Source organism: Emys orbicularis, chromosome 10 (assembly GCF_028017835.1).
Source record: "Emys orbicularis isolate rEmyOrb1 chromosome 10, rEmyOrb1.hap1, whole genome shotgun sequence".
In the NCBI taxonomy this organism is placed as follows: Eukaryota; Metazoa; Chordata; order Testudines; family Emydidae; genus Emys; species Emys orbicularis.
In genome coordinates, this window is record NC_088692.1 from 1,942,429 (window position 1) to 2,010,000 (window position 67,572).

Here is a 67,572-nt window from a genome sequence, read left to right on the forward strand (position 1 = left end):
ATAACCAGCAGTTACACAGTGCTCGTGAGGCTTGGCGTGATAGTGAAATCTCTTTTGTGGCTGACCCCAGCTATCCTGGAAGCACAGGCTGGGAGAAGGCAGCTTCCTAAAGCTCTGATTGTGTTACGTTTCTGAGCACTGTTTATATTTCAAACAAAGCATGCGAGCATGGTGTAATGCTGCCAGCAGCCCGGTCCCGTCAAGGGCAGGGCATTCATGGCTCACAAAGCAGGATGGTGGCAGAATGCAGGGTTGGTTTATTGTTTAAGCAAGTGAGAATGTTTTTAAAAGGTTCCTGATCAGAGGAATCCAGTAGCGGAGTCTCCATTGCCCCCAAAGCCAACTAGCTCCACTGTGGCCGTTTGCTCCAGATCTGTGCAGCAAAGCCTCCTCTTGGAAGTTGTGGTTCATTCTACTGTATCAGGCTAATTGTAGACATCAGGAAACGACAACTCCCAGGAGGCAGTGGTGGCAGGCACCAACCTAGGGACACTTCATCATTCCAGCCAGTGCAGCTAGCCAGCAGGCAGAGGTTCAGAGACGAGCCCGGACAGAGCGATGCTCCAGAGGACGGAGGTTAAAAGGGCCAGATCTAGGGGATTTTAACAGGGCTGCGTTTGTGAGGTCTTCGCTGGTAACTTGGTCTTTAGGCCCTGGCAGAGGCCACCTTAACAAAGACAACAAAACAGATGGTCATTGAGGCAGCAGTGTGGCAGCTCAGTATGGTAAAAGGGGATTCTACGTGGACACGTGCCTGGAACTGCAGGCCCCAAGCTGAACAGCTGAGCTCACACACCACAGCACCAGGCAGCTCCATCCAGGTGTGTGGGGAAGCATGGCAGGTCCATAGCTCATCCAAATGGCTTTTGACTACACCCCCTTAATTCCACCCCCCAAAAGTAGCTCCCATCTTCCAAAGGGGTTTTCCCCTTTATTTAGTCTTCCTTCCCTAACTTCACGATGCCCAGGTGTGGTCACCAATCAAGAAATCCTTGTGAAATGCCCTGTGTGGTGTTGAAACTCTGAAGTGAACATCATGGTAACATGCATAGAGCTGGACCCTTCTTGCCAAGCACAGAGCTGCCTTGGTCAGTCAGCAAAGAGACGGTTGGTAGCATGGGTGCCACTCTGCAATGTGACTTCACATGTTACTGCAGCTACTCAATGTCTAACCTCCAGGTGAGCATGCAAGAAGCTCAGTAGTTTAAGTGTCTGGGCATGTGATCTTCCAGGCGTCAATCTACGTGCCTCTATCATGGCAGCTGCAGAGTACATAGCTCTTGCTTCTCTATGGAGAGGCCATGAGGGGAATAGACTGGAGGATCAAATCCTTTCAGCGGTTAAGCTCACTTAGCAACAGGACACAATGTCCTCCCATGCAAAGAACATCTGACTTAATACTTGCTCTGCTCAGGTGAAAAGGCAGCAGGCCCTGGCCCATTGTCACCTTTTCATCATACTAAACCCAGGCAAGGTGACTCAAAGGAGAAATGTACAGTAAAGCTCTTTAAGCCTCCAGCGACATCTGGCTCCAGGCCCAGTTTCACAGGGTTTCTAAAACCAGTGGGTCTCAAACTTTTTTACTGGTCACCCCTTTCACATTGCAAGCCTCTGAGTGCAACCCCCCTAATAAATTAAACACCCTTTTAAATAGATTTAACACCATTATAAATGCTGGAGGCAAGCGGGGTTTGAAGTGGAGGTTGACAGCTCGCGACCCCCCATGTAATAACCTCGCGACTCCCTGATGGGTCCCGACCCCCAGTTTGAGAACCCCTGTCTTAAACTCTACTTAAATACAGTTGCACCCACTGAATGGATCTGGTTCGCCAATACAGAACCAAGTATTAAGATACCCCTGGAATGGGTTTAAACCAAAAGGATTCTCTTTTTGAAGCCCAGTGTAGACAGGGCTTAATAGGACCACAGCACTGGAGGATCAGCGGAGGGCAACAAAAATGATTAGGGGGCTGGAGCACATGACTTACGAGGAGAGGCTGAGGGAACTGGGATTGTTTAGTCTGCAGAAGAGAAGAGTGAGGGGGGATTTGATAGCTGCTTTCAACTACCTGAGGGGGGGTTCCAAAGAGGATGGATCTAGACTGTTCTCAGTGGTACCAGATGACAGAACAAGGAGTAATGGTCTCAAGTTGCAGTGGGGGAGGTTTAGGTTGGCTATTAGGAAACACTATTTCACTAGGAGGGTGGTGAAGCACTGGAATGGGTTACCTAGGGAGGTGGTGGAATCTCCTTCCTTAGAGGTTTTTAAGGTCAGGCTTGACAAAGCTCTGGCTGGGATGATTTCGTTGGGAATTGGTCCTGCTTTGAGCAGGGGGTTGGACTAGATGACCTCCTGAGGTCCCTTCCAACCCTGATATTCTATGATTCTATGATCCAACAGCCACTACACCAACCCTGTGTCATTTTAGCTCTCATGTAAAATCAGATCTCAGGGGGCCTGCCAGCATTGGTTGGGCTGAGGAGCAGGTGGAAAAGGAATCCCACCCTCCTAGAAAATTAGTGTCAGAAGAAAACGGGCATTTCTAAGTGCTTGAGGCAGCAACAATAGAACTATTGCAGAGGGTTGGGGATGCTCACACTTCAGGGCTGGAGAGAGGAACTGGCTGGATTTTAATGGTCTGGGTACCCTCAGGACTCTCCTTTCTAGTAATGATAATCAGGGTAAGAAAGTCTCGTGCTGCAGGGCCATTGCAGATAGCTGTAGATATCGTTTCACCTGTCGCTGAATACCATCAGCTCAGGGTGGGGGCAGGTGGAACATGGCCGTTTAACAGTGCACCTCAGTATGACAGGAACCAAAGGATGCTGTATCCAACTAACATTACAAGGATAATTGATGTAGGCAGAATGCAATTACCAAATTGGAATTAGGATAACACATGAGGATAGACACCCCAGCTCTTAAGAGACGGGACTACCACAGTTCCAGCTGGAATACGGCAAGCTGGGCGATGGAGTCTCCATAACCTACACCTCCCTATTAAGGATAACTGTGGGCTACATTTGTGGCTGGCTGGCTGCCTGTTTCAGAAACAATCTCTTCACTCCCCTTCTATTAGCAGGGCTCTTCTTTATTTCCCTACTCTTTAAGGGTGGGTGGGGTGGGAGGAATTAAAGCTAAAATGGGCAATTTGCATCACCTCTTCAAACTTGAAACTCACTGCATGTCAGTGGGGCTCATTTTGTGGCAAAGCTTCCCACTGCACTTGGTTTTCTTAAGAGTGTGACTTTTCAATTAACACCAAGGGATTAAGAATATAAAAACAGCCATATTGCATCAGACCAATGGGTCCATCTAGCTCAGTATCCTGTCTGCTGACAGTGGCCAGTGCCAGGGGCTTCAGAGGGCATGAACAGAACAGGGCAATTTATCAACTGATCCATACCCTGTTGTCCAGTCCCAGTTTGGAGGTTTATGGACACCTAGAGCACAGGGTTGCATCCCTGACCATCTTGGCTATAGCCATTGATGGACCTAACCTCCATGGACTTCTCCAATTCTTTTTTGAACCCAGTTATACTTTTGGCCTTCACAACATCCCCTGGCAATGAGTTCCACAGGTTGACTGTGTTCTGTGAAGTAGTACTTCCTTATGTTTGTTTTAAACCTGCTGCTATTAATTTTAGTGGGTGACCCCTCGTTCTTGTGTTGTGTTAAGGGGTAAATAACACTTCCCTATTCACTTTCTCCACACCATTTAGGATTTATAGACCTCTATGATATCCCTCCCTCAGTCATCTTATTTTCTTTAAGATGAAGTCTTGTCTTCTTTAATCTCTCCCCCGATGGAAGTTGGTCCATACCCCTAATCATTTTTGTTGACCTTTTCTGTACATTTTTCTAATTTTAATACATCATTTTTGAAATGGGTTGACTAGAACTGCATACAGTACTCAAGGTGTGGACATACTATGGATTTATGTAGTGGGATTATATAATTTCTGTTTTATCTCTTTCCTAATGGTTCCTAGCATTCTGTTAGTTTTTTTGACTGCTGCTGCAAATGTTTACAGAGAACTAACCATGAGGACTCCAACATTTTTCTTGAGTGGTAACAGATAATTTAGTCCCCATCATTTTGTATGTCTAGCTGGGATTATTTTTTTCCAATGTGCATTACTTTGCACTGAAAACTGAATTTCACCTGCCATTTTGTTGCCCAATAACCCAATTTTCAGAGATCCCTTTGTAACTCTTCATAGCTTTGGATTTAATTATCTTGAGTAATTTTGTATCATCTGCAAACTTTGCCACCTCGCTGTGTACCCCTTCTGCTGATACAGACTAACACAACTACCACTCTGAAACCCTTCTGCCAGATTATTTATGAATATGTTGAACAGCACTGGTCCCAGTACAGATCCTTGGGGGACCCTGCTATTTACCTCTCTTCATTCTGAAAACTCCATTTATTCTACCCTTTGTTTCCTATTTTGTAACCAGTTACTGATCCATGAGACTACTTTCCCCTCTTATCCCATGACTGCTCATTTTGCTTAAGAGCTTTTGGTGAGGGACCTTGTCAAAGGCTTTCTGACAATCCATGTACACTGTAGCACTCTTATTCACATGCGTGTTGACAACCTCAAAGAATTCTAGTAGATTGGTGAGGCGTGATTTCCCTTTACAAAAGCTGTGTTGACTTTCCCCTCAACACATCATGTCCATCCATGTGTTTGATAATGCTGTTCTTTACCAGAGTTTCAACCAATTTGCCTGGTACTGAAGTCAGGTTTCCCAGCCTGCAATTGCCAGGATTATCTCGGAAGCCTTTTTTAAAAATCAGAGTCACATTAGTTCTCCTCTAGTCACCTGGTACAGAGGCTGATTGAAGCAATAGGTTACATGCCAGTGTTAGTAGTTTTGCAATTTCACATATGAGTTCCTTCAGAACTCGTGGGTGAAAACCATCTGATACTGGTGACCTATTACTGTTTAATTAATCAATTTGTTCCAAAAACCCAGCTACTGACACCTCAATCAGGGAAAATTTCTCAGATTTGTCACCTAAAAAGGAATGGCTCAAGTGTGGGAATCTCCCTCACATCCTCTGCAGTGAAGACCGATTCAAAGAATTCATTTAGCTTCTCCGCACTGGCCTTGTCTTCCCTGAGTGCTCCTTTAGCACTTCAATCTTCCAGTGGCCCCACTGATTGTTTGACAGGCCTCCTGCTTCTGATATAGTTTAAAAAATTTGCTGTTAGTCTTTTGCTAGTTGCTTTTCAAATTCTTTTTTGACCTGCCTAATTATACTTGATTTGCCAGAGTTTATGTTCCTTTCTATTTTCCTCACTAGGGTTGGAATTCCAGTTTTTAGAGGATGCCTTTGCCTCTAACTGCCTCTTAATTGTACTTGGCAAAATTGGAGGGTTCTTACCTTCATGCAACCGTTTATACCCACCTTCCGTTCTCTACCTGGCTGGAGCTAGTAGTATTTTTTGGCTGGGGCCTGTTATCACATTAAAGCTGAGCGGACAGTTTTGTGCAAGGTCGGTACGTGTTTATTAGAGTTTTTCAGGACAGTTTCCCGTCAACGGCCCTAGAATTTTATTTTTCTGTTTCTAGGTATACAGGTGAAACAGACAGCAACAGCACAAGTTATTCTGTTTCTGGTGATGCAAGAGGCTCTTTAATGCACTCAAACTAAATGCCTGGTAATAGCTCAGGTGCCTCTCTCTGAACAATAGAATGTGGAATGAGTCCATCAACACAGCAGGAACTCAGTGCCCTTGGCAGAAAGCTTACTCTGCTTTCAGAGCAATTTGATTTGGAAAGTTACAACTTTCAAGTCACTTGACCCATATAAGAGGCTTTTAATTTATGTACAGTAAAAAATACAAACAACCCAGACAGTGGTGTTACATTTGATTAACCGTAGTTACAACACAGGTAGTATTTATATAGCTGCTAGTTAGTTAATGTGTATCAGAGCCCTACGTGATACAAAACAGCTAAAGGCCCTTTGCTGCTATTCTCACCACCACATGCCTACAACACTATTGCCATGCACCCTGGCTCCCCAGTCAGTGCAGGAGACCGCACAGAGGCCCCCACGGTCAGCAGGGAAGGGGTAATGTTAAGTTTGAATACAATCTAAAAGGAGACTCTGTTCATCCTTGGCAGGGCCCACCCTACAGGAGTCAGGTGTGTGGAGTTTGTAGCCTCATGTGAGTTAGGCACACAGGCTACCTCCATAAGAATTATGCCCAGCGTCTGAACAGTGCCCAAAATGCCACTCCCTACTTTTTCTAGGGATTTTTGATTTTTTCATGTTACAGTTTTACACCGCAAGTAAGAGCTGCCAACAGGCTGTGCCCCATGCAGCACTGCAACCCTGGACAAATGCCCCACTTCCCCACTTTTGGTTCCAGATAATTCAGTGCAGCAGAGGGCATCCTCTTTCCATAATCCCAGCTGACTCTGAGCTGCATGATGCTCAGAAGAAAAATGGGCATCAGCCATGAAAACTAACCCTGCAAGGCATTTGGGATTAGTGGAGGTAAATGTCTCTACTGCTAGAAGTAACCAGATGGTGACACGTTTCCCTTCAGACAGGACAGAGAAAGCCCAGACTCTGCCCATAGGCCTGTGGGGTAGGCGTCAGGGAAGCTAGGCTACTGAAAGCTTTGAAGCGAGCTAAGGGAGGCAGAAGATGTTCTATTCTTAGTGTGGGAGAGAAGCTTGGTCCATGGGCTAGAGGGGAGATGAAGAAAAATCCTGGCTCTTAGTAAGTATTTACGGTAGTCACTCTTAATGAGGATGTTGGCCACACAGCCTCTCTGTTCAAGAGCGAAGGTTATTTCTAATAGTCAGACGCACTGTCAGGCTGAACAGAACAGATGTGTGCAATTCACTTTGGCTAGGAAGTATTTACAGTGGGGTCCTGCCTCATTTCTCAACAGCAGCACGATGCATTAGTCTAGCGGGAATTGTAACTGCACTCCAACCCCAAAACATTTACTGGCGCACCTCACAGACAGTATGGAACGAAATACATCTGAGTAAATATACAAAGTTTAAACATGACACAGCAACTTTTCACAAGGTTCTGCTTGCTGGAGCTGTAGTGTTAATAGCACAGAGCGAGGACATGCCACTCCAAACAGCAGAGCTCACTAAACATCCCTCCCCTCCCCCAAGCTCCCTGTAGTGCCTTTACTTCTCTGAAACACAGTAAATAGGCTACTAGACCTGAGTAAGTGGCAAGAACTTCTGGTAATAGCTCTTTGTAACATCCAGCATCAGCTCTTGGGTGCACTCGGGGAGTTCTCCAGAGAAGAGCCCTGAAAAACCAAGAAGAGCATGAGTGCACGTGTTCTCTTGGGAAGCAGTGAGCCTGGGAGAGTTTTATTCAGCTTCTCCACTAGTATTTATGCTCTATATACTGCAGGTTAAACAGCAACCGATGGGCTTGTGTAGGGACACTGCTCTCATGTAGATCAACACAATAGTGTGGCTTCCCCATGAGATGTAGTAAGGCAGTCTCCAGCTAGATCCCTTCATGGCTTACACCCACCCTAGATAAACAAGGGTCATGAAAGCTCTTTCCTAAAGAAAGGCTAGTAACCAAGGGAACAAAGGTTACATTGACCTTTCCACCACAGCTGTTTCCAAAGGACTGGAACATTTACACCTCCGGTATGGTCAGCAGTGCTGTTGGGGTGGGCTCCGTAACAGCATTCACATGCTTTAGTTTGGAGCATCTGCCCATGTATGTAGCACATGCACAGTGGTCTAACAGAATTCTCTCCAGCTGTGTTTATGGATACACCTACAAATCCAGAGCATATGGGAGAGAAGGAGACTCTTTCTTGATGCCAAAGCAGACCTGCCTGTGGAATGCTGGATGCTTGATAGGCCACCTTGCTGATTCTGAGCTCTGATGGATAGTGATTCTGTAATTAAGAATGGTCCGAGCTGCCAATCAGACTGACAGGCCCTAGCTGTCTTAGCCTTGCTACTGAATGTGCAGATGCTATGCTTACTCATACTAAGCTCCTGTCCCAATAATATCCTGAGACAGTAAGTTCCACTGGTTAGAATTGTTACTTTTCATTTAGCTGAGCTCTTCCCTCCCCCCTCTTACTATAAGACAGTGCAACCAAGGAGCCTACCTGGCCTTCTCCACATCAATGTGTTGTATTTCTTTTAAATATCAGGATATAAGTTAGCTGAATTTATACTGGAAGTAAAATTAAATGGACTTTACCTGGACAGCCTGAAAAGACTGTAAAAGGCGGGACCACGGTTTCAGGGGGTAGAACTGTGTTGGCTAGAATTTTGCAGCAGTCTTTCAAAACACACCTACGACCCTAAAACAAAGACCGGATTCCGTTTGATTGTATAACAACAACAAAAACACACTTTGTCTTACTCCTACTCATGTCTCTAATATTCAAAAGTGAGTCTGACTGCTCTTGATTAGTCAAAGCCGTTGCGAGGGCTGTTTGTAAGAAGCAAGATGTCTGCCTGCAGCCCAGGGTTCTTCTCCTCTCAGCTCGGATTGCTGATTTCACTATTAGGCCTGGTCTATACTAGAAGTTACACCAGCATAACTATGTTGGTTAGGGGTGTGATTTTTTACCAGTAGTTGTCCTGGGATAGCCCTAGTATGGATGCAGTTATACTGGATAAAGCTACCTTATACTGGTATAGCTTATTTCTGCTTTGGGAAGCAAAATCAGCTATACTGATATGTTGCCCTTATACTCCATCCACACAAAACAGCAAATGCCCTTTACATTATATCAGCATAATTAAAGCAGCAAAAATGTTCTAGTATAGATAAGCCCTTAGTGCCATGCTAGCTGTCTAGAAATCATTAGTGCACTCAGTACAGTTACTAGTCTCTCTCTTTGCTTCCATACACTCCGAGCAGGTATAAAAATGTTTGATGTAACTTTGGCCAACAATAACTTTTTGTGCATTAACATACATCGCAAACTTTAATGTTTTACAGATCAACACATACTAGCAGAGATTGTCTTCTGTGTGGAAAAATCTGTGTGTTCCTCATAAATGCATAGTAGGGATTTGCATATTAAAACAAGTCACTTCTGGTAAGTAGATATTCAAGTCGGAATTGGTAGTCCTAACCATGTAGTAACCGGGCAAAATATTCCCCATTGCAGTAGTCAATAACCTTGACTGTATGGCATTATCTATACCTGTGCTGAGCTCCACTTGTACCTCTGTGAAAAGCACTCTCTCCTCTGGATACCCTGACATCAGCAATTCCTAACGCACGCTGATAACCCAACTGCTTTTATTTGGCTTAAAGAGGCAGACAAAGCCCAGAAACAAATAGCAATTAATAGGACCGTCCACTTGTCTAGCTTTGTGTAAACACAATGTTTGAAAAGAACAAGCATGTCTTTGAAACAGGCAACAGCGATTAGACTGAAATTGCTGCAATATTTAATGCAACTCAGGACATTAACCTTTTTGAAAGAGTCACCCTGTTCAAAGACGCTTGGCAGCCTGTCTGAAACGATTAGCAATTAATGCTCCATACGTTCATTTATCTGAATGATGATACAGCAAACTACACATTAATCTTGATGATAAACTGCCAACTGATACAGAAAGCCATTTCTAATGGGAGTCATTTGTTGGCCATTCATTACAGGCAGATAGGAGCTATAGAGGCCTCACAATGCCATTGTATGCAAGTTCCTTCATGAGGCTTTTCTAATGTCTTCCAGCTTGGTTTGCCTTGTGGGAGGGAAGAGAGATACCCCTGGGACACGGGCTCTGAAAAAGGAGCCCTTGGGGCCTCTCCTGCCTCCACCAGCTACTCTTGGAGAGAAGAAACTGAAGGTGTCTCAGGTAATAAGGTTACAGGCCTCAGAAAGGGCCTTTTACCTCATTTAATTACACCCACCCCCATTTTTGCTGGCTGTCAACATCAAGCCATTATAAAAACAACAAGGAGTCTGGTGGCACCTTAAAGACTAACAGATCTGTTAGTCTTTAAGGTGCCACCAGACTCCTTGTTGTTTTTGTAGATACAGACTAACACGGCTACCCCCTGATACTTATCAAGCCATTATTGCATTCTTCCCTCTTTGTACCACTGGCTCATTCCTGCCTTCCCAGCTAGCTTTGATCATTTCCAGGCAGTACATGCTGGCACCTCCCCCAACCCCACACTTCGTATGGAGCAGAAGGCAATGTGGCTTTGCAGTGTTTGATGTCTGTGATGAGAAAGACCTAGTGTTAATCGGAACTCCTACCAGCTAGCTGCCTTTCTTCCTCTGAAGCGGATGAGTAGGCTGCAGGACCTAGCATTATCAGTGGGTATAAATGTAGAATTCAGAGGTTGTTCTCAACTAAAACAAGGCAGTGTCACTAACCGCATAATCCATTACACAAGTGACCCCCTTGGGCGTGGTCAGGCAAACCCCACACTTGCCTTAGGCCTGTTATTCAAGGCCTCCCAGACCTAAGTTTCTGTGCCAGTTTCAGAACACTGCTAGCACCTGCTGTTTCCCAGTCAGCTGTGTGTGTTCTGCCCTTCACCAAAGCCCAATCTCAAGCTCCATCACAGAGCAGAGCGCATACACAGCAGAGCTGCACTGGGATCCAGCACAGACTCCTCATGCTAAGCTCCACCTTTATATTTACCCAGAAGCCTGAGGGACCAGTTACGGTTTTGGCAGCACCTTCACTTTAGAAGCATTCTCAATACAAAAGAGCACAGTCTCTGCCCCCAAAGAGTTTTCACGCTACAAGCTGAGGGAGGGGATGTGACATGAGGAGAGCGATCAAAGTGGGAACCATCCAAGGCAATACAGACCACCCCTGGCTAGCATCTGTTCCAGTGTATGGGAACCTCTGGTCTAATCCAAAGTTAGTCCATCTCTCTTAACCGAAGGATGGGAATTTCCCTGATGCTCTGAGCCAGCAAAAGGAAGTACAAGTTCTTAACTGTATTTGAGGGATTTAAAGAAAGAAGACTGACCACGCATACTTACAATGACACAGTTCTTGCCTATGTGAACGTAGGAGCCGATCTGGGCTGCATTGACAACGCAGTCTTCTTCTATAAAGACATGATCACCAATGTGGAGAGGGAAGAAAGCAACTCTGGAGAAGGAGAAGGGGTTATTTGTTCAGGCTCTGCAGCACTGATGAATCCACAATAGCATTAAACCCAAAATCATGTAAGTGTCCCCACCCTCACCAGCTTGCCAAAGGCAGGGCCTGGAGTCAAGACAGGTGTGGCCAGTAATGGTGCATTTCATATTAATTCCTCAGGATGATCAAGCAACTTTTCAAACCAGGCCAGCTGATAGCCATTAACTTTTTGCAATAGGAGTTAGTGCAGGGAGAGAGGGGGAAGGGGACACAAGGAGAAGCCAAACCAGCCTGCAGGGATATAAGTAGGTCCTGCCAGCCAAGACTTCATGGACATTCTGCCTGAGGTGCTTATCTGGCCCTCATCTCCACAGTATCTAAGCACCTCACAATCTTTTAATGTATTTATCCTCTCAACATCCCCCCAAGCAGGGCAGTGCAATTCTCCCCATTGCACAGATGGGGAACTGAGGCACAGAGAGCCTGTGTGGCTTGCCGGAGGTCACACAGGAAGCCTATGGTGTATCAGGGAATTGAACCTGGGTGTCAAGTCCTAGGCTAGTGCCCTAACCACTGAACCATCTTTCCAGCTCGCTTGTTACAAACTTGGAGAAGTTCAAGTATTGCTGCCTTCTAACTCTAGCAGCTCTTTAATGGGTCTGTGTTACTAGTGCACCAGACACTTTACTGCTCAGGAAGTGCCCTAGAATTGGAGTATTAGAGGACATTCGAGCAGGACATCCCTAGAGTGCACAGCCATGGACTGTGTTCATTCATTTGCTCATGAATTAAATTGTCTCCTGCAACTGTTCGCAAACCAGGCACCTTGTAACAGTCACAGTAGAAGATTCTGTGGTCATATGAAAATATCACCAAGATGGTGTTTTTAAAAACAATTTAAGGTCTGAATCCCTCGGTTTGTCCAAGCTCCACTTAGAGGAAGGAAGGTGGAAAAAAGTGGCTATAAACCCCCTTTTTGCTCCTGGGACTGGATGGGGCCTAAAACAGCAGCCCAAGAGCTGCTCTAAATTATTCCATCTGAGCTGCTGGCCAGAGATTGTCACCACATGATGCACTCCAGCTTTGTTTCCTGCGTGTCTCTTGTGCCTGAGGGACAGGGAGAGGTTGAGAGCTGGCTATGGCTGAATAAAGCATTAACACTAACTGGTTTGTGATGCTGCCCCAACAGAGCATAAGTACCTCTCCAGCTGTCACAAATGGGCTCAAATAATGAAGCAACTATCTGTATTTAAAACTCCACCGGAGAGAAAAACATTAAATCTCTTCTCTTTTGAATACTGAATTTTAACTATTCAATTCCAAGCAGTCTGCTAGGACACGGAACACATGAAGTCTGACATTTTCTGGGCTGAACATGCTGTTTAGGAGCTTTAGGTCAGCTGCCTGTTAAAGCATTTTGAATTAGGATCCCCAATGGGAAGCAGGAATGAGAAGAATAAAGCAGTGAAGTCTGAAAGCTCAGAATGATTAAGTGATTTTAATCCTTTTAGGGCCATCTACTGATAAACATTGATAAGGCCATAATAGCTCATGACTGAGTATGAAGGTTAATGCAAAATACCTATGGCCGATACATGGTCCCAAAGGACAGCTCTAGGTTCAGATTAGATTTAAATAAAGGCCAGTGGGTTGAGTGTGCATTTAGACATGGGAATCTATAAGGGATTTATTTTGCCAATGCTTCAGCCAAGATATTAGATACTAGTGGGTCATAAGAGGTAAACTGCAAAGGGGAAAAAAAGGGTTGTGCCCTTTTTGCTTCTTTTGATGCAGAAAGTAAGTCTGACAGGGTATTTTAAAGTTAAATTAATTTCAAGCATGTAGTTTATATTAGAAATTCCTCAACCCTCGGAGACTATGGCTGGAATATAGTATCTAAAGCCCTGGACTGAGCAATACTGCAGTCAGATGGGCCCAGCTGACTCCAGTGGGGCTTCAGGTGAGTGCAGGGATCCCTGGTCCACCTCTCAGTGCAGGATTGGGCCACACATGACAAGTAACATACGAACATACACGTCTTCTTCTGTTACAAATAGGCAACCACTTGGTATCCTCAACTGCTCTACAACCTAGCTATCATTAACTGGCTGATTTCCTATAGGCATCTTACAGGTATTTCTTACAGACTGCATCCAGGGCAGAGGCTGGTCTTGAAAGAAGGAAGTATAGTAGCCTGATGGATTAGTTTGGGGATGTTTTTCCATGCATGTTAAATAACCACAGACACCAAGGGACAAATAAACAGACCCTACAAATAATAATATTCCAGCCTAGTTATCTCCAGTACCAGAGATCTGAGAGATATATCGTACAATGCAAGACTCTCCCTTTATAGACATTATTAAAATATGGTAGTAATATAGTTAGATCTGGCTGAGGTGCATTGGAAGGGTATGTGCTAGTCCCAGGCTGCATTCAGGACTTAGAAAAGGAGTAAGTATTTCCCATTGCGCAAGTATTTTTAAAAGGTGAACTGAAGAGTTTAAACAGAATTGTTTAAGAATCCTAACCACTAGCAAAATATATTTAGACTTAAAGATTGCAAATATGTACATTTAAAATAAATAGGTCAGCCTCTCCTTCACCTACGTCTCTGAGTTCAGTCCAGTGACTTCCATGCTGCAATTTGATAGGATACTGACCCACAAAGCAGAGCAGGGAATAGGAGAAAATGCTGATTTAGGAGGATTTATGCAAAACTGTAGCAACAGAAACAGTCCCCCGAGTTCAACTCTTAGCAAATCCAAAGCTTCTAAGTTCACCTCTCAGTTTAACAAGCCTCACAGCATAGCACAGAAGAAATAGAAACTCCTACCCCTTGCTGAATTTCTTGAAAGGCGGCCTGATGACACTGCGGCTTTTCACAACGCAGTGGCGTCCAACTCTTACGTTTGCCAGATCACCACGAATAATACAATCATTCATAACTATCGTCTAGGTAACAAGAGAAAGAGAGCCAAACGAGTTCAAGTTCTGCCAATGTTTTCAGTAAGCTTTATTATACTATGTAGGGCCACACAGATCACTAGTGTAACTTCAATGAAATTATATTTACAGCAGGGCTCAGTTGGGCCCAAGGATCACCAACTTTTGTCACTAGCACATATTAGTATATGAATTGTGGCCCTACAGAGCAAACCACATGAATGAGAACAGAAAATGCAGATTCACTGCTAAAGCCCCTTTCATGAGAGCATCCCAAGCCAAATTAGTGAAGCCTCAAGACACCATACAAAGGGGTCAGTTCTTATCTCCACTCCACCAGTAGTCAGGTTGAGGCACAGAAAGGTTAAGCAGCTTGCCCAAAGGCTACACAGCAGGTGCAGAGATTTTGGATCCCAATACGGCAATTAATCCAACAGCTAGAAGTTGAAGCTAGATAAATTCAGACTGTAAATAAGGTGTACATTTTTAACGGTGAGAACCATTGGAACAATTTATCCAGGGTCGTGGTGGATTCTCCATCACCCACATTTTTCAAATCATGATTGAATATTATTCTAAAATCTCTGCTCTAGGGATTATTTTGGGGAAGTTCTCTGGCCTGTGCCATGCAGGAGGTCAGACTAGATGATCACAGTGGTCCCTTCTGGTCTTGGAATCTATGAATCCTGTTCTAAGCATTAGTTAACACTTCCTCCCAGCTGACAGAAAAAATATTAGAGAGGATGACAATGGTGATCAAGAAAATAAGTGTGTGAGATGAATCAGGAGAACTGCACTAGACAAACACAGTACTAGGAACTAAATCTGGGAGCGAAAAATAACGTGAAAGGCAAAGGGTTAGAAATATAAAGCTCATTTGCAAGGAAGCTATATGTGCCATGTGCTGACTAATATATGCTGGCTAACAAATATATTTCATATTAATAATATATATTATCCACACACATCTATAGATACATTTGTTGTATGTCTTAGTACTAGTTAGGGAAGTACCTTCACGGACCAGTACCTTGAATGCTAGTATCCAAAGCAAAGATAAGGAAGGAACAGGACAACAAACTAGGGAACTGGGACAAAAAAAGAACTAGATAAGTTCATGGAGTATAGGTCCATCAACAGCTATTATCCAGGATGGGCAGGGATGGAAAACCAGGAGATGGATCTGATGGGTTAGACTTTAGTGACATGTAAAGATATATACAACTTGTAAAATCATCATATAAATAATACCAGCTACAGTGTATCATTTGGGGAACACACCACTTGCATAAGATGAATGTAACATCACTGCATGGCATGGCTTCTCAGAGACTGTATTGTATAGAACCTTATTCCTGTACCATATTAATCCGACTAACATTGGGTATTTGGTCTTCAGTATATTTCATAACAAACCGAAGTGTGGTCAAGCAGTTGATTATACAATTTATCACATGAGAGTTTGACTGTAAACCACAGAAATGCTCAATTTTACAAGAAGTACACCCGTGACTTGGTTTTACCCACCTTTCCATTCAGAACTATGTTCTGGCTTCCGCAGAGCACAGACTGTCTGCTGACTTTATTGCCAGATGCCTGAGGGAAACCAAGAGACAGAGAGACTATCAGTGACAGAAATACATCCTTGTGATACAAGAGTCTTCTTACATCTGTGGATTGTGTGGGGTCCTTTATTATAATGAACCTTCATTATAGAATTTTATAACACAGAGTCTGCAAACAGAATGCTTTAACGCTGCCTCCAGGACTCCTGGATGTTCGTCCTTAGGCAAGATCCAACGTCGTATCAGCTGAATAGTCCACTGTCCTCCATTGAATCTCTTCTAGCAGTAAATCTTCCATTGGGACTCTGCTCGAAGACTGTAATATTGTAATGTAACGAATACAAGGAAGAAGTGACAGATGTGCTAGGCCATCACCCTCGTCATTCTCCTCTCTCCTAAGGCCCCCTGATTTGGAGGCCTGTAAGTAGGAAAAACAACAACTTGACTAAGACGAAAAAGAGACTTTTAAAATCTCAGATAACTCCTTCCTTTGGGCCTCCCAGTGCAGCCTGCTCTTCTGGAGTGGAAGCTCTCACAGGCAAGGGTTGCCTGGATGCCTTGTACACCAAAACCTGTGTGCACCTAGTTCAGACACAGAGACCAGGACCCACATCCTCCTGTCCGCTCTGCAATCATCCCTTACCTATCTGTCAAGACCAGCCCTTGGACTGAATGCTCCTTAAGACAGGGCCATGTCTCCTGTGGGAGTTGTGGGAAATGAAGCAAACTAAGCATTCATGGAATACGAGGGACAGTTCTCTCATGGATCAGTAACTGGTTAAACGATAGGAAAAAGGGATAGGAATAAATGATCAGTTTTCACAATGGAAATAGGCAAATAGCAGGATCCCCCAAGGAACTATACTGAGACCTGTGCTGTCAACATATTCATAAGTGATGAGGAAAGGGGGGGTGAACAGTGAGGTGGCAAAATTTGGAAATGATATTAAGTTACTCAAGATAGGTAAATCCAAAGTTGACTGCAAAGAGTTACAAAGGAATCTTAAAAAAAAAAAAAAAAAAGAGTGACTTGGCAACCAAATGGCAGATGAAATTCATGTTGATAAGTGCCAAGTAATGCACATTGGAAAAAAGAATGGGTTCTAAATTAGCTGTTACCACTCAAGAAAGAGATTTTGGGAGTCATCATGGATAGTTCTCTGTAAACATTCGTTCTACGTGCAGCGGCAGTCAAAAAAGTGAACAGAATGTTAGGAATCATTAGAAAAGGGACAACTAATAAAACAGAAAATATCATAATGCCCCTATATTAATCCATGGTATGCTCACACCTTGAGTACTGCATGCAGTCCTGGTCGCCCCATCTCAGATAGAGAAAGAAAGAAAGAGTGTGCGTATATAAAAATTGGAAAAGGTACAGAAAAGGACAACAGAAATTACGAGGGGATACAGGTTCCATACAAGGAGAGATTAAAATGAGCAGGACTGTTCAGCTTCAAGAGAGAGAACTAAGGGAGGATATGCTAGAGCTGTTGAGAAAGTGACTAGGCGAGTGTTATTTACCCCTTCCCATAATACAAGAACTTCTTCACACAACGCACAGTCAACCTGTGGACTTGTTACCAGGGGATGTTGTGGAGGCCAAAAGTATAAGTAGGTTAAAAAAAGCACTAGGTAAGTTCACAGAGAATAGGTCCATCCATGGCTATTAGCCAAGATAGTCAGGGACGCAACCCCGCGCTCTGGGTGTCCCCAAACCTCTGGCTGCCGGAAGCTGGGGCTGTAGGACAAGGGACGGGTCACTTGATAATTGGCCTGTTCGTTATCTGCCGCTGTCAGAGCCGGGCTACAGGGACCACAGGCCTGACCCCCCCCCCCGGGCGCTGTCACCATACGGTGCAGCCCCCAGCACCTGCTGCCACGGCCACGTCGCCCTGAGCGCGCCGCTGCGGCACGATGCCACCCGCCCCCCGGCTGGGGCGCAGGGGCAGAGCCGGCTCCTCACCGCCCCCCGCCCCGCAGGGTCCCGGCGCTCCCCCCGCCCGGGCGGCGCTAGGCCCCGCACCGTCTCGATGTACTCGGACTTGTTATACAGCATCTCGCTCAGCTCCATCGCGCCGCCGCTTCCGGCCTCCTCGCCGCCGCTTCCGCCTCCTCCCAGCCAATCCCCGCTCGGCCTCCGTACCGCCGCTTCCGGCCTCCCCACAAACACAGCCAAGCTTCGCCCGGCTTGCCGCGGCGTCACATCCGCCCACAACGGACTGGCCAATCTCTTCTCGGAATCTGCGCCGCGCCTTCCACGCCGACCAACCCGAGCTCGGCCGCCTGCTGTCGTCACTCCCCACTGGCGCGCGCTCAGCCCCCAGCCTGTCGTAGCGCAGCCGGGGATGGGTGGCTGAGGCGCTCCGGGAGCTGCTGTGGCGGGGGCCGGGGAGCGAGCGGAGCCGGAGCCAGGCCCGGCGGCGGCGGGTCGGTCCGGCCTCTGAGGCCCGTTTGCTCCCCGCAGTCGGGGCCCCTCGGGACGTGCCTGGGCTCTGCGGGGGCCGGGCCCGGGCAGGGAAGCGGGCGGGCGGAGGGGGCCCGCTGGCCGCGGTCGCTACTAGGAGCCCTTCGCTCCCGCCAGCGTAGCGAGCACCCGGCCCATGAACGTCCCTGGGCAGCCCCGGCTCCTGCCCAGAACAGCGCGCCTGGCCTGGGGCGCTTGGTGTCCCCCCCCGCCGCCCCGCCCTTGCCTGCAGCCGGGTCCTGCGAGGGGCCGGAGATGCTCGCCATGGACGACCCCCCCCTGGGAAAGGCGCTCACCTGGCAGGAGAAGGAAAAGGTGCAGGCGCGGCTCTGGCTGCGGTGGTTTCTGTGGCGGGGCCCATGAGCGATAACGCTCTGTCCAGGCTTTCTGATCCGGTTGTGTGCCCACAGGGGAGGATGCTGCCCCCCACCCCCAGGAGAACTAGATACGTTCATGGAGGATCGGTCCATCAATGGCTATTAGCCAGGATGGACAGGGATGGTGTCCCTCGTCTCTGTTTGCCAGAAGCTGGGTATGGGTGACGGGGGATGGATCACTTGATGATTCCCTGTTCTGTTCATTCCCTCTGGGGCACCTGGCACTGGCCACTGTCGGAAGACAGGATACTGGGCTAGATGGATCGTTGGTCTGACCCAGTCTGGCCGTTCTTATAACCTTATGGTGTATGGACCAATCCCACTTGCCTCACTCACCTGGGCAGACCCATTGACTTAAAGGGGAGCATGGTTTGGCACTAAATCACAGACAGCATGGTATAAATATGGATAGTGCCCAGACTGATGGCCCTGACTGTTAAAACTGTACTTCCTGTAAATAGATATTCGATTCTCAAGCAAATATAAAAATTCCTCTAAGCTGAAGTTGTTGTTAATAATGATCAGTAATTAAGTAAGAGAGTCTTGCTAATTTTTCAGAAAACACATGTACAGGAAAGGCTGATGATTCCAGGATATTTTTACGCTGAAAGAGGAATAAAATATCCAATTATTAGAAAGCAGGAAACTTCATTTAAGGGCCTACAAAAATCTTCTGCCCAAAGAACATCTAAAAAGACCTCATTGGTGCTCAAAAAAGTGCACATACAATTATCCAGGAAATACTGTATCATTCTAAAACTGGTATTTGACATGGTTGAAACTGGGGGAAATTGCCCCACACTGTTCCTCAAAGGTACATGTGCCTGTACCTGTAAGAATACTGAATACTGTACCATATTTACAGATGTTTACTGCCTAAGTGCTCAATTAACAGATCAGGGTAATGAGGTAAAGGATCATTCAGCTTTAGAGAAATGTATGAATAAAACTAATACACAGTAAAAAAAATATTTCCTGTGTTCCTAGTACTGTACTAACTATACATGTTACTTGTAAGAGAGACATTTTGATGAGCTCTTTAGTAAATCTTAAGTATGCTTTATGTGTATTTGCCTGTGGAGTCAAGGAACTGGAGTGCGTGGCTTCAGATTTGTACATATATGGCAGATAGATATATATGATTCCATGTCCTCTTACTTCCCTGTAAGCTATTTAATTTTGGTTCCAGACCTTGAGGTCCATAGCCCCAGATATGTTAGGCAGGTGTCTGTGATAAGTCTCATAATATGACAACACATGTTTGGCTCCCACTGTATTGTTGGAGTCCAATTAGCCCATCAACACAAATAAGCTAATTTAGTCAGATCACTTCTCAGTTTTTAGAGTCAATGTAGATTGTGTTATTGGAGGAGAGGATTGCCTCTTGGTTTTACTGTGGGCTGTATTAAGGTTATTTAGTTGACCTAATTTGTGCACTATTATATATTTTAATGATTGATCAAGTGTAACTGTAACTCTGACTCCCCAGAGTTTCTCCCACTTGTGTTATTGTGAGAAAACTACACTATTAAGCTCCCCCCCCCCCAAGTAATTCATAATCACTATTTCCTACCTTAAGTGCTGGTTACAATTTTTTTTTTCCTGTATGATTTCCTTAATTTTAAAATGTATCAAAATGCCAGAGATGCTTTCATAGAGAGACAAGGTGAGGAAAGTAATATCTTTTATTGGACCAACTTCTGTTGGTCAGAGCTCACCCACCTTGAGAGGTTACCTCACCCACCTTGTGTAGTAAGAGGAGGCCCTGAGATATAAAGCTTGGTATCAGAGGCCTGGTATGAGGCCTCAGGCCTGAACTAAAGTAATGGTCAAGACTTTGCTAATGTAAAGCAAAGTTAAGCTGTGAGCCAGAGGCAGGCCCTGCTCACAGAAGCTGGCAAGGAAAGGGCTGATGCTGCAAAAAGAGACATACCTAAAAGGTACTGGACACCAGATATCAGAACATTCGCATACTTGTACATTCCACACACAACAAGGAACAGGCTGACCCATCCCAATGACAGGGCCAAAAGGGGAATATGATGGATAGTGTTGTTTTGTTTTTCCAGTCCGGTGTTGTAAGTGTTGTCAGATGCTACCGGTGTGGTGCTCTGCTTTCTCCAATGCTGATATCACTCGGCTGCGTGCGTGTGTTACCTCTGTGTGCTGTCCCAGCTCTGCGCAGATAGCTGACACAGCAAACCCGACGAGAACCCCCAATAACCACAGAGTCTAGTAAGATGCAAAGTCACGTCGACTAGGTTTATTGCGACCTTGGACACAATTGCAGTTCCCCGTAGATTACTTAGTCTACCGGGCATACTACTAATAGGTGCCTCTTGGCAATGGACCCTGCTCAGTTAGTGGCGGGACTTTCCACTACCCCCTCGTCCGGACAAAGATATCCACTCAGGGATGCATTCTTATACACAGATACAAACAAGTTACACATCACTCCTGACGTATTGAGGTGCAACCCCTCTACGCAGCAAGGTACAACCCCTCTACGTAGTAAGGTGCCACCTCTCACCTTGTACATGTTGGTTCGAACAAAACAACACTATCCATCATATTCCCCTTTTGGCCCTGTCATTGGGATGGGTCAGCCTGTTCCTTGTTGTGTGTGGAATGTACAAGTATGCGAATGTTCTGATATCTGGTGTCCAGTACCTTTTAGGTATGTCTCTTTTTGCAGCATCAGCCCTTTCCTTGCCAGCTTCTGTGAGCAGGGCCTGCCTCTGGCTCACAGCTTAACTTTGCTTTACGTTAGCAAAGTCTTGACCATTACTTTAGTTCAGGCCTTAGGCCTCATACCGGGCCTCTGATACCAAGGTTTATATCTCAGGGCCTCCTCTTACTACACCTTGTGTCTCGTATACTGGGACCGACAAGGCTACAACACTGCATGTAACCATGAGATGCTTTGACACCCATTACAGATTTCTAAAGGGTATGTGGATTATTCTGGACATCTGTGAACTACTAATGTGGTAGTTTTCAATGAATGAATGAAGCAAAGCACAGCAGAAATATGATAGAATCGTAGGACTGGAAGGGACCTTGAGAGGTCATCTAGTCCAGCCCCTGGCACTCATGGCAGGACTAAGTATTATCTAGACCATCCCTGACAGGTGTTTGTCTAACCTGCTCTTAAAAATCTCCAGTGATGGAGATTCCACAACCTCCCTGGGCAATTTATTCCCGTGCTTAACCACCCTGATAGGAAGTTGTTCCTAATGTCCAACCTAAACCGCCCTTTGGCAATTTAAGCCCATTATGGCTTAACATGGGAAAATATGTGAAATTTGCTTGCAGCCTGGGCTAAGGACATCCTAAGATGCACATGATGTGGCAGTTCTAACATGAACCTTAGGGTGTTTGGAACTACATGTGACAGTTTCAGAGGCTGCCATTCTGGCTGGTTCAGAGTTTGAAAACTCTGGAGCCCAAGCCTTTGTATTGTGTGGGCATTGGGACTAAGCAGGTCCTCCCCTTTAATAATAAAGAAACCTTCTGTCCTTCTCAAAGAGACCAGCTCAACAAATCAAATTCGGCACTTCTAGCTCAAGCTGGTTTTGAGCTGTGAAGGGGCAAAACAGTATTAGGAAATATTTCAGAAAGTTGGCCCACCTCATTTTTGGATCTCCGTTATCTTGTGAATACCTCAGTCAGTCCTCCTCAAGCTTCCCAGGAAACTTCTACCCTTCCATTGGATCTTGCAGGGCAATTTTCAGATGGATTTGTTAATTCTGGTAAAGTTGAGCAATTGGATGTGTAAAAATCAGCCTTATAATGGAACAATTCAGATCTCAATTGTGAGTTACTACAGTTTCTCTACAGTACACAATGGCTTATTGCTGAAATACCTCCCAGAAGCAGTTGCTTGTAAAGGGGTATTTTAATAGAGAAGGATGCCCTTTGGCACTCAGAATGGGAGAGAGTTCCAAGTAGAAGGTGTGGGATGGAGAAAGACCTGAAGGCAAGAAGAGGCAAAGGTCTCAGATGAGATGGGGTGTTGAGGAAGAAGGTGTACAGGCAGAAATGGCATTGTACAGGGCCTTGTAGGTGAGGATAAAAAGATAGGGCTTGGTATGGGAGGCTAGTAGAGGGATTTGAAGATGGTCTGACGTGGTCAGAGTAGTGAATAAGAAGATTGGGACAGAGGCCTGAGAACTAAGCACTGGTCTTGGGCAATGAAGCCTTAATATTTCTCAGGATGCTTGAGTGTCTGGGTGTATGCATTTTCTAGGTTTAAAATGTCACTGCACAATTCTAGGCCTTGGTTCAGTTTTTACTTACTGTTGGCATCGTGTAATGTCTGTGATGTGTCATCTTTGTTTTCTAGCTGAAAGAAAAGTTAGCCTTCCTGAAAAGAGAATACAGCAAAACATTCAACAGGTTACAGGTAGGTAAGCACCATTGTTTAATCCTGAATTATTAGGTTTGTCTGACTCTTGTGTTTCTGAATGATAAATTTGGTGAAAGGTGCTGAGATTTTGGGAGATGACGTTTATTCTTAAAAAAAAAAAAAAAAAAGTGCAGACAATGAAATGCTGAGTCATTGATTTGTTGTTTTAACAGCGTGCACAAAGAGCTGAGAGGGTTAAAAATTATGTTAAGAAAACGGTTGCAGAACAAAATCGATTGCTTAGGCAAGAGGAAACGGAGAATAAAACCACAGGTAACAGTTCAAAATATAACCTGTTGAGACATGATTCTTTCTTTCTTTAACCTTTTGGCCTTATGAATAGAGCTGTGTGATCCCACACTGCAGTTCAGTATAGTATAGAAGTAGTATAATATAGTCTAGTATGTGTTGCATGTCAAGACTTAGATGCCAACTCTGATTTACCGCCTACTTCTCCCTATGCACCTCAGTCCTGACCTATGGCACAATGTGATACCACAGTCCTAGGGTGCTTCCCAGCTCTGCTGACACTCAGGAAAATTCTGACTTGAATTGTCCCTTTATTCAATTGTTGCCTTACCTCTAGGCACACAATATGTGGCCCTGACAATACCCCTAAATCATGACCCACACTATCATCCCTAATTACAGTCCTACCTCCATTTGCCAGTGCTTCTTGAGCCTGGTGTTACCACCTCTGTTCTAGCGTTGGGCAGAGTCTTCCATTTGTGCTGGTAAGTTTGTGCTTGCCTGATAGTGATAAGGATGAAACTATCCATCTCAGTTCCTTTTCAGGCACAAGAAAGGTCTTCAGAGATGAAAGACCAGTAGATTAACACATTGTACCACCTAGTTTCTAGAAGCATCATTTCTTATTAAGCATGTATTCATTTGGTGTATGCTTAGTAAACTGAGCATTATATGGTGTGTCTGCTTTATTTTCTTGGCTGAAATATAAAATGTCTGGAATTATTTTTGCAGAACCCTTAGTTTGCCATTTTTGCTAAAATTGTCTCTGGTTCTGCTTTGTTGCCTCCTGTCTTAGTGGGATTTTTCTGGGGGAATGCTCTTCACAAATCGCATTTGTCTCCACAGAACTGATGGATAAACAGTCTCCCAATGGTGGCAATAAACCTGGAACTTGTAGGTTACAGACCAATACCTGTTCTGACTCAGGCACTGAGAAAAAAATGTCTGTCACGTTTAAACTTGAGCCTGAATTCTTCAACAATGAAGTTAACTTGCAGGAAAATTCATTGGCAGAAAGCACAAATAGTGACCCAGAAAATATCCTCTCTGACCTCATGAGATCTGTTATTGAGGAGAAGCAAAACCAACTGCCAAGGAGTAGAATGACTTTGGTCTCAGAGGGGAGAGAATCAGCTTGTGAAGTGCCACCAATCAGTGCTGGGGAAGCGTTGGAAAATCAAATGGCCAGTACAGAGGAGCCTGGGTCACCAGTATTCAAGGGGAGGAACACCATCTCAAACACCAAGAAAAAAATTCAAAAGCCCCCCAGGCCGGTCATTGTGAGGGAAGAAAAAGGTTTAACGCCTCAAGAGCCACAGGTAGGAGATTTGCAGGAAATGCCTGAAGAGAATGTATTTCTGAGTGTCCCCAAACCACTTTCATACGTGTCGATGGGTGGCAATAACGTTCAGCAGCCTGTGTCTCCATGTGCTGAGGACATCTGTGATAGCTATGAGCCACTGCCCCAGTGTTTAGTGAGTGATATCCCTGTTTCACTTGAAAACATTGAGAATACAGGAAAAGAACTTGCCTGTATAGAAAACCAAATGGATCGGGAAGAGTTGTGTAGGGCCTTGGATTTAACTGCAGATAATCAATCATCCACGGCAGGCAGAAGCAACCCTAGCACTAGTGAAAGCAGACCCCATAAAGAAAGAAACCACAATGAGACCAATAGCTCAAGTCCTCTGAACACTGACTCTCTTCTGGATAACGTTGAAGAACCTTTGAGGAATCAAGAGGCTCAGACTGAAGCAGGGTCTCCTGTCCTAGAGAAGACTCCTCCTGCAGCAGAAAGCGCACTGAGCTCTTGCACAATGATTGAAGGACTTCTCTTTCCTGTAGAATATTATGTTAGGACAACTCGGCGTATGTCTAATTGCCAGAGGAAAGTAGACCTGGAGGCTGTCATTCTCAGCCAGTTGGGCAGGAGCAGGAAAGGGCTGCGAAGTAAACAAAAGCAGATAAATTCAGATCAGCTCTACCAAGAAACCGCCAGAAGTGATGTGCAGGCAAGAGGCACTCCGTTCCCTTTTCTAGGTGCAGAGAGTGACCCAGTGAGTTCAAGTAGTTCTCAGAAATCTCTCCCTCCATCAGAGGAGAGCAGCGCCTCCAATGGTTCTCTTTCTCAGAAGACTGTTATTAGTACGAAACAAGCTAAGGGAAAATCCTGGAGGAGAGGAAGGGGGAGATGGGGTTCTACCTGCAGAGCTGCACTGAATGGGTCACAAGCACATCCTGAGACTTCAGATCTCACAGTGCTAAAGGAAAACAGTCATCTCTTGTCAAATGATTCTCAGCGTGAAAAGGAAAACTGTGAGGGTGACCCTGAGAGGTCCCCTATATGCAAAACAAGGGTGCTTGTCCCTGCAGCTGGTGAGGCTCCAGAAGCGGAAATGATAGACCTTATATGGCCAACTGAGGCTGATCTTCCTGATGGAAGCCAAACATTCAGCAAATGCCATCAGCCTCCATTAGAACATATTCAAAACCCACTCCAAGGAAATAGTTTCTTAAATCCATGGGATGAAGCTTTCCCCAGCCCCACACGAGATCTGGAAGCCAATGTAAACGTGAGTCAGGCTGATAAACAGCCAGTGGGACACATTAGGAATCAGTGTGTGCAGAAAGTCTGCAGGGCTGAGCAGCTGCCAACAGTTAAAGAATCTCTACCTCAGCACGATCTCCCAACTTCCTCTGTGAAACATAAAGTGAGGCAAGGATCTAAAGGTACCTGACTGAATTGTTGCTTGGAAAAATCAGAGAGTTCCCTAAAGCTAGAACTTAAGTATTGGGGAGAGGGAAAGACCATACAGGGCTAGTACCCTTGCTCCTGTATGTCCTTAGCCTAGCCTTGGTTCTTTTTTTCCTTAAACTTACCTTCCTGCTTTTTTTGCTACCTAGATGTCCTGTTGTCTTGCTGGCTGAAGTACCTTTTTCTAAAGTACCTTTTTGTGGTTGATCCAACTGCAGATATGGCCTCTCTTGTTTTCCATATTTTAGAGTCAGAAAAATTGAGGAGAGCGTTTCCGGCAAATAAACACCTCAAAAGCTCATTTTCTGGGCCTTCTATGATCCTTAAGCTTCTCCTCCGATGCTTGGCCTTGGTTGCTCACTGTTGTGAAACAGATAAGAAGAAATGGCTGGGGAACTGTGTGGAAAATACTTGGGCCAGGAGCAAGGTGTGCACGAGTCACATGCTTACAGTACTCCGTGCATGCGTGCGAGGATGGGATTTGCACAGACGTGTCCCTCTCTTAGTTTTTTAGGACACCAGTCACCATAGTATCCAGGCATCAGCAGGGCTTAAAGTGCTTACAACGTGCTTGGCACTGTCCAAGGCACAGATAAAGATAGCCCTTGCCCTAGGAGCTTACCATCAAAAGTCTGGAAACAAAAATCATTGGGGGGAGGGAGCATTCCCAGAAACGTGGTTCTGGGAAAATCTTACTTCTATTGTGAAATAGACAGAGGCTTTGTTTTAATACATTAAATGAGAGAAGAGAATTGCATGTTTTCTGGGTATTTGTGCAACGATGTGACCGTCTCTCTTCTAAGTTCTCAGTTCTGTATTATCATGCTTTCCTATTTCTAGGTAAAAGAGGGCGCAGTCAACAGATGGACTTGGAAGGTCCAACTCCTCTAGGCCATCTTGGTCTGGATCCTGTGGCCTTCGATCCTCCCTTTCGCTTCCAGAATGAGATGCTCAGTGTCAAGTGGCTGCCCTCCAAGCTGGACATCAAAGACTTTCAGTTACCTGATGAGGAGTTTGGTCTCCTTAAATTTGAGAAACTACAATCCTGCACAGTGAAACAGCTGGAGCCCTTTGTTCCTTCAGGGTCTGAACACTGGCTCCAGAGTGCTGGAGACACTGTGACTTTAGGGGACACGAGACTTAAACAAGTGAATACAGAAGGGAAGAGTCTAGAAAATAGCTTTATTTCTCCTTCAGAGACTATGTCACCTAAACAGCCTCACTTAGAAGGGCAGTTGCACAAGAAGGGGCTTTCTCCAAGGGAATTGCTGCTAACTCCGGCAAGTACTGTCTCAGCTGGTGCAATCAACCAGCTTGAATCACAGATTCACACACCTGCTTTCCCTGTCCTGGGTGCAACCCCAGCTATCCTGTCACTGGTACACAATGAGACCTTACCTGACACACTTTCTGTACTTCCTTTGCAAGTGAAAACGAATCTCTTCAAAGAACCAGCCAGTCATGTTGTGGATGGGAGGGAGTGTAATAACTCCACAGGTGCATTGCACTCCGATAGCTGCAGACCAGGATCTGACTGTAGGTCTGATGAAGCTGTCCCCCTCAAAGAGTATCAGCAACCAGGGAACGGTTCCAAGGAGTGCTGCAGTGCAGAGGTAAAAGCAGAGACTCCCTGGCAGGGAGCACCAGGGCAGTGGTTCTATCTGTGAGCCATCTTTCCCAAAATCTGTTCAGGTTCAGGGACAAGGCCTTCCGGCATGCTAGCTCTGTGTGCAGCCAGAGGCAGTGGTTTCCCTTAGCTGCCTGTTTGTAAATGTTTGAGTTTGTCCAGGCCATCCCAGCCTTGCAGCAGAGCAAATCCTTCAAAATCCCCCTTGCTTAAACTTGAACGGTGGGCTTTGCTACTAGTTATGGGAGGTAAATTCTAACCATGCCAGTGAGCAGAATGTTTCTTGGGCCCCTGGTCAAAGCCGACCTGCCTTAGGAAAGGCTCTCGGCCGGAACTCTGTAAGGACAGCAATAGAGAACAAAACAGTCAATGTAATAGATGGGAGTGGGGAAAGGAAGGAGTAACTACACCCCGAGTGGTGGTCAACAAAACACGGTTACTCTTTATACCCACCTCCAACAACCAGGAGGTTGGAGGTTTGAGGTGGGTATAAAGAAAATTCAGAGAATAAAGAAGAAAGAGAATTTTGTTTTCCAAAATGTACGAGTAGAAAAGTGATGTTCTTAAAGCTGCTGTCCAGCAATCTGACGTCGAGTGAGCGCACGCTTTTGCACGTGCACTGGGACATGCGGAGCATAATTTGTTGAAATTGTATTTAATCAGTCCGTGCTTTTTGTTTGTCCAGAACAAACTGACAGCAGAGCAGTTGGCCGTGGCACTGAGTGACAACCGGAGAGACAGGAGCTTGCAACTGGCCTCAAAGCTAAAGGTTGGGGAATAATATTTTGAGTTACATCCACAAATAGAGTTTTTAAATACAAAGTATTTCTTTATTTACTGAGACTTTTAAAATGTGTTTATCTGAAGTCTAAATAAAAGCACAATTAAACGAATATAAATGATGCAAAACAAAATAGACTCTGCCCATAATCACTCAATCCCCTCTTGGTCTTTCACAAAAAGCAACTAGAGAGCTTGAGTCAAACTCCAGTGCATCTGTGTATAACTGAAGAGCAAACGCACACAAAAATCCCAAACATGGAAGTGTCTCAACAACTGCAAATGTAGCAACAGACAGAACACAGACACTGCTGTTCAGCCTCAGAGAAAATGGTTGCCGGATTCTTGCTTCTCTACTGCTTCCCCAAGCGTTGCAGACTGTGTGGCGGCAGTGCTTCATTGTTCTCCTGTCTCCTCCCTCCACCTCTGAAGGTTATTTGGGGTTGCTCCTTACGGGGTCAATGATGTTAGGTCTAGAGCATGCTGACATTCACGCCTGCTTGGAGCTGAATTTGGCGTTTGATGCATTTGTGTGCCACAAGTGAGGTTGTTTGCACAGCTGAGCTATCAGATCTCCCTCTCACATGGTCTCTCCTCACTGTCCCCTTGCCTTTTATGTCTTGTAGGGGGTAGAGAACAGTTGGGGGGCAGGGCAGTGACAGCTGTGGAGAAGTCCACTGAACTCTAAAGCTGCAGTGGAACTTGCAGAAGTTGGGTCATCTCTAGGCCTTGGAACCAAACCCTGCACAGCCAACCAAAAATAATACAGTTTGGATCCAAATGTTTCATTACAAGGATGAAGAAAAATACTGCCGCCTGTTTAAAATTAAACCTTGTCTACAGTGATCCTACGTGATCTGTGTTATCTGTAGCCTCCCCCCTCCTGCCTGTGACAATGAGGCAAATAGCAGTACTGAGTACAAGCAGGTGCTGTGCAAGCTTTATCATACAGCTTGGCTACTGTACCTCAGCCCTGATGCCCCTTGTGTTTCAGGTCTTGGATCCACCTTTGCAGGCTCTCTGTTGTGTACAAATGGCAGGTGGTTTTGTGCTGTGGGTGGATGGATAGATATCCATTACTTCTAGGACGAAACCAGCAAACTCATTTTCCTTATGGCCTAACTGGCATTGGGAGCCAGGACTCCGAAGTCAAAATCTAAGGCACTAACCCCCAACTCCAAATCTCTATCACAGTGGCACTCTGGAAGTGATTTCATGCAAGAGTTAACCTGAATCTCCAGGCTGAATCTCCATAGTTGTTGGAATAACTTCCACACTGTTTTGTTTTGAGCAGAACCCCTCAAGTTCTTGTGCTGTGGACGTGAGCACTGTCTGGTGGGAATCCGCTGGCTGCACAGAGCTGTGTATTGTAACTGCTTGTGAGACTTCCATTTCCCTGTGGAAACCTCTGGCTTCCAACCAGTGGAGCAAGGTGTACACCTGGCACCTTACAGAGGTAGAGTACACAGAAGTTTCTTCTTCACTTTGAGGCAGTTTTCTAGCAGTATTGGGCCACTTCTGAAGACACACACACCCTGTAGACTCACCAGGGGGAATGTACATTTTCTTACACATAGTGGGCCAGATCCTTAGCTGGCACATGTTGGTGTAGCTCCACTGAAGTCAGCTAAGGAACTGGATTTGCACCAGCTAAGAATTTGGCACAAATATTTTGAACAATTCAATTTCATATTAAATTGTAGTTCTTTACGATTGTATAGATCGCCACATACTGGATGTTGATTGTACAGCAGCATGACTTCTTGGTGTCCTCTTTATGTCCTTAAACTCCTCAACTTCTTTTGACGTCTCCTCTTATCTCCCCAAAGATCATTGCCTCTTTGTTTAGGTTAAGGACAGATTTGATGATTGTTGATTCTTTGCTGCATCTGTTTCTTTTGAAGACTGAGAAAATAAGTCATGGTCCTGCAAACAATGCAGTCTTTTCTTGATAATGGGGAGAAAGTCAAACTGAGAAGGAGCTTATGCGTGTCCCTAACTAAATCCCTGTCCTTTGCCTTCACAGATTCCAGTAATACAAATTGTTCCCTTGCCAGATGTCTGTAATCTTGTGTGTGTTGCCTTGGGAGATCTGGAAATTGGAGAAATAAGGTGAATGTTTCTGGGTGTGTGCTTTTTATTGCATACTGAACATTTCCAACCTGATTTCTCCAGCTTGACTGCAGATAAGTTTGTGTTACTTGACCTCTTCTCTTGCCCAGAGGCTGAAGTAGTCTCTTGCTGATATGTCAGTTTTAAGTGATCTTGCAAATATTAAAGCATTTTTGAAAATATCTGAGTAAAGGCAAAAAATCAACTATCTACAAGAATTCTCTTACTCCTTATTTCCTCACATTGGTGCAGGTGTGACCACTTCGAAACACAGTAGTTTCTGTGTGCTACAGAAGGCCAGATTTGGGTTCCATTTTCTTCGCCTTCATTATGATGTAGCTTTCTGTTCTGATTTGATTTAGGCTCTTGCTTTGTTCTTCTGAAGACGGCTCCTTAAAGCAGTCCCTAGTGAAAACCGGGAACATAAAAGCTGTTCTTGGTCTGACAAACAGGAGGCTGGTCAGTAGTAGTGGGACACTTCAAGACCAGCAAATCGAGATAATCTCAGTTTCGGAGGCAGGAAGGTAAGCAGTCTGATATTTGTGGTGTTTTCAGTTTGAGGATGGGAGAGCCCTCAGGAGATGTCACAAAGGCTGGGCAGTGGTATCTCTGGTGCCAAGGGGATCGTATGCTGTCCTTTCTGGAATATTGCTGCGTGTGAACCATTCTCTTGTGTATTGAATTCTGAGGGTTTTTTCCCATCTACTGTTTATGTTCATGTTCTCCCCAGAAGCAATGAGAGGCAGACTTTGATGCCCCCAGAAGAAACCATTCTGGCTTTTGCTGAGGTAGAAGGGATTAGAGACGCTTTGGTTGGCACAACTGCAGTGAACAGCCTTGTTGTTTGGTAAGTGCTTCCTCTGAGATTACACTATATCACTAGGGCTTTTGGGGAGGGACTGTTGCTTGTGGGATGATACAGTGGGAGGAGAGGATGTATAGTGATTTTGGCTGTATTAGCTAGTTACAGATCCTATGTGGTGGAGTTTGCTGCTGGTTTGTCCTTAAGTTGTTAATTATTTTAAATCCATTGTCAAGGGGCCCTAGAGCCTGGAACAGAACTTTTTCTCGGATTTATTTTTATAAATCTAGATAAATATATAGCTAACGGGCTGTGCTGCCATCCCAGCGCTGCTCACGGCACTTGTATGTTGCATCCCTTTCCCTCACCCGTTATCTACCACCTTTTTGGAGTGGTCATTTGTTTGGACAGTGCCTTGCTCACTGGTGCTACTGCAGTCTAAATAATAAATACAAATAAGAGGATTATAAATTATCTGTTTCCATTTTCTGCAGGAACTTGAAAACTGGCCAGATTCTGAAAAAGATGCACGTTGGTTATTCCTATCCTGCTTCAATCTGCCATCGCGCCTATTCTGACTCTGTATGTATGTGAGACGGTGTCATTCTATTTGTGCCATGAGTGCCTGTGACTGGGGTTCAAAGGCGCAGTTGTCTAAAAGAGGCTCCTGGATTTAAGGACCTGTTGTGTTCAGGTCCACTAAGAAAATTAAAGGAAAATGGAGTTAGTTTGTGAGGAAGAGGTTGAATCACTTTTCTGAATTTCTTGTCCTTTTCACAGATATATTGGTAAGCAAAAGAGTAACACACCACAGTAGGTTCAAAAACAGCTGCCAAAACATTTTGTGTGTGTGTGTTAGAACTATCATTGATTGGTGTGATTGCACAGTTAATCTTTCCCAATTTATTAATGGCTAGCTCCGGCCACGGTGATGGCACAGCCTCATCCTTGTAACGCTACAATTATTTAATAATTACACACACCCCAAACACTCAGAACTTGATCTAAACACACAAATTTGTGTACGAAGTCTTGGTTCTAATTCTGATGGATCTTCCCATTCATTAGCACCTCTGCCATGATTCCTGGGTGCTTTGCCCACTTGCATTCTTAGGATTCTTGTCTGGGGTTCATCTCAGTGAACATTTAATCCTGTGGATGTGTAAATTTAGTGTTTATGAATGTGTGGATTAATAGCACTGGCTTGAGCCAGACCAGTGGGGGATTCTTCAAGATCTGACTCTCAGCCTGGCCTTGCCTTGCCTTAAGTAGAAGCTCCCAGTCATGTCTAATTGTGCAGTAGTTTTGTTATGTGAATAAATGACTAGACTGAGACCAACAAACATATTTTCTGTGTGAGTTAATCCTGATTTGATGTTAGCTATTCTGAGCTGAAAAAGAAGTGCATAAATTCATTGTGTCACTGACCTGTCATTCTACTGCACCAAATAAATCCTAATCAACCAGCCTCCCAGCAGTTCTTACTGCTTACAGCATCAGCTGACATGGGGTTCTGATTACAGGAGGGAATTTACCAATGATTGATTGGGAAAAAAAACAGCTTGTTATTGTTTTTCTCTTAACATTCACTCTAGTGACGTATTTTTCCTTTGTAAATCAGGGCCTCCTGTTTGTTGTTTTAAGTCACCCACATGCCAAAGAGAATGAGTCCTGTGGAAACCCTGCATTCCGGATGAGAGTGTTCAATCCCAAAACAGCCAGAAGCACTGGGGTAATGTTCTTCTCCCTCCCCCCTGGACACAGCGGAAGGCAAGTACCCCAGGAATAATGCACATGTATTTCTTAGACTATTTTTTTAAGCAGAGACCTGGAATCGTTAAATGATAAAAGGAGTCCGTGGGAGAGCCAAAAAGCTGGCAAGCTGTGAGGGGCCATTTGCTAGCTGATGATAGTGAGGTTGTGATAAGTCACTTCAACCTTTGTATATACAGATCACAGTGAGGGTGTTGTCCATTTCCTGTCTGCTTCCTGCACATGTCTGTGAGCTAACCTCTGAGCTCCCTGTGTCCTGGCACACCAGGGAGCACAGGGCTTTCTTCTGTGTAAGAAAGCCCTGTGTTCAAGCCAAGGAATTGCTCCCTTGCAGACTTCACACTCTATTTACTTTCACAAAATGTTTGTGGGAGGAGAGATTCTGTAACTGAAGCTGTAATTTCTGAATCCAAAGGCAAAACCTCTGGGAAAATTTAGGCAAATTAACACTGTAAATGCTTAAAACGGTTTGAGAGTCTTATCTCTAGATGTAAGTACATTTACTTAGTATTAGATTGCCATATGGAGCTAGGTGACCTGCTGTCTTTCCAAGATCTTAAATCTGGAGAGTAAGACATTGTCTCCAATCCTCCAAACAGTTATATGCATAAGAAAAGTTACACAGTTGTGTGTTTGCAGATTGAGGTTTTAGAACATGGTAACGCTTAACAATTGTCTCCTACCTCTCCTGGTCAAATGCAATGAAAACAACTTATAACTTCAGTATATTTTAGTTTCCTATAATTGGCTTACACTCTAATAGGTTTCTTTCTCGTTAAGAGGCTCCTCCATGTGGAGGACTTTTATTTCTTTTACACTCAACAAATCTGAAATAAAACCTTTAAAATCTTGTGTAATGACATTTTATATGAAGAAACTCTGCAGAGTACTAACTGTTCGGTGCATGGTTTTAGGTACCTGGAAGGCGAAGCGAAGGGTGTCTCTGCAGCAGCTGTGCTAACATCTGGAGCAATTGCAGTGTGGGACTTATTTTCAGGCCAATGTACTGCTCTACTTCCACCAAACGCGGATGGGAATTGGTCTTTGGTCAGGTGGTCAGTCACAGATTCCTGTCTCCTGGCTGGACAGAAAGACGGAAGCGTGTATGTGTACCATTATTCACAAGCCAAGGCAGTAGGGAAGTCAATGGGTAATGCGATGGATTCTAAAACGAACAGGAGAATTTGCACTGATAATCTAAAGTAAATTGAGCTGGATAGGATTTTGTGTTGACCCTTCCTCAGTGTCATCCGTTCACTTTCCCACAAGTAAACTGCGTTTTTTCCCTACTTTAAGTCAGGTTCACAAGGTCTGTGAGATGATGCTGGTCAACCTGGCTGACTTTGAATGTGTCTTGTCTTGCTCACTAGATCTGTGAAGCCAATGGCACTGTTTAACAGTGATTGGCTAGATCTACCCATTTGGATTCAGGGTTTGTACATTTCATTGTGAAAAGCATTTTCAGTGGATTATCTAGATGTAAGATGCTATTAAACTTTATTTTTGTAAACTCTGCCATGCTTCTAGCTGAAGTGATTTTTGTGTCACTAATTTCCTTAGTAAAAAAAATTATTTCAGCAATTGTGGACAGTGATATATTCCGTGATCTCAACATAGCTAGCGCTAGGTCATTCTGCATTGATGAGAACAGCAGGAGAGAACCTCTGCCATCCAGCCATAGTCCAATCCTGCCCAGTCAAGCCACTGTGAAAAAACACCTCCATCCTGCTGCCTTCAGGTGTAGGAATAGTCTTTTGCTTCTCGTGCATTGGGTTCAGCTGCAGCTCAGATTTTGGTGATGGCTTTCTCGCTATCTCTAGCAACTGTTTGGTGGCTGTAAGACATTGGTTGGTGCCTAAGTGCAGTCTCCATTGGGCAGGTGTCCACATCACAACTAATCAGCCCTCTTGTGATAATTTAGACACACACACACGTCACAATTCCTGAATTAACTGCCCCTCTGACCCCCTCATGGCCTCCTTCTGGGCACCTCACTTAGGTCTCCGTCCTATAACTATCACCATTCTCAGGGTGGACTTTTGTTATTCACTCCCTCCAGACCCTGGCATCTTAGACTGCAGACTTCTTTGATTCACTGATCCTCTCAGCAGGTCTGACTTCAGCTCAGCTCCTGCAGTTAATGACAAGGTTATTCAGTGACCAGCCAGGTCTCATAAAGCAAAGTACTATTTATCCAGAACAAAAGTGTTTCAGAGGAACCATATCTTAAAAGCAATAAACTATGTATACACACAACTGGTGTACCTGGTAACCATCTTCCACTGGGAGACTCTGGCAGGTTTGAAAGAACTTCAGGTCCTCCCACAGGGCCTGTTTCTGGTCACAATCTCATGTCTGTTAGTCCTCGGATGGAGTGCCAGTGGAGCCCTCCTCAGGTCAAGGCTGATATTTTATGCAGTTTTAAGTCCTTTGTCTTTTGAAGCCTCTTAAACTAGGTCAAACCCACCTATGCTATTTCCCTGGGGGGCAAAGCTTGCTACCTGCATTGGTTCGGTATTGGGGATTTGCACTGATTACCCCCCTCCCTCAGTGTCTTTAGTTCCTGAAGGAAACAATCTTTAGTTCACCCATTAAGCCAGGAATACAATCACTAACAAGCCCATAAAGATATATAGAATATTCATAAAGTTAATACAATCAGTAGTCTTTGAGTAGTGAATGATTCCAACAGGCTCTTGCCTCTCTGGGCAAGCTCTGAGTAGTAGCAGGGCCCTGGCTGTTTTGTGCAGGCCCAATCCAGCAGGTGTTCTCAGAGGCTGCCCACGGATTGGACCCTGCAGGTGAGATAAGTGGGGGATTGCCTAGTTTGAGGTGCCTGTGTCAAGGATTTAGTGGCATTAGGGGTATGCTGGTGGTGCAGCAGGGCTCAGGTAGGTAGGCAGGCTACCTGCATGCCGTGGTCAGTGGCCCCACACCGCTCCCAGAAGTGGATGGCTGCTGGCACGTCTCTGTGCCCCTGGTGGGGGGGGGGGGGGGAGAGGGGGAGGTGGATCCGTGTGCTGCCCCCACCACCCCCCGGGCAGCGCATGGAGACCCGCTGCTCCCCTCCCCCAAGAGGCATGCAGAGATGTGCCAGCAGCAGGGCTAAAGCAGCTCCCTGCTCGCTCTGCCTCACTCCTGGAAGCGGCCAGCATGTCCCTGCGGCCCCTGGGGTGTGTGTGGGGAGGGTGTGTCTCTGCACTGCCCCTGCCCCGAGCGCTGACTGCAGCTCCCATTGCCCCCCCCTCCCCCGCCCGCCTAGGAGCCACTGCCGGAGGTGGGTGTGTGCTGGTCGCTTTGGGAGCCGTGCTGCTTGAGATAAGTGCCACTCCCTGCCCCCCAACCCCCGGCCCAGAGCCTGCACCCCACATGCAAACTTCCTCCCAGAGTTCTCACCCCTCCCAATCCCCTGCCCCAGCCCAGAGTCCGCACCCAGCACCCTAATTTCCTCCCAGAGCCTGCCCCCCGCATCCCCTCCTGCACCCCAACTCCCTGCCCCAATCAAGGTACCTCACCTTATTTTCATTTACTTCCCATTACTTATAATATAGGAGGAGGATGAAGAAAAAAAAGAAAAGGTGTGTGTGGGGGGAGATAAGCGAATGTTCTTGGGTGAGTCCTGTGCTATAATATATATTCTTCTTACTGTATTTTTCACTCCATGCATCTGATGAAGTGGGTTCTAGCCCATGAAAGCTTATGCCCAAATGAATCTGTTAGTCTCTAAGGTGCCACAAGGACTCCTCGTTGTTTTTGCAGATACAGACTAACACGGCTACCCCCACTCTGAAACCTAATCTCTTTGTGGATCTAGCACTGTAGCTGATTCTGATGATGCTTTTAAATGGTGGCCAAACTGTGCCCCACTGGCCACCCCCTCCTCACTCCAGAGGTGCATGGGGCAGAGGCTACGGGTGCTCCTAGAAGCACTTATCTGGGCTGGGGCTTGTCGCACCAACGCAAACCCCTGCAGTAGCTGGGCAGTGCTAGGGGGGCCAGTGTGAAACTCCCCAGTGCGGGCAGGATGCAGCGTATGTAACCTGTGCTCCTCTCACCCTTGGTCTCCCCCCACAGGCTCTAGGTTCCTGAGGCAGGGCCTGGCCCCAGGGGAGGAGGGTCCCTGCGGGGTGTGTGTGGCCCCAGGGGAGGAGGGTCCCTGCGGGGGGGGGTGTAGGGCAGCCCTTGGCCTGGGGGAGGAGGGTCCCTGCGGAGGGAGGGGGGTGTAGGGCAGCCCCTGACCCCAGAGGAGCAGGATCCCTGCGGGGGGGGGGGTATAGGGCAGCCCCTGGCCTGGGGGAGGAGGGTCTCTGCGGGGGGGGGGGGGGGTAGGGCAGCCCCTGACCCCAGAGGAGCAGGATCCCTGCGGGGTGTGTGTGTAGGGCAGCCCCTGGCCTGGGGGAGGAGGGTCCCTGCGGGGGGGGTGGCCCCAGGGAGGAGGAACCCTGCGGGGGGAGGGGGGGTGTAGGGCAGCCCCTGACCCCAGAGGAGCAGGATCCCTGCGGGGGGGGGGGGGGGGATGGCCCCAGGGGAGGAGGGTCCCTGCGGAGGGGGGGGGGGTGTAGGGCAGCCCCTGACCCCAGAGGAGCAGGATCCCTGCGGGGGGGGGGGGTGGCCCCAGGGGAGGAGGGTCCCTGCGGGGGGAGGGGGGGTGTAGGGCAGCCCCTGAGCCCAGAGGAGCAGGATCCCTGCGGGGTGTGTGTGTAGGGCAGCCCCTGACCCCAGAGGAGCAGGATCCCTGCGGGGGGGGGGGGGGGGTGTAGGGCAGCCCCTGACCCCAGAGGAGCAGGATCCCTGCGGGGGGGGGGGGGGATGGCCCCAGGAGAGGAGGGTCCCTGCGGAGGGAGGGGGGGTGTAGGGCAGCCCCTGACCCCAGAGGAGCAGGATCCCTGCGGGGGGGGGGGTGGCCCCAGGGGAGGAGGGTCCCCGCGGGTGTGCGCGGCGCAGCTCTCCCGCCCGCCCGCCCGCCAGGGGGCGCTGCCGGCCGCTCGCTGCGACGCCCTCCCCTTCCCTCCGCGCGCGCGGGGCTTGCCGGGATATGTGCGGCCCCGCGCGGCGCACGCTGGGTAGCAGGACGCCATGGCGGCTCGTGTCCTGTCCGCCTGTGTCCGCCGCCTCCTGCCCCGGCTGACCCCGCCCGCGGCCCGTAGCGCCGGCCCCGGCCCCGCCGCGCTCAGCGCCCTCTGCAGCCGCCGGCCGCCCGCCCGCGCAGCGCCGGGCCCCCAGGTGAGGCTCGGCCCGCGCTCGGGGCCGGCGGGGGGAGCCTGGGGGAGCCCCCCGAGGCCGGGCCCCGCCGCCGCGCTCCTCCCCCAGGGACCCGCCCGGCTGCGGCGGCGCGTGGCGGCCGGGGCTGGGGAAGCGGGGAGCTCCCCGCCCTGTCCCGGCCAGAGGTGACCCTGGGGCCGCCCGCCCTCGCCGCGGGGTGTGTCTGGGCCCGGTCCCGGTCCCGGTCCCGGCGCCCCGGGGCTTGGCTGCGCTGCTCGGTCAGTTCGCTGTGTGCCGGGCCCGGCAGGGAGCGGGCGAGGCGCTTGCCAGCCAGAGGCCGGTACAGCCGGGAGAGCCCTGCACATCTGGGGTGTCCGCGCAGGGCTCTAGTGCGGCTCTCCGGAGCGACCATGGTTCGTGCTGGCCGATTAGAGCAGTGACCTAAAGCTGAACGGCTTCGGGTTTCAGCCAAGCTCGCGAGTACCAGTGATTAGGCTCAAACCTCCATGGCTGGTGTGAAGGTGGATTCTCCCCCTTTCCCAGCTGCCGCGTTTCTAGCCCCAGCCTCTGCAGCTGCCCACCCTTGGAGACAGGCTATTTCTCTAGCTGGATCTCAGGTCTGGGCCACTGTGCTGATTCCCATGTTCCGAGGGAGAGCAGAGACTGCTCCACTCTCCAGCTGTGGGCAGTATGGCTTCTCCATCCCTACCTCCCATGTGCAGGCCACCGCGTCATGGTTGTCATCGTTTGTGGCTGACAGGAGCAGAGGCCTGCTCTGTCAAAGAGGAGCTTGTTAGCGCATGCTGCTATTTCCCTTTCTCTTATTTGGGGTTGAGCCTGCTGCCTATGCATGTCTTGGCTGATTATGGAGTTCTCTGATCACAGAGAATGCATTGTCTACCACCTTCAGGGATTGCCTGGAGAGGGTTTTGTCCACTATACAAAAGGGAAGGTGTAAAAGAGCGAATCCTGCCTCAGAGTCAGACTGGCGTAGGTGCTGTGCAGGCCCCTTCATTCTGAGTGACTCTGGGAAGGATCTGTTCATACACGTTGTATTTATGTGCAGATTGTCCTGGCAGTTTTGTAAGGAATTCCTGTGCTTTTCTTGTAGGTCTCTGGTATGTTACAGTTGTGTCGCCATTATTCAGACTTGCCACCTCTTACTTTGGAGGGTATCGAGGAGCGTGTTCTGTATGTCTTGAAGTTGTATGATAAGGTAGATCCAGAAAAGGTAAGCTATAGACACTGTTTCAATTCAGATTGCCCATTTTTCAGTAGATGGAAGAAAACAGTTATGGTAACAAGTGGAGTTGCTCCTCCAGGCCACCATAAAAGAAGGGAGACCCAAACCTGTCAGTGTGTGCCTTGCAGAAGGCTACAGTCTGTAATTCTACAGCATGGGGGGTAATTCTATAGCATGTACACACACAAACTGATATGCTATAACAGATGAGTGGTGACAAGGTCCAGGAAGTTAAGGCCTTTGGATTAATAAACCAAGTCAGCATCCAGGGGCAGTCAGGAAACAGGAAATTCTGTTTCTCTGAACAGTTACTGTTAATGGAGCAGTTTTTCATCTCAGGAAAGATGTTAAGAGACTGCTCAGTAGTCAAATTGCCCCTTCATATGTTAGCTTTTTTTTTTTTTTTTTATATATATACAGACATTTGTTATTTTTAAGTCTCAAGAAGGCTTAGTTATGTGGATAATGATACGTATTGACTAGATAGTGGAGAAATTCGTATCTTTTCAGTTAAAAACATGTTTGGCAGAGGGACGGTAAAGGCCAAAACCACCGGGTAGGCTGTAAACACCAAGTGGGGGCACATCCTGATATTCTAACTTTTCCTACCCTAGCGAAATGACTGCAATCAATTTTATTGTATTTTTCTTTGGCTTTTCTCCCAGCTCACAGTAACTTCCCACTTCATGAAAGACCTGGGCTTGGACAGTTTAGACCAAGTGGAGATCATCATGGCCATGGAAGATGAATTTGGTAATTGAAGTTTGTGATGTCTGTTCTCCCTATCCTTCCCTATGGAGAGGAAGGTTTGTCCAGTGGTTAGAGGGCTAGCCTAGGACGTGGGAGAACTAGCTTCAAGACCTGCTGTACCACCAGCTTCTGTGTAACCTTGGCAAGTCGCTTAGCTCTGCCTCAGTTCTAATCTGTACAGTGTGGATAATATTTCCATATCTCCTGGTGGTGGTGTGAGGATAAATATACTAAGGACTGTGAGATGCTCAGCTGCTTTGGTAATGGGGCCATGTAGGTACTTAAGAGAGAGAGATCTGCTGTTGTCTTGACTGACCCCCGAAATGCGCTTACTGCAAACAAAATCTTAGTTCTTTTATTTCCATAAGCTCAATATGAATATTTAACGTTGACTAACTTCCACAACCTAAAGAAAGCTGTTTCACTCTCAGTGAGCAATGTAAGTATCTCTAACTCTCAGGGATTTATTTGATCATTGTGGCTTCTGCACCTCCTATCTGAAGTGTAAATTAAGGTTTCCATAGCTTCAGTGTAAAGCAGTTTGGTGCATCTTCAAGTCCCTGCCTCAAAACCTTCCTAGGGAATTAGCTGTAGTGTGGCATGGCTAGGAGCCAACAGAGCATTCAGGGTAATGAAATGCAAATGAGCACACCAGACACAAGACTGCTGTCCAATACATCCACCATTCTCTTGTGTGCTCTGGAGGTGAGAATTGTATTAGACTTCTCCAAACTTAGCTTCTAACAATTCTTTAATCTTTTCATCTGGCCCTGCTAAAACCACCTTTTGTTTCCTTCATTTTATTGTATCCCAGACTCCTTTTTACTTCATATCTCAGAGTTCTTTTCATTGCTTCAGGTAAAAAGCAAAATGCTGAAATATATACATAATTTAACAAAAAATTGTGCCATATGAGGCCAAATATGGCATTTATATTCACTGCATATAAATCCCAATAGTGTAAAAAATAAACGGTAGTAGAACATCTACACTTTAATTGGAGGCATTCTGCCTTGCACATTGCCCAGATATATTTAATCACTGCACTTGTTTACATTTGGGGGTGGGTGCAGCTAGCAGGACTAAAAATAGAAAAGTCAGAATTTTCTAGAAAATGTTGTAGCGCCCAGTTCTACTGTTTCAAGCCCCAGCGGGCCCTAACCTGGTAAACTTTGCAGAATTTTGAAAAGCTACTTGCTATAATGACACTTGATAGAAGACTGTGAAACAAACTCTGGTGCTTTGGGTTCTCCCTTGCATGTAACTAGCCCACTGCCTTGCCAGCTCACAGCTATTGCACATCAGAGTTGGTTTCAGAGCTCTGGGAATCCAATAGACGCTTGAGCTGTGCTTTGAAGGGTATCAAGGGGTAGCCGTGTTAGTCTGGATCTGTAAAAAGCAACAGAGAGTCCTGTGGCACCTTTAAGACTAACAGATGTATTGGAGCATAAGCTTTCGTGGGTGAATACCCACTTGGACGAAGTGGGTATTCACCCACGAAAGCTTATGCTCCAATACATCTGTTAGTCTTAAAGGTGCCACAGGACTCTCTGTTGCTTCTTGGAAGGGTACTGACTCTGTTAGTGAGGCTTCACAATCTGCAGGAACTGCTAGTTCTGCCTAATGCCTCTTGCATAATGTTCTGCTGCTGGGTAAGGCACAGCAGGCTTTGAAACGCAGCTTTAGTAATGAGAGGTGCCAAATCTGCCTGCGCTGCTGAACAGCGACCCCTGCCCGTGTGTTGCCCACAGAGCCAAGGCACAGGCATCTGACTTTGTATTCTGATTTCTCTCTCTTTGCTGCTGTTTCCACTATTACAAGCTAAGCATGTACTCTCTCTTCCAGGGTTTGAAATTCCTGACACGGAAGCAGAAAAGCTAATGTGTCCACAAGAGATTGTAGATTACATTGCAGATAAGAAGGATGTATATGAATAAAGACATTTCTTTGAAGCGGAGTAAGTAGAAACTTACTTTTATGTAAGTAGCCGTAATGGCCAGGCAGTGTAAAATCATCATGGAGTCAGCGGAGATGAGAAATACCTTCTTTCTATACTGTATAATTGTAGTCAGTGCTATGACATAGGCAAGGCATTGAGACGGGATCTAGCCCAGATTTTGGTGGGCCTAGAATAGTTCTGGGGAGTCAGTGCTATGACATAGGCAAGTCTGCTGTCATGGTGAAATGAGCTTGTTGCCTCAGCCCAGTTCCCAGCTGTATACATCAGGGGGAAATACCAGCACACACTGCAGTCCCACCAGTGTGCCAAGGACTGAATGCTGCCTAAGCACCCCTCTCTCCCCACGGCAGGACTGAGGAGCACGGCAGGGCAGTGTGGAGGAAGCATGCACAGCTGCTCCTGCTGCTTTAACTGTGCCATGAATGGAGAATGGCAATCTCACCAGAGCTAAGGCCCTGTCACTGACTCCCCAGATTCCTTTGGCAGTGCTGTTCCATGCTGGTCATGTGTCCTTGTCAGGTCCCTTTTCTTGCACGTTTTATTATACAAGGTAACTTTTGAGCTCTGAAACACCAAATCTGTGTGGCTTTTTTAACAGGAAATTCTCTTCTACCGTGCAGACTGGGATGATATCAGCGGTTGTGTGACTGTAAGCGCACATTACTGTACCATTGCAGTAGTTCTGTTGGACATTGTATTTAACGTCGTCTAAATATGTATTGGCCTTTAAAACAATAAATATAGAAGACCATTATTGTCTTGGTGATTTTGTTCTACAATCCCTTTGTCAATGGTCCAGAATAATTCTTTTAATGTATAAAAGTCTCCAGCACTGGCCTTGGCCATTTTTAAAGTGCTAAATCTGCCCCTTTGGGAAAATGTTCTGGCTCCTAAATGGTGAGTGGTAGGCCATGCTACAACTATTCTAGGCCTTCAGCATCTCGGTTCAAGGTAGCTCCTCCAAAGTCTTGGAAAAGCTCTTGGTGCATATCTTCAGAAAACTGTACAAGTGTAGTGACACCATGCATTTGACTGCTAGTCCCATGGCTCTGGGTTTATTCTGCTGCTTGGGATTGCCTGTGGATATTAAAACAGCCATGGTACTAAAGTAGTTGGTCTTGCACAGAAAGCGCCCATCTTCCCAGTGCCCCTGTGCAGTTAGGATGCAGTAGTTTACGGTCAACATCCTGTGCCTGGCAGTGAAATTCAAATCATATCCCCTTGTTTTGTAGAACTATATGTATAAACACTTTATTATTTCTAACCCGTACTAGAGGGCTTCAACGTGTGCTTGTAACAACTTTGTACAGGGTCTTGTCGAAATCCAAGCCTGCTGCCTGTATGTGACAAAAGCATCTCCTAAGTCTGGCCACATAGACTATAAAGAATACAATGGCTCAATGAATGGGGGCTGCGGCTGGCACTAAGACCACTGTAGGTAACCGTGTAATGAGCCCACCATTCCTTGCAGTTTCAGAATGCCCAGAGATGGGTCTTACACCTTTGTCTGTACAATTTGTATTAAAATTGGCTTATTAAAAGAACTTGTACTCTCTACTCCCTGAGTGATCACTTTCCCTTTTCACGGCTCGGCAAGCTCAGTGTCTGCTTTCTTTCCAATAAACTTGATTCTTTCCCACTGTTTAATGTGTTTATTAAATAAACTTGTGTTAAAACAGTGGTTCTCAAACTTAGCAAGCCTCTGGGTACAACCCCCCCTTATAAATTAAAAACACATTTTTATATATTTAACACCATTATAAATGCTGGAGGCAAAGCGGGGTTTGGGGTGGAGACTGACAGCTTGTGACCCCCCCCCCATGTAGTCTCGTGACCCCCTGAGGGCTCCTGACTCCCAGTTTGAGAACCCCTGTGTTAAAAGTAAATGTTAGTTTCAAAATGATTGTACTTACCTGATAGAAAATAAAGGGAATGATTTTCTTGCTGCTGAAATGCAGAATCGGATTAGTGCTATTGTAAACATAACTAATCTCAGCATGAGGGGCTTGTTTTAAATCTCTCCCAAGACAGAGCTGAAAGTTATTGCTGGACCCTACACAGCTTTTTCCTCTGAGCCAAGAACCACTTTCATCTGTCACAGGGGCACCGCGAGGCTGAGAGCCAAGAAAGTGTCATCTGATTATTTATTTTCCTCTGACATTCAGGATGGTAGGCGGCTGGAAAATAAACTGGAGCCTACGCCTGCCCCACAAGGGTTCCTTAACTGTGTAGGTGTTTGTTTTCACAGCTTGCTATCTCAAACTGTATTTCAGCTTTACAATTCTGTGTCGGACTGAACTCAACCAGCTGGGAGTTGCTCTGCCTGAAGCTGGTTATGGCTCAAATGGCATCTGCCCTCTGAAAGGGTTGTTAGAGAGACTACGTGATTTTAGTTACTGAGGGCCTTTCATTCCAAAGCGCTTCCCTAACTAGACTGTGCATGCAAAGTCCTGGCTTTACTGAAATGCAGCCACTTAGAGGGCAGCAGCTGTTTAACAAGCCATCCTATGCATGGGGTTTAGGACAGGAGGTGAAGGAAGCAGGCTTCCTGCAACTTCAAGGGGAATTTAGAGAAGTGGAATAGCGTGAGCCCTAATGGATGTTACCTAAGGCATGTATGCCAGCATTCCTACCCCAAGGCATGAAACTCAAAAGACTGGCAGCAGCTGTCCTCCCTCTGACAAGTTTTGTTTGTAGCAGTCTGCCTTGCGGCACATGGGATTAAATCTTTAGCTCATGCATAGCTGGATCAGCACAATCTATAATGACTATTCCCTAGGAGCAGGGAAGCTGCATGTGCTGTCAGGGCTGGCGCTAGGTTTTTTGCCGCCCCAAGCAACAAATAAATAAATAAACCTCCGAGAGCGCAACTGCCGAAGTGCCTCCTGGAATGCCGCCCCTGGAATGCCGCCCCTGGAATTGTGCCACCCCAAGCACGTGCTGGGTTTGCTGGTGCCTAGAGCCCATCCTGCGTGCTGCACCTAAAATGGTCCTCGTAAATCAGTGCCTGCTTAAAAGCCCCTGTTATCAGGACCAGTGCTGGGTATATGGCATAGTTACTTCAAGGGTCCCACCGTGCATTGGTACAATCACTATTTGCGGTGGCTCCAAAATGGTGCCACTGCCTCACCACTCTTGCTTCCTTTAGATGTTGGTGTTTTCCTTGGAAGTTTCCTGCCCAGCTACTGCCTCTGCTTAGCATCTGAGATTACATCCGAGGGAAGTACAGGGGTTTGATCAACTCATTGTGTAACTGTCATTGACTTCAGTGAAGGGATAATCAGGTTCTAGGAGTGTTTTAGGTTCGGCTCTGTCAGGGTCTGCAAGGAGGAAGCTATCTGATATGTGGGCAGACCATCCCCCCAGGCCTGCTGCTCCCTGCTCCACTATCCTAGTCCAACACCCCCCTGCGCTCCGCCTCAATATACTCCCAACAGCCCCCTCACCTCTCTGCCCTTGACCTCAGGATGCTATCGAACTGATGGCAGCCTTCAATTTAATTCTAATATGACCAGAAAATGTATTTTCAACACCAGCATGTTGTGTGAATCTGTATTACAGACACATTTGAGGGTCTGGATGGCTCTGGTAATGGTTGAGAGTGGACATTATGTATTTGGTATGTACTGGTCTGTGTATGTTCTCTCATAATACAAGAGTGAGGGGATTTCAGATTGAAAGGCAACCAATTTCAAATGGATAGAAATAAATACTTTTGACACACTACAAAATTAACCTGTGGAATCCATTTCCACAAGCTATAGGAGGTGAATAATGCAATGGGATTTTAAAGAATGAGTGGGTGTGTACATGGATAGCTAATCTCAACCACCGTTCCGTTAGACACAATACACTTCAGGACTTTAACTCCTCACACTTTGTGGGATAAACTAACCCGAAGTTTGGAAATAAACTTCCCCCTGGGCAGGTTATTCTATAGCTGTCCGCTAGGGGGTTTCTTGCACCTTCCTTGGAAGCATCTATGTACTGGTGACCCCTTTCATATAGCAAGCCTCTGAGTACGACCCCCCTAATAAATTAAAAACACTTCTTTATATATTTAACACCATTATAAATGCTGGCGGCAAAGCGGGGTTTGGGGTGCAGGCTGACAGCTCGTGACCCCCCCAGGTAATAACCTTGCGACCCCCTGAGGGGTCCCGACCCCCAGTTTGAGAACCCCTGATCTAGTGCTAGCCAGTGTTGGGCACAGGAAGCTGGACCCAGGGGTGACTTGGTACAGCGATGCCTACATTCCAGGGGAGAGCCGACAACCTTGTCTGTATTTGGTTTCACCACCTTAACTAAAGAGGTGATTTTTAAACTGATTGAATTAAACTGAAACAAAACCTTGTGTGGACACTTTAAATTTGATTTAAACGTTGGTTTATAGCAATTTAACTCAACTCAGTGCCCACACAGGGTTTTGCACCAGTTTAATACAATTGGATTTTAAACAGATTTAGAGTTGAACTAGTGCAATTCTGAACAGAGCCACCCTACCAGTGGCATGAATCGTCTACCACCTTCACAGCTGAGACTGCCAGCAGGCTCTGGGTGCTAATTGTGATGTGCACACTTGGTTCTGCACTGAGATCCCCACCGAACAGCCATCAGACAATAGCAATTTTCAGTCTCCTGGAACCTGGTCCACTTTTGGATTGGCAACACCTGTAGGTGGAAGAGTTCACAGCCCACTGTCAAGCCCCTGAGTTGTTCCATGTTAGTTGAAGCTTCCGTTTGCAAAACCTAATGTCTGTTCCTGTTGGCATTAGTTCTTTAGGGAGAGGCCTTTGCTGTAGCAGAATGTGAGGTAAATGCTAAGCTCCCCACCAAGATACTAGATTGCTGGTGTGTGTCTTGTGTTGCATTGAAGAGGGTTTTCTGCTGTGGACAGTGTGCGCTGCTCCTGAAGCCCTAGCTCCCAGAATCAAGTGACTATCTCCTTTTTTAACAGGTAAGTTTCTAGTCCTTTGGATTGTAAATAACATCTTGAAAAATGTGACCTGAACACACCCTAATGCCGCACACTAGAAGGCAAATAAAAATCTCCACACTTACATTTAAAATCATGATTTTGGGAGCCTGATTTATGATTTTCAAATGGCTGCATTTGCCATTTCTGTGCATCTTAACCTGCATTTGGAGTCTGCTCTTTGCATGTATTGGGGACATCTAACGGGGTTTTGTATCTAGGCGTTTCTACAGGGTGGCAGAGACCTTGACCCACACCGTGTGATTTCTGTGGGGGGACGTTTGCACAACGTGTATGCGGCTTGCATGTGTTTGTGTGTTTTTGCACAGTGCAAAAGGCTGGTTTTTATGGGCTAGGGATGTGGTTCCCTTGCATTGTATTTGTTTGGGTTGTGGAGTGTCTGTCTAATGTGGGCTCTTTGCCTAGTGTGTTGTGTGGCTTTGCCTGGTTGTGGATGGCACTGTACGTGTTCTGTAGAATGTGTGTGTTGTGATGTGTGTGGTGAGATTCATTCTGGAGCAGTGGGGGGGTGCATTTGAGGGGATGGGGGGCTTAGGGGTGCATTGGGGTGGGGTTGTTTATGGAAGGGAGTTCGGAGGGGCTGTGGGGGGGTTGGGGAGGGGCGGGGCAGTGCAGGGTTTGTGGGGCCCGGGGGCGGGGTTTGGGGTGCATCGGGGCAGGGCTTGGGGGGCGGGGCAGTGCGGATCTGGGGGCCTGGGGGCGGGTCTGGGGGGGCGGGGCCGTGCGGGTCTGGGGGCCTGGGGACGGGGTTTGGGGTGCATCGGGGCGGGTCTGGGGGGGCGGGGCAGTGTGGGTCTGGGGGCCTGGGGGCGGGTCTGGGGGGGCGGGGCCGTGCGGGTCTGGGGGCTGGGGGCGGGGTTTGGGGTGCATCGGGGCGGGCTGCGCTGCGCTCTGTCCGCGGTTCCGTGCCCGGTGCCGCCGCGGCGGGGGCCAGGGCCAGGGCGGGGGGTTTCCTGCCGCCGGCTCCAGGCAGCGGCCGCCTCCGCGCTCCCGGCAGCCGGCTCCGAGCGCTCCGCCCGTGGGCAGCATGGGCAGCCTCCTCCCGCTCCTGGCCCTGCTGGGCGCGGCGGGTAAGAGCCGGGCCGGCACCGGGGACAGTCGCTCGCCCCCCCGGCCAGGCTGCTGCTCGGCCCGGGGCGTGGGGCTCGCAGGGCTGCGGGGGGCTCAGCTCGGGGCCCGACCCGGCCCCCGCCTCTGCAGGGCGGCTTGGTCCGGGGGATGCTCCGACAGCGAGGGGGCGGCTGGCACCCATGGGTGATGCCCGGGAGCCTGGTCCGGGGGATGCTCCGACAGCGAGGGGGCGGCTGGCACCCATGGGTGATGCCCGGGAGCCTGGTCCGGGGGATGCTCCGACAGCGAGGGGGCGGCTGGCACCCATGGGTGATGCCCGGGAACCTGGTCCGGGGGATGCTCCCGCAGCGAGGGGGCAGCTGGCACCCATGGGTGATGCCCGGGAACCTGGTCCGGGGGATGCTCCCGCAGCGAGGGGGTGGCTGGCACCCATGGGTGATGCCCGGGAGCCTGGTCCGGGGGATGCTCCCACAGCGAGGGGGCGGCTGGCACCCATGGGTGGTGCCCCCCGGGAGCCAGAAGCCTTTGACCAAGACTTGATTTTCGCTTCTAGGGGGTGCCGGCTCTTTGGAGGAACGTGAGAGCTGTGGAGGCCTCATAGACGTGACCAGAGCAGCTAATGGGACCATCCACTTACCAGCAGCCAAGGGCCCTCCGGCACCCACCAGAACCTGCACCTGGGTGATAGCAGCGCTGCCCTCCGAGGAAGTACACCTGGAAATCAAAGCCCTGGAGGCGGCTGCTCATCCCAACCTCAGTGTGCGCTTTGAAGGTAGCCCAGGGGAAGGGGCCGGCAGGGAGGGGCCCGTGGACATTGCCCACAGCTTTCTTCTGAAGGGACAGGGCAGAACCGTGATCAGAGGGAGCCTGGATTCCAGTCTCACTTTCACTTACTGGGGTAAGAACCATTCAGAGACTCTGGAGCCGTTTCCACTTGGCCCGACCTTTCTACTGCACCCAGGCTGAGCATGTGCAAGGCACCGCAATGCCAGTCCCTGCCCTGAGGAGCAAACCGGCTACAGTAAGGGTGTAAGACAGGGTTAGTGGCAAGAGTGAAGGTCACTGTGGGGGTGTGGTGCTAGTGGGGAGGCAGGTGCTTTGTGATTATGGACAAGAGGTAGGTGAATGCAGAACTCTGCTGTCTGCAGGAGAAAGCTGCACTGGTTTAGCTGAGTGTGATTTTAAAGCTGACTTAGGTAAACCAGTGCCAAAGGCCATGTGGACACTTATTTCGGTTTAAATCAGGTTTCTCTCTGTTTAGGCTTCGGTTTAAACTAACCAGCACAAGTCACCCTTTAACAGCAATAAGGGAATGCCCAGAGGGATATGTACTGGTTTAACTAAAACCATTTACAAACCAGTGTGACTTAAACTGGTGCAACTTTCTTGTGTAGACAAAGCCTGATGACCTATAGTGAAGCCCATGTCTGTGCTGCATGCAGTCTGCTAGACTGTGTGCATGGGGAGAAGGAATTGACTTAAAAAGAACATTCTCTGCTGTTTTTAAATTGTAGCCTGGGGGTTTCATGTTAGATTTCAGCTCTGTCCTTTCACAGGCTAAATAATAATAGCATAGACCCGCACTCCACCTATCCTGGTATCTTGCTTCTGGCAGTGGCCAGTACCACATGCTTCAGAGGAAATGGCAAGAAATGCTGCAAAATGCAGTTATATGCCCAGGGAGAGATTATTTGCCCTGAGAGAAAATGTCCTGTAATCTGTCCCCAGGGAGAGCGTCTGATTCCTGTTGTTTCTGAGAAAAATTGTTGCAGACTCATGCCGAAAGTCCCTGCTTTTATTTGGTGTGTTTGGGAAATACGGACGCTGACTTTCATTGCAGTAAATGTCAATCAGTGTGTCTGCTTTGGCTTGAGCTATGCACATGGGCTGTGCAAAATGCCGTCACAGACATGCTTCCTGTGATGCCCTGTGAGCGAATAGGCGTGTAGCCTGCACTCATCAGGTGATCTAGGCCCCATCTTTTGTATGGTGCGATTGTATCATTTGTGTGTGTGTTACATGGGTGCGTTGAGCTCGTTATCTGAATGAAATGGGGGACATGGAGTTTATTTGGATAAATGGGAGTTTTCCGTGTCAGTGATGCTATCCCCACCATGTGACCTACATTCAGGTCACGCAGGAGTTTGGGTTCAGAGGTTTCTATTTTATTTATTCATGCAAATGCAGGTGGTAGTTTTGGTGAGTTCCAGCTGGATTTTGAACCAAGCCTCAGCTTTTCCTTTCACAGGAAATGGCTTTCTGTGAAACCAGATGCTGCAAAGAGTTAAATTCCCAAGTGACTGGTTGTATAAAGCAAAGGAGTGACAGAAAAAGGACTTTTTGCACATTGAAAAATGGCTCGATTGGATTTTGGGTAAAGAAACGTCCTGAGCTGCTGGGGTGATGAGAGCCGGGGGAGGGGTCTTGGGTTTGCAGAAATTAAGTAGTTAGGAAAACAGAGAGAGACCAGGGGGCTATTCTGGCCACTGTACAACAATATTCTTCTGTATTTATCTAATGCTGATGGTGTGCTCACTGCCAATGCTTGGCTCAGGCTGCACAATCGTCACCTCCTTGGAGCTGGAATCTGTCATAGCCCCGGGCAGAACTTGAATTAGGAAAGCCTTGCAGGTAGGAACAAACCAGCGCCCCAGTCCTGCCAGCACTAGTGCTTGTGCCTGGTTTTACTCCCATGGGACGGGAGTGCGCCAGTGAAGCCAGACCAACACCCGTGTGTAAGCAGGTGCTTATGTCCAACAGAAGACAGGTGACCCAAGTTACTGGCAAAGGCTAATGAGCTGGCGCTGGGGCGGTGCGAATTCGGGAATTGCTTCCCATTGGCCAGGATGAGGGGGTGGCACTTGAAAGCGCTTGGATTGCTTGAGAGGAAAATGGAAACATTTGAATGGCCCAGCAGCCTCGTTTTGGGGTGCGACCCCCAGCTTGGTAATTGCTGCACTACGCATTATTGCATCCAGAGCATGTTGCCACCCAGGTCTCTCCTGCTGCAGCATGATTTCAGTGTGGGGAGCTGCATCGCCCTCCCCACTAGCGCTGCCTGGCTCTGGATTCCTGTTGCAGTCCCTAGTCAAAGCTGCCCCCCCGCCCCCAGCTGGGTCACGAGGCAGGGTGCACTCGGGCCTTTCCTCGGTCATGCCCCTTGTTCCTTCCGGTGCTGAGAGGCGCTTGGCCAGAGTCTGCTCCTGGCCACAGCGAACGTGTCTCCTTGCCAGGTTCACTAGTGCTTATATCATTCTCCAGACTGCACCACGCGCCCCAGATCCATCGCCATAGCAATGCAGCTGCTCTGGGCTGGGGGTAGGTGGGAACACCCAGCTTGGCTTGGCTTTGTTCTCTTGGAGATTTGGGCTTTGGCAGGGGAGGGCTTGTTAATAATTGGCCAATGCGAGTACTTTTTGAGGCTTGGGAGATGAGGCTTTTATGCAGTGCTCTCCGTGTGGCAAATACCGCAGCGCGCTCTGCGGCGTGTGAACAATACACGCGGGTTGGGTTTTGTCTGTCTCAGCCAGAGAGGCAGCGCCCGTCCCGCGTCCCATGCCCATCAGCGTTTCGACATCGGGAGCTTGTCGGGTCTCGGTCGGGGAGGTGAGTGCGTGAGTCCCCCTTGTCACTCTGGTGTCCCAGGCCCCATCGTGGCCTGCTTGTTTGGTTATTAAAAGGAAGGCACTTGAGCACTTGCATGGCCCACATCCTGGCCACCCCTGCTTGGGGGAGTGCCCCTCAGAGCCTGGCAGGCCGAGACACTGCGCTGGGGAGCCACCACGTGGGGCACGTCGGCCAGCACTGCCTCTGACGGGCTGGTGTGTGTTACCTGGCCTGCCTCCGGCGCATCTCGGGCTGTTACGCATGCAGCTGGGTGCAGGGCTCTCTGCGCTGTCTCCGGCGGGAGGGGACCCAGGGTATGAGCTGTGCCCGCTCTCTCTCTCTCCTCCTAGTGGTTGTGGATTGGTGCGCACGGCTGGCCCTTTGCTGCTCTGTGGTGGGATCGGCACAGACCTGTCTCTGCCCTGGGAACTCAACGGGGGAACGCTGCCAGACAGGTAAAGGCTCTGCCTGGGCGCTAGGTGATGGGGGAAGTCGCAGGGAGCCAGGGGGGTTCTGATTCCAGGGAACCTTATTCTTGCCCCTGGAGCTGGGTGAGATGGTCCCGCTCTCCCTGGGAGGGGGTTGGATGCTCCCTCCAGTCACCCCGCCCCACCCCATGCTAGTCGTGTCAGTCAGCCAGCCCGAAAGGCTGGTCCGGCCTTTCCATGTGCATTTCCCACCTCTCGGCAGGGTTTGTCTCCTGACCGGGGCCCAGGCAGAGTGTGCAGAGGCCCCTGGGCTGGGGCTGGGGTTTCTCCTGTTCCTCTCCCCTATCCCGGAGCTCAGGTCCAGAGAGCTGTAGGGCCGTATGGGCATGGTGAGATCCAGCTCCCTCCTGGGTATATGGGGCATCGCTGGGTCCTGCTCTCTCTGGACTCAGCCCCGCTGGGAGATGGGAAACGCAGCACTGGCATAGCCTGACTCAGCGTTCGCAGCTCAAACCTTCCCGGCTCACCGGCCTGCCCCGCTCTGTGCCCCGCGCTGCACTCAGGGGCCGCGTGGCCGAGCGGAGTATGGAACATTTCCAGCCCGTGGCAGCTGCGCTCTGCAGACCCTCCCCAACGACTCATCCCGTGTGCCCCGGGAGGTGGGGCCGGGCCTGAGTCCCCACGTTACAGAGAGGGGAATTGCCGTGCCCAAGGTGTCGCAGCGAGTCACTCTCAGGCCGGGGGCAGGCTGAGAACCCAGGAGTCCTGACTCCAAGCCTGGGATTAGTAAAAGCATTTCAGTCCCCTTTGGGCTCATAGCTCTGCCTCAACTGTCTCCCCGTCGTTGCCTCTCTCCACTCAGGTGTGGATGCCCTGGAGTCTCTGCAGGAAGGTGTTGGGCAGGTGGCGTCACGAGAGGCCACGGTGAAGCTGAGGGGGGCTGTGTTATCTGGAGCTGCTGAGCGTCTCCACAGCGCCAGCACCGCGGCCCTGGGCACTCGCCCTAGCCTTGCTCCACACCAGAGTCCTGCGGCCTGGCCTGCCGGCACTGCAGAGAGCCCCGGAGAGGCGCTGAGTAACGCTGCCCCCGTGCCCCGAGGGGCTTGGCTGGGCAGGCGGAGGAACGGGCCCCTGGCTCAGGAGGGAGCCACCGCTGAGCGTGTGGAGCCACCGGCCACTGCAGCAGCTGCTGCGCACGGGGACAAAGCCCGCGACCCGGGAGTGCGTACGCACCCGTCTGCTGCAGGAAAGGGGATGCCCGCTGGAAGCACCGGCAGCCCCTGGTTCTCTGCAACGTCACAGTTCAAGGCAGCAAATCCCACGTCGGTGCCTCTCCCTGGGACAGTCCCTCTGGGAAACCTGAGGGCAAAAGATCCCACTTCCCTGGGGGGCAGCAGCTCCGATATAGAGTCACCCACGGTGTTTCCTGGCTCTGCCACCCGGGAGACGGCTTCATGGGACCGGGCACCTTCCAGCACCTCCGCAGTAACGGAGCCAGTGTACCCCAGTGGAGAGAGCACGCTCACGACAGGGCCCGCGGACCCGGAGCCATGGAGCATGGAAACGCCGGATGCTGCTCTCGCCCTGAGTAAAGCCAGGGCGGAGACCAGCCGAGGCAGTGCTGCGGGCGCACAGACGCCAGTAACCTCTGCGCCCGTGGCCAGCCCTGCTCCCGGGGCAAGCGCAGGGGACAATGGGGCTCAGCACTTTGGAGGAGGGATGCGGGGGCTGGGGACGGCACACAGGGAAGCTGCCGTTACTGCGGAGTTGGACTTCACTGACCTGGGCCTAGGAGCCAGGCTGCCGAGCCCCACGGAGGGCTTTGGCACCCCGCTGCAAGGACAGACGGAGCTCGCCATACGCACTGCAGCCTCCACACCGGGCGACTCTCTGGAAACCAGCCGGACACCTGCTCTGCAGCCAGACGGCCGGGAGAGTCTGACCTGGCGGCCGGGGGGCAAAGCTCAGCCAGCCCCAGAGACCAGCGGGACCCCAGTGCGCTCCCCAGACAGCGGCCTGACAGAGCCGCTCGCCACCACAGCTCGCTCTGCTCCAGGACTCCATTCCAGCACCCATCGCATGGTGCCCCTGGGAAGCCCCGGGCCTGGGGAAGGCCTGGGCCATATGCTGGCGGAGGCTGGCTCTGAGGAGTCGCCAGGGCGCAGAGGTGTCGATGGAGTCCCAGAAAACATGGACTGGTCTCTCTCCAGTGAGGCGCGCACAGAGGGGGACCCTCGGGCAGCGTCCTGGTCTGAGTCACTCCCCGGGGCTTCCCCAGGCAGGACGCCAAGTGCCTATGCTGGGACCCCAAGGCCATTGGGCCACCTCGCAGCACCTGCCCCATCCCCTGGCTCGGCCCAGCCCCCAGCGCCTGCTGAGCAGCTCAGCAGGGGGGCCGGTGTCTCTCACCCCACAGCTCCTGGCCAGGAGAACGGGGGTCTCAGTGAGCGCGCCCCGGAGCCCAGCTCATCATCAGCAGCCCCAGCCCTGGAGCGGCTATCGAGTGACTTCCGGACTCTCGCCTGGCTCCCCGAAACCCCTGCTGAGAGGACTCGAGTGCCTGGCACAGGGGAGCCCCGCAGCAGGGTCCCAGCCGTGCCCGGTACGGCTGTGTCTGTGGGCACATCCTCCCGGCCTCCTGTCTCCCGCACTCCTGGGGCCAAGCAGCCCTCCCTGGCTCCTGCCCCAGTTGGGGCAGTGACGTCTCAGGAGGGAGTGTTCCCGGGAGCCTCCAGCGGGGAAGCCGTGGCCCATGGCCCTGGCACTGTGCGAGCCATCACTCCTCTGGGCTTTCAGCCTCCGCCAGCCAGCCAGCCTGCTGGAGCGGAGACACCGGCAGCCACTCTGCAGAGAGGATCCACAGCGCTCAGCCCGACAGAGCCCCCTGACCCCCCCAGGACTGGGCTGAGTTCCCCATTCCCCTTAGAGAAGGATGTTTCGGGGTCTGCTGCCCTGGGACTCGCAGAGCTCAGCTTGGCCACCACCCCATCTCCATCGTGGGACACGGCGACCACTAATGCCACAGTGGCAACGTCCTCGTGGGCATCTGCAAGCTGGAGGGGAGGGACCGAGAGGCTGGGCCAGCGGGCAACGGCCCCCCCGGCCTGGGCTGCGCAGGCTGGGTCTGAACCGGGGAATTCCAGCCAAGCCACTGATCCAACACCCCCGAGCGGGGCTGTGGGGAGCTTTCCGAGCAGCAGCACCGGGGCCTTGTTCAGCCCCACGCCCCCCATCCCAGAGCTGCTACTAACCTCTGAGAGCGCTGAGTCCCCAGCTGGCAGCAGGAGTCCCTGGCCCCCCCTGGCAGCCACCCCGAGGGCATGGGGTGCAGAGGTTACGGATCCCGTGAGCAGTGCCAGGATGAATGTCTCCTTCGCCAGCACGCAGCTCAGGGCAGCGATGCCGCCAGTGACGCCTGGCCCAGCTGGTGTGACCGATGGGCAGCTGCCGCCTGTCACCACCAAGGGTGCCCGTGGCAGGGTACAGAGCGTGTTCATTGTGGAAGACCAGCCTCCTCTTCTCAAAGGTCAGTCGAGCAGAGCCTCCCCTGGATTTCTGTGCTGCTGTCTGGGCAGGGACGTCCCGCGGAGGAGAGGGACGGGGTGTTGCGTGCAGTCAGGGGTGCAGCTGGTGCAGTCCAAATGCAGCATGCTGGGAAAGCTGGATGAACGGGGTAGCGGGTTCTCTGGCCCAGGCACAGCCAGTGTGGGGTCCCGGGCCGGTCAGGCCAGTGCCCCTGACACCATGTCAGCCCCTCTGCTGGGAGCTCCCCCCGTGCCATGCTGCTCAGCCCCCCGCTGCAGTCGTGCCATGGTGCCCACTCGGGGATGTGGTTCTGCCGTGTGAGGCGGCCCCAGAGCAGGGCGCGGTGTTTGCTCCCCGTGGTGCTGAGCCACGCCGAGGGCACACTCCGGCTGTCCACGGGGATCCCTCAGGGTCCAGCTGGGACAGCCCCTCTTGCAGCAGATAGGGGTCTGGGGCTCACGAGGCCTTTGGGGTGACTGCAGCCCCAGCACAGCTCTGCTGACTCGCTGTGCCTCCTGGCTCCTGCGCCGCGCTCTCCATCGCTTCCCCACGTCTTCCCTCCCTGTTGGCCCAAGCTCGGTGTTTGGTGCCAGCCTGAACCGGGGCGCTGCTCCTGTGCGTGGGCCGAGCACGGAGCAGTAACCGTTTCCCCGATGGTGTCTCATCTCACAGCGACCCTTCTCCGCGTGCCCTGTGAACTCGCGCTGGAGATGGAATTCGTTGGCGCCTTCCAGACTCCCGCGTCGCATGCGCATCGCAGCCTGGTGCAGAGTTTCAATGAGACGGTGAGTCCGGGGGGCGCTGGGGCGGGCGGGGCTGTCACACGGGCGCTGACCTGGCGGTTAATGGCGGTAGTGCGGCAGGGCAGGGAGCACGCCGCCCAGTGACCATTGCCATGGGAGGCTGTGGGCTCAGACACCGGGGTCCCCTGCAGCTGGGGCCAATTATCTCGTCACAAAGCGCCTCCTCCCTGTTTCCCCGCACAGGTGGCGCCCCTCTTCGCGGCTGTGCCGGGATTCCAGCGCCTGGAAGTGACGCGGATCAGGTAGGAGCGTGCCCGGCAGCCCAGCTCCTGTCCGTGTGCAGGGATCCGGGCAGCAACCCCCGCACGGTGGGGAGAGGGAATTGCACAGCTCGGCCTTCGGCTTGTCCTGTGTTGCCGTCACACTGTTGTGACTTTGTGTCAGAGCTCGTGGCGTCCCCTGCACGCACACACCCCGGTCAGACCCTGATCCTGCAGGGCCAAAGCATCAGCACCTGCCCTGCAGCTGGAGGAGGAGCAGGGGTAGCCGGGAGGCAGTGCAGCCCCCCCCCCGCTCGGCTCTGACCCGTCTCTCTGGCTCCTGCCCCAGGAAAGGCAGCGTGGTGCTGGAGTACGATGCCCTCTTCGCTGTGGAGCGGCTCCATGGGCAGGTGCAGGGCTTGGGAGCCCTTTTAAACCGGACGGTGCTGTCGGGCGCCACCCGCTCGGGTCTCCACGTCGCCAGTGCCCCCGTGCTGTGGAACGTGGTCCTGGGTGAGTCGCTTGGGGCGCGTGGCAGCAGGGCATAGAGTTGCTGCCAAGGCCTGGGCACAGGGCTTCACTGGCTTCTGTGTCTTCCCCCCCAGCCCTCCTGCCATGGCTCCGTGTGCTCCCCTCCCCCCCCAAATCGTGGTGTGCCCCACCCCCAACTGCAGCCCCTTGCACCCTCCCGGCCCTCACCATCCCGTCAGCTCTGTGCACAACCCCCGCCCCCACGCGGCTCAGCATGCCCTGGAATGGCTTCTCATTCTGGGAGCTGCCCTGGGGACCTCGCAGGCAGTGCGTGTTGTGCCCCAGACCTGCTGGCTGCCCCCCCCCCCAATGCAGCCAGGCTGGCTCTGCAGGGCTGCGGGCGCAGGCAGGGAGCGCCGTGGCCTTGCTGGGGCGAGCAGGGGCCGTTTCTGCGGCCGCGTTCTGGGGGAAGCTGCTCTCTCGCGCTGATGCTTCGCTCGCAGCTCCTCGCAGAGCAGAGCCCCCCCCCGCAGATGGGCCTGGTGGAGGAAAGGGGCTTCCCCAGCGTCTTGGCGAGCCTGTGGCAGAGAGAGAAGCCGAGCCCAGGGGGGCTGGCTCTGTGCCCTCTGGCTCCTCTGGGGAGGTGGGGGTTGGGGCAGGGTGTTGCAGCTCTCTAGACTGTCTGTCTGTCTGTCTGCAGAGAGGCAGCTGGACCTGTGCACGGTGCTCTTCTCGTGCCACGCCGGCTTTGAGTGCATCAGCAGTGGGGCCGGCAATGCCAGCTGCACGTCCGTGTGCCACAGAGACTACTGCAGAAACCACGGCATCTGCACGCACCCGCGTGACCACGAGCCCGTGTGCCAGTGAGTATCACGCTGGGGGCAGCCCCCTCTCAGGGCCCAGCACGCGCTAGGCTGGGGTAGGGCACCCCACGGCAGTGCGTGGAGAAGAAATGAGATTCTGGTCTGGGCCCCGGTGTGGAGGAGCCTGGCGTGAATAACGGGGGCTCTTGGTCACTGCTGGGGTGAGAGTCCATGGGCAGGCGCCGCCCCCTCTGCCCAGCTCCCGATGCCCTGCGCACCCAGCGTCCCAGACTGCGTCCTCCCTGGCTGGCCCCAGCAGCAGGGAGGGAAGCCCCGAGGGTCTGGCATGGCCGGGCACTGTGACGTGGAGGGATGATGAGGGGCAGTGAATGGGCAGGAGGGGGACCTGGGGCCTGCGTGCTGGGGAGCAGAGCCTGCCCCTCTGACCGTCTCCCGCGGTGCTGCAGGTGCCCCACTGGCAGTGACTACTGGTTCATGGGCCCACGCTGCGATTACAAGGTGACCCAGCAGAGCCTGCTGGGCGTGGCCGGTGGGGTGCTGCTGACCGTGGCCCTGCTGGGCATTGCCGTCGCCTGCCTGGTGGTCCGGAGGTTCAAGGCGCTGCTCCTGGAGGCCAGGGTTGATCAGACCAAAAGCAGGTGAGGAAGCGTGGCCGGGCGGGGCCCAAGTCCGGGTGGGGCCGGAGCCCGCTAAGGAGCCTCTCCCCTTTTGGGCCCTGGGTTGGTGGTGACCATGTGAGGCTGGTGCCCCTCAGCGAGAGCCAGGGGGGCCTGAGTCCCCTTTGCCTTCCTGGGGGGCCAGGAGCCTGCACAGTGCGGAGGGTGGTTCAGCCCCACACTCTGGCTGTCGCCCTGCGGCTCTGCCTGGCCTGAGCCCCCAGCTCCCACGCGCTGGGGTAGACAGTGGCTAGTCCCAGCCGCCTCCTGGGGATTGGGGGCAGGGCTGGGAAACGCCCTCTGAGCCAGCTGGCCCCGTGTGCCTGCTGTGTGGGGAGTGTTGTGCTGGGCACAGAGGGACGTGCTCCAGCCCTGCTGAGCCCTTGGCGAAGCTTTTGTTCTCATGGAGGTAAATCAGTCACGTGTTTTCCTGGAGTCCCCAGCTGCATCGACCCCCCTCTCCCCCCAGCCACTTCCCTGTGCCTTCCACACCCACATGGAAACACCATGTACCCCCACCCGGGGGTGCTGCCTCTCCCGACATCTCTGTGCACCCCCCAGGCTGGGTCTTGGCACCCAGGGCCCCCGGGGAACCATGCACCCTCCTGCCCCTTCAGGGTGCTGTGCCCACCTGTCCCCCCACTTCCTACCTGGGACACTCTTAGGGAGTCTTGTCCCCAAGTACTACGGACACCACGTCTCCAGCTTCCCCTGCCCCCCAGTGGGGCACCTCGCCTCTGCTTGTACACAGACTCCCTCTGCCCCTGCCCAGCATGCTCCCCCTCGCCCCCCAGTTCCCCTGGTTTGTGCCGGAGGTTTTGCCTGCTTGCCAGGCTGGGCCTGCGCTGTTGGCTCCCTGCTGGGGCGTTGTTCGGGGGGGGCAGTTGGAGAATGGGCGCGATCCCGGTGCTCCGTGGGGGGGGGGTTGAGGCTGTTCTGTTGGGCGGTGGCTGCTCTGGGCCGGGAGCTGGTTGCGGAGTTGCAGGAAGGCGGGGGCGGGGTCCCGGACTCGCCCCTTTGACTGGGGCAGGGTGTGGGAAGCTCCCGGGCCCCTGTCCCCAATGTCACTAGCTTGAGGATTGTGGGCAAGGAAACGGGGCTGGGCCTGCTCTGAGTCCTGCCCAGGCAAACACTCTGCGGGGCTGGTCGCCGTTCCCAGACTGGGGAGGGAAGAGGGGAGCACGAGCACCCCTCCACTCACGGGGATCTCCCAGCCCTCCACTGGCACCCTGAGCTCTGCGTGCTGGGGAGCCTCGCAAGAGGCTTCATGACCAGCTTGTGCTAGTGGGGCTCACTGACCGAGTGGCCTGGCCCGGCCCGGCCTAGTGGGGCCTGGGCGAGTGGCTCTGCTGATGCGCCTCGATCCTGACCCACAGCTCCCTGTTTCCCAGCCCTGCCTCTCCCCCCGCCATCCTGACCCACAGATGCCCCCCCCCCCGCCTACACACAGCTCTGACAATGCCCCACCCTCAGTCTCAACCCGCTGGCCCCGTTATCCCAGCCCTGCCTCTTCCCCTCCCCATCCTGCCCTGCAGCGCCCTATTCCCCCATGTTCCAACTGTGCCTCCCCACTCTGATCCACAGCCCCCCCTCCCCCAGCTCTGTCTCAACCCACAGGCCCGTTATCCCAGCCCTGGGCTCTGCCCCCAGCTCAGCTGAGTCTGAACCCTGAGGCAGGACAACGGCCGGTCTGGCTGAGGTGTTGCTGGAACTAGCTCCCTGCTTCAGCTACCCAGAGGGGTCAGTGCGAGGTGATGGGGGGGCTGAGTGCAGTCGGTGCCTCTGCAGCCAGCCTCGTTTCCTGCCGGTGTGAGAGTGATCTCTCCCCAGGGCTCCCTTCTAGGGACAGGCAAGGAGCAGGAGGCTACGGAAGCTCCAGCGGAAATCCGGCTCGGGAGGAATTTGGGCCTTAACAAGAGCAGAGCCATTGTTCTGGGCCTCGTGCGAGGGCTGGGTTGCACCGCTCCAGCGTGCTGTCCGTCAGCCATTGCCAGGGGTCGCCTGGCTTGTGAGCCGTGGTGGGGGAGTGCAGAGGGGCCTGGCTACCGGCTGCTCTGGGGGACTTGTTCAGCGCAGAGAGGAAATGAATCAGAGGGACATGACAAACGTTTACAGAAGACAGGCTGGTAGTTCCTGTCTCTCATACAGGAATGTCACTGGGATGTTCAGGGACACTCAAGAGTGGGAAATTCAAAACTGATGAAAAAGGAACAGCTTGGCCTACCACGCATAGTGAGCCTGTGGCCCTCACTGGCACAAGAGATTGAGGTCCTGAGCACAGCAGGAGTGAAAGGAGTGTTCGATAGAGAATGAAAATATTCAGCATTAAAAAATAATAAAATAACCCTCATCAAGTTTTGGCAGGGATATAAAACCTCCTCCTCCCACTTGCAAACGCAGGCGGGATGAAGGTGCGTCTCCTACAGCCACCATCCTGTAGCGCGGCCCTGCAGTTCGTCTCTGCACCAGCTGGCAGTAGGTGGGGTTGGAGACGGGGCACCAGAGCCGCTGACCTGTGGCTCGGATGTAGCGTGGCCTGAAAGGCAGCAGCTTGGCTCTCGCATCGTGCCACGCTCGGTTGGCGCGCCCCCTCCCCAGGCAGCATGGGGGGGAGCGGGGTTTGGCGCCAGAGAGGAGGCAATCAGTGATTTTTTAACTGAAGCTGCCAGCAAGTGCATCCAGGAGGGGGGATGGGTGCATTTTAAAAAAAAGAAAGGCCGGGGGGCGGGATGGAGGCTAGTGCAGCTGGCAGCTGGAGGGCTTCTGTGAGTGGCAGGGCCTCAGCGCTCTGGGGTGGACCCAAAGCAGCAGCCGTGAAGAATGTCTCCCAGTGACGTTCCCGGGCAGGGGGCCCTGAATGGGTGGGAACAGGCCTGGCCGTTACATCGATCCCTGCGGCTAGCTCTGGGCAGCACATGGAGGAAGGCTGAGCTGCTGCGGCCCGGCCTGCTCACCTCAAACACCCCCCAGGCTTTGGCCTCAGACCTGGAGGCCCGTGCAAGGGGATGGCTGGGGCAGCAGCTGCTGGATGATGCTGGGGGGAACATCCAGCCTCACGCCCTGTGACGAGGGAGCCGGGCAGGCCGCAGCGTGTGGGTGGGGCAGGGCTGCAGCCTCCTTGGCTGTGCAGGCAGGAGGCCAGCAGGGGGTATATGCCCAACACCTTTCCCTCCCCCCAAGTGGAAATATCCTTATGAGCCCCTCTCTGTGACACTAACCCCCCTCCCCCCGCAAGCACATTTGTACCCCTGGGCAGCAGCGTAAACAAGTCCCGCGTGTCCCAGGGCCCGGCGTCTGAGCCAGCACATGTGCTGGAAGGTGTGAGGCTGGGGGCAGATGCCAGGGCAGGAGGTGGTGGGGCAACGGGGGGAATGAATCCTCTATGCTCCGTGTGCAAAGGGCTAGGACCCACGGCCCAAGAGCAAGAGGCAGGCTGCTGGAAGACACTCTAAAGCCCCCGCTGCCCAGACAGCAGCAGCTGTGCGGCACCATCACCATGCTGGAAGGCAAACCAACCCCGTTTCTCTCGCAGCGCAGCCAGCAGCACTGCTGGTGCACAGCCGAAGGCAGAGCCAGCCTGTGGCGATTGGTCAGTGTTGTACACAGCCTGGCTAAGGCCGGTTGGCTAGCGCTGCCCTCTCTGTAGTGTGACATGCCTCAGTGCTCCACTGACCTGCCTGGTCTTCTTCAGTAAGGGGGGGGGATGACTTGTTCCCAAGGAAACAAACCACAACAGCAGCAGGCCGCTTGCCATCTGAGGTTATTTGTCCTTACAGACCATGCCCCACCCCTGGCTAGAGGGTGAGAGAGACTTGGAGTAGAGGTGAAACGCTTGCCAAAGTGCCTGGCGAGGACACACTGCTGCAGGAAGCAGAGGGGAATACTGAGGCTGGGGAGGGAGTTAAAAGGCAGATGTTTCTGAAGGCGGTGCTAGGGCCCCAGAGTTCAGCTTTCACTGACCCATGTTTACTTCAATGGATTGGAAAAAAACTTCAGCTACAGAACTGTTTTCTGCCCGGCGCAAGCAGAGCTACCCACTACCAGCCACCAGGAGGTTTCTGGCTTGAATGGCAGTGGACTTGTTACAGCGCATGGATCTGCCTTTGTTGGGTGTCATTCAAAATACTTCCTTGGGCTTTAACTAGGGCCCTGGCCCCATCATTAGCTCCACATTAGACGTGTGTGGGGGGTCTATTAACACTGGGCAGAGCCTGCTTGCTCAGTAGACGTGGGATAAGCATCTTACCACCCCAAGCTGCAGCCCAACAGGTGTGCAGGGGGCATTGCGCACAGTTCACAAACTGTTTGGAGGCCACGCAGCAGCCTAAAACCTGCTCCTGGCAGATAAAAGCCCTTCCCTTTCCTGTTAAACTGGTGCCAGAGACTGGAACCCCTGGGCTGGCAGGTAGATGCAGCCGCCTTCGGGCTTGTCTGCCCAGCTTCTGCTTAACCCACATGGAAGTGGGGTTAAGAAAGCAGGAACACGGCACTCTTATTCCAGAACAAGAATGTCCATGCATGGGCTTGGTCGGAAACAGCCAGTGTGCTTCACAGACACGCCAAGTGACGTGCAGCCAAGCCCTTACGTCCCTTTGGTGCCCTTTCTCCCAGGACTAGACACCACTTTAAACAGTACCAAGCACACCATGCGGCAGAGTTCTCACTTTCTCCTGTGCAGCTCAGCTTGTCACAGTCTGTATAGTGAAAAGCTGCCTTATGTGAGCGGCTGTTAAGGCCCTGCGCTAAAATGACTGGCTTGTACCAGTAATCCACTAGCGTTGCTTTAGGAACTGCTCTAGTACCGTCCTGCCTTGTTCTTGCAGCTACCGACGGTTTTGTCGCCTTGATGATGTGTCAGCTCAGTACTGGTCTCAGTCTTGGCTCGCCTCTGCTAATTCTTTGGACAACCCAGCTTTCAGCAACTCTGAGGAGCTGCTCCACTTACAGATGCTAGACAACAGTTGTTGCAGCTGTAAGGATGACACTATGATCGCAGACAGCTACAAGCAGCGGACCACACCCATCAGCACAGTTTGCAGGCCCAGGTAACTTTGATCATCAGTATGTTCTGCTCCACTATTGGTTTAGGAAAATGCATGTTTTAATAAGGCATAGGAGAGTCCAGGATAACCTCTGTTATGGTCTATTGCAGTGGGGACAAGCTTACTTGGATGCCAGTGCTGAGGGATGTTAGGGGAGACAGGAGCACATGACTGGAATAGCAGAGATGAGTTGATTTCAGAGCATGCAAGAGCCCTTCACGTATGGCTGCTTTCCAGCTGCACCACTGTAGTGGTTTTCACTAAGGCCTGGGCTGCACTTAAGTTCTGGCAGCAAAGCGCATGTGTAACCCACACCCCGTCTGGGGGTGGGGCTCTGTCCCACCTAGTGGCACCAAGACCACTTAGGGATAAAATGAGTCTGCTACTGCCTTAGTTAACAGCCAGTTGGCTTGCAGCTCATGCAGTAGAGACTCATGCCCTAAGCTCCAGAGGTCCCTGGTTTGATCCTGCCGATGGCTGGGGTCTGTCTGTTACCCATGGAAACAAATCACACCTCTTAAGTGACACAGCTGGGCTGCCACAGGGGATTCAGGGGGCCTGGGGCAAAGTGGGGGAGTGGACATAAAAAAAGGCACCACCCACTGCGGTGCTTGTATTCACCGGGCGGCGCTCTGAGTCTGCGGCGGCGGGTTCTTCGCTCGCTCCGTGTCTTCGGCAGCACTGAAGGGCCCCCTGCCGCCGAAGACCCGGACTGCTGCCGGGTGAGTAAAAATTAATAAAGGCGCCTCTAGCCAGGGAAGGGATTCTTGGCCAGGGCCCGGGGCAAATTGCCCCAACCTCTGGGCAGCCCTGTGCTGCCAAACGCCCTAGTGTAGCTGCAAATATACAATTTAAAAAAACCTTTTATTGGTATTACTTATTCTGTTTGGGGAACTGGTTTAAAAACTTTTGCTGTATTTAAGCAGCATCTCCCCTCGAGGGGTTTGCCCGTGTCTCTCTACCAGCAGACCTTTTAAATGTAGTCAAGGCCGTGTGTTTGCTGTGGAATCTACAGGGGAGGAGGGAGGGTTGGGCCAGGCCAGTTGGCTCTGGTTAAAGGGACAGCAGAGCCCTCACAAACCATGTGCATGGGGGTAAGCGAGTTCAGCAGCAGTTTTCGAGAAGTCATACTTGTTCTTGGCAGAGATTTGTTGATCTGACACCCAGGGCCATGCTTTGGTTTTAAACTCCAGTTGACAGCTTCAGCCCCCTGTTCACTCGCAGCACGGTGTCAGCCGAGCTACGGGCCCCACTGCCCTAAACCCTGAGCAGTTTTTGGGGGTGGGGGAGATCTCACAGGAAAGGGCAGAATTTAAATGTGTCAAGGATCAGCAGCTGGCCTTGCCTCTGGCATAGGGCCCATACCTCCTGCAGGCCAGCAAAGGCTTATTTAGGGAAGAGGCCATCAAGCTTTAAACAACTTTCCACTGTTATTGCTTGTTTTGAGCTCACAACAGGGCACTAACCAGAATAGTGTGTAATCGGCTTCCAGGGGTGTGAATGGAAAAAGGAATGAAGTAAGTTTCCAATTTCAGAAACAAACTGCTATCTGTAAGATAACAGCCCCTCTCCCTGCTGAGGGGGTTCTGACTGCAGAGAGATTGGACACTGCGGGTCTCCATCAATCCCTGTGTGCCTGCTTCATCACTGCTTTTAAGTAGTCTCCGCCAGGGAAAAGTAGTGATGCTTTTTAAAGCCTGAGAATTAGTTTTATCCCTTTCTGCCCCACGTCATTTCCCATGGGTGAAACTGATCCCTGCCCGTCAAACTTGCATTGAATTTGTACATTTAAAATGTACATCCCCGTGCAGTCATTCCTGGGATACATGCAGAGGGGGAGGCCACCTGCAAGTCTAGCGCTTCCGTTAGCTTTTGGAAGTGCTGGATTCATCTGTTCAGAACCCTCCAGCTCTCCAGGACTAGGGTATTTTTAATGCCATGCTCCAATTGGTCCCCTGGAGACTTCACTGGCCAAACATCCGAATGATTCACGCTGTCCTCATGTCAGGCAGCAGGCTCTGTGTGCGTGAAGTGCTGTAATGCTTCCCACTGGAGAGCCACCTGCTCCTACCCCTTCCACGAGAGTTTTCTGCAATTGTCCAGATGCAGCTTCTCAGGAACTGACTGCTGTGGGGATGGGACCCTGGCCCGGATTCTCTAGTGTACTTTAGCAACAATGGCAAAGATTAAGCTGTAGCTGACAAAAGAAGAAAGTGCTTGGAAGTTTTTTTGTTTTAAGTCTTTATTCACAACCTCAATCTTTTCTTCTAGCTTTCACTATGACTGGGACACAAGTTCTAGTAGCATAAATGATCCCATGATTGACTCTGGAAAAGCCAGTGATATTTCTGTGTCAAGTTGGCCAATGGAACCAGTTCAGTGGACACCCTTTCCAATTCTACATCATCTTTCCAGACAACGGCCGGTAAGCAGAGCGCTAACAACCTCATATAGGCTCCCAGAACAATAAGTAAGTCTAGGCAGTGATTAAGTGTAACATAAGTTATGCTAAGAGGCAGAGGGTAAGTCAGAAATCATAAACAAGCCTTTCTTTAAACAGATGTTAATATTCTAACAAATTCATTTCGAAGTCTTCACTTCCAGCTGTACAATTTACTTTTTGCTTTAATTATTGACCCAAAATCTGGCTATACGCCTTCAAGGGAAGGGCTCACTGATCACTAGCATGCTCTGGCCACACCCTTTGTCTCCTTTTCCTAAACTGGAATCCAGCACTGAAATGCTGAGAAAGGCTTGGGGTTTTGCTGTGGTCCACAACCCACTTAGCTGAGATTGGAAGAAGCCTCCACTGGCCAGTTTGTCAGGGGGTGGAAGTTTCCTTCATGTACATATGAGTTTAACTCTCAGAAATAGACGAAAATGTTTTTGAAGCTACACCCAGGGCCAACCCCCCCTCGGAAGTAGTCTGCAACATGAGTGAGGTGAACATGGCTTACTGAGGTGAGCTGGGCTCTCAGTCAATAGCTAGTACCAGGCAACATTAGTCTCTTGTCACTAAAAGATTAAATTGCTTTCTCCGCAGCCCAAAGCTAGTAGGCGACCTCATTCCTACTGTGAGGGGATGGAACTGGTCAATCTTGAAAGAAGCTGGACAGCCTAAAAATGGCAAACTAAAGACAGGCAACAGTTGTCAGCTTTTAAAACCAACCACGTTTTATTTTCACATAACAAGCTCAACGAAGGAGTTTCCAACACTTTGACAATACAATCAATGCAGGTATGATGTCAGTTCTATTCAATGCAGAGTGCTGAAGATTATCAGCGAAACCTTTCAGCAGTATTTCAGACTGGACTTTAGAAGCCAGCTTTGGTTTGGGACAAAGTAACTGTTAGTAGTAAGTGTTGAGTTAACACAATGCTGGCATCCAACAAAGTAAACGACTTACACCAGGCAAGCTGAGAATAAACTTTTTGAAGTCACATCATATTACGTACATATATGGTCTGCCCTACAGCCATTTCAGAACAAGCTAAGCCACTGTGAAAAGTGAAATACAAATTAAGCACCGCTGCTTTGTTCATTATGATTTATGTAAATGAGGTATAAATTTAACCCCAGTACATGTTTAAGCATTAAACTTTATTTTCCAAAATGCTCTCCTTATTTGCAAGTGTCCTGTTGAGGATCTAGCGGGGCACAAATGGTGGGGTTATTAGAAAACTTGAGAGTTAGAAGTACAGCCAGGATCAGGGCAGCCCGATCCCAAAGGTGCTCAAACTGGGTAAAGCAGAGCAAGCTGCAGTTCTCTACACTTCTTCTCTCATGTCAGAGTGGGGATATCGAAGGAGAATTTTGCTAGAATCAAATGCAG

The 67,572-nt window shown here is 50.3% G+C and overlaps 3 protein-coding genes across 4 annotated transcripts; 2 read left to right on the forward strand and 1 right to left on the reverse strand.

Moving 5' to 3' along the window:
* Positions 1 to 234: 234 nt before the first annotated feature.
* On the reverse strand, positions 235 to 17,737 carry DCTN5 (dynactin subunit 5). Its single transcript, XM_065411495.1, has 7 exons — positions 17,639 to 17,737; positions 15,575 to 15,643; positions 13,938 to 14,056; positions 10,999 to 11,110; positions 8,232 to 8,334; positions 7,214 to 7,305; positions 235 to 667 (listed from the first exon to the last, which is right to left on the reverse strand). Exons 1-7 carry the CDS (start codon positions 17,684 to 17,686, stop codon positions 647 to 649), a joined length of 564 nt encoding a protein of 187 aa, XP_065267567.1. The 5' UTR covers positions 17,687 to 17,737; the 3' UTR covers positions 235 to 646.
* A 597-nt stretch (positions 17,738 to 18,334) lies between these two features.
* Positions 18,335 to 34,469, forward strand: PALB2 (partner and localizer of BRCA2). 2 transcript variants are annotated; one of them, XM_065411494.1, is made up of 13 exons: positions 18,335 to 18,394; positions 22,802 to 22,861; positions 23,038 to 23,137; positions 23,960 to 25,843; positions 26,709 to 27,481; positions 28,181 to 28,264; positions 29,570 to 29,731; positions 30,302 to 30,387; positions 30,750 to 30,911; positions 31,118 to 31,234; positions 31,684 to 31,771; positions 32,811 to 32,959; positions 33,877 to 34,469. In XM_065411494.1, exons 1-13 carry the CDS (start codon positions 18,335 to 18,337, stop codon positions 34,166 to 34,168), a joined length of 4,017 nt encoding a protein of 1,338 aa, XP_065267566.1. In that variant the 3' UTR covers positions 34,169 to 34,469. The 2 variants fall into 2 exon arrangements, with proteins under 2 accessions (XP_065267566.1, XP_065267565.1); XM_065411493.1 differs by lacking the exon at positions 18,335 to 18,394 and adding an exon at positions 22,191 to 22,271.
* Positions 34,470 to 38,038: 3,569 nt separating this feature from the next.
* On the forward strand, positions 38,039 to 42,868 carry NDUFAB1 (NADH:ubiquinone oxidoreductase subunit AB1). The gene is made up of 5 exons (XM_065412527.1): positions 38,039 to 38,185; positions 39,276 to 39,395; positions 40,073 to 40,160; positions 42,003 to 42,114; positions 42,716 to 42,868. The coding sequence occupies exons 1-4, from the start codon at positions 38,039 to 38,041 to the stop codon at positions 42,092 to 42,094; spliced, it is 447 nt and encodes a 148-aa protein (XP_065268599.1). The 3' UTR covers positions 42,095 to 42,114; positions 42,716 to 42,868.
* The last annotated feature ends 24,704 nt before the right edge of the window (positions 42,869 to 67,572 follow it).

What these genes read in the sequence shown, in the direction of transcription:
- DCTN5 (XM_065411495.1), bottom strand. Translation starts at nt 17,686, where the DNA reads ATGGAGCTGAGCGAGATGCTGTATAACAAGTCCGAGTACATCGAGACG. An exon ending in TTCAAGAAATTCAGCAAGGG is followed by an intron (nt 11,111 to 13,937) that starts GTAGGAGTTTCT and finishes CTCCTTCTCCAG; the next exon opens with AGTTGCTTTCTTCCCTCTCC. An exon ending in AGTCTTTTCAGGCTGTCCAG is followed by an intron (nt 7,306 to 8,231) that starts GTAAAGTCCATT and finishes TTGGTTTTTCAG; the next exon opens with GGCTCTTCTCTGGAGAACTC.
- PALB2 (XM_065411493.1), top strand. Translation starts at nt 22,191, where the DNA reads ATGGATTTGTTAATTCTGGTAAAGTTGAGCAATTGGATGTGTAAAAAT. An exon ending in AAACATTCAACAGGTTACAG is followed by an intron (nt 22,862 to 23,037) that starts GTAGGTAAGCAC and finishes TTGTTTTAACAG; the next exon opens with CGTGCACAAAGAGCTGAGAG. An exon ending in ATCGCGCCTATTCTGACTCT is followed by an intron (nt 31,772 to 32,810) that starts GTATGTATGTGA and finishes TTTGTAAATCAG; the next exon opens with GGCCTCCTGTTTGTTGTTTT.
- NDUFAB1 (XM_065412527.1), top strand. Translation starts at nt 38,039, where the DNA reads ATGGCGGCTCGTGTCCTGTCCGCCTGTGTCCGCCGCCTCCTGCCCCGG. An exon ending in ATAAGGTAGATCCAGAAAAG is followed by an intron (nt 39,396 to 40,072) that starts GTAAGCTATAGA and finishes CTTTTCTCCCAG; the next exon opens with CTCACAGTAACTTCCCACTT. An exon ending in GGCCATGGAAGATGAATTTG is followed by an intron (nt 40,161 to 42,002) that starts GTAATTGAAGTT and finishes TCTCTCTTCCAG; the next exon opens with GGTTTGAAATTCCTGACACG.